At 30.3% G+C, this 62,806-nt stretch overlaps 1 protein-coding gene and 1 long non-coding RNA gene across 3 annotated transcripts; both read right to left on the minus strand.

The window, feature by feature from the left end:
- Window positions 1-4,352: 4,352 nt before the first annotated feature.
- On the minus strand, window positions 4,353-13,489 carry LOC122272801 (uncharacterized). The gene is made up of 3 exons (XR_006227288.2): window positions 13,075-13,489; window positions 7,103-7,203; window positions 4,353-4,737 (listed from the first exon to the last, which is right to left on the minus strand). It is a non-coding gene; the product is annotated as an uncharacterized lncRNA (long non-coding RNA).
- Window positions 13,490-24,198: 10,709 nt separating this feature from the next.
- LOC107457335 (lipid droplet-regulating VLDL assembly factor AUP1 homolog) lies at window positions 24,199-56,315 on the minus strand. 2 transcript variants are annotated; one of them, XM_043056544.2, is made up of 11 exons: window positions 56,210-56,315; window positions 55,983-56,117; window positions 53,253-53,390; window positions 51,632-51,779; window positions 50,615-50,732; window positions 50,415-50,524; window positions 46,178-46,222; window positions 45,862-45,935; window positions 33,428-33,588; window positions 28,478-28,569; window positions 24,199-25,682 (listed from the first exon to the last, which is right to left on the minus strand). In XM_043056544.2, exons 2-11 carry the CDS (start codon window positions 56,099-56,101, stop codon window positions 25,536-25,538), a joined length of 1,152 nt encoding a protein of 383 aa, XP_042912478.1. In that variant the 5' UTR covers window positions 56,102-56,117; window positions 56,210-56,315; the 3' UTR covers window positions 24,199-25,535. The 2 variants fall into 2 exon arrangements, with proteins under 2 accessions (XP_042912478.1, XP_071044547.1); XM_071188446.1 differs by having other exon boundaries at window positions 55,983-56,250.
- Between the last annotated feature and the right edge of the window lie 6,491 nt (window positions 56,316-62,806).

A 62,806-nucleotide genomic window follows, 5' to 3' on the forward strand; every position in this document is an offset into this window, starting at 1 on the left:
ATTCCAATCTATCATTCTACGTGAATTATTATAAACTGTTTCAAAACACAAACCTGTTGGTTACACACAGCACATTCTAGAAGCCTTTCGCCCGGGTTGCCATTAGCAAGAAATAAGATTCTGTAGTAATCCAAACATTTATCTTTTTTCCAGACTGCTCAGTTTAGCGGTGCAGACTGTTGCGTCTGATTGCTAAATTGAGCCTAGTGCAGAGGCCTAATTTCTAGGTGTTTTAATAGATACTGCAAAGCATTAATCCTAGACACTAAACATTCGTCCTATAGTAAAGACTTTTGGCAGATTTGCAGTGTCTGGATGTTATCGTAACTCCTTACTATGTTCAGTTTATAAAGTGTTCCGAATCTGAACCATGTATTCAGATTGTAAACTGCATATTTCTCTCTTAGCCGTTTTAACTATTTACTCGTAGTGTCACAAATAAATAGGCTACCACTCTTAAATTTTTAAATCTTTATAGGGGTCTCCAGTCATATGGTTAGTGTGCAAACATGGAGTTTAGTCTTCAACTTTTAGCGGTTTCGTCTTTTTAAAAACTCCTGCTACAGAATCCACTGCACGAAGGGTTGGTGAAATTTTTGCTTTAGGCTTGGTTGTCATAAAGTAAATGATAACACAGTGTAACTTGCCACTAAATTGAGTAAAGTTTTATTTTAGGTAATCTGGCAAAAGAAAATCGTTATCACAAATGACTGCCGGGTTCAGCTTATGTTTCTTTGATATCTTTCAGCACTAATTTAAGATTTTGGGGTATGATATAAGTAAGATAAGCAAATTGTTCTGGAAACAATTTTTGACAAATAACAGATTTCTATTCAGACAATAAACTGTTCCATCAAGGAAATTTCAGAAGATTTTTAAGAACTCTTCTGGGGATACTAAAAATAATTTGATATGGAAAAAATTAATTTACTTTCTAAATTTGGCTGCCTGTCACTCTTGAGAATGCATTCTGCGTGTTCAATTATAGGTAAACTAATTAAGACTTAAACCGAAGAGCCATTACATTATGACCACCCTCCATCTATAACAATGGGCTCGCCCAGGTTTTCATGGTTTCTCGCCCAGGAACAATGTTTCCATGGGGCACATTAGGACCCATAATCCTCATAGAACAATCCCTGACGTCTGTAAGCTACTTGAACATAGTTGCAGACCAGGTTCACCCATTCATGGCAACAGTTTTTCCTGCGGGGGATGGTGTTTACCAACAGGATAATGCACCATGTCATAAGGGTCGAATCGTCGAGGAACATTCCAGTGATTTTCAAATCATGTCTTGACTCCCAAATTCACCTGACCTTAATCCAATAGAGCATTTGTGGTCCTACTTGGAAAGCTAAATTCGTGCTGCCAAGCTACCCCCCTCGCAATGTGAGGGAATTGCAGGACCAGTTGGCGAGCGCTTGGTACCAGGTATCCCAGACTACCTATCAGCACCTTGTGGAATCAATGCCACGGCGGGTGCTAGCAGTTTTGAGGGCTAAAGGTGGCCCTACATGTTATTAGCAGGGTGGTCATAATGTAATAGCTCTTCGGTGTATAATTTTTCTTAAAATTTACATATTCGAAACTTAATTTTTTTTTTTTTTTTGTATGTCGGATGTGAACTTTCAAGAGAATATTAAAATTCAAAATAAACTTTTTATTAGCGCTTGGGCAGTAAAGTTCATGCTATTAATATTTTAATGGTCTGGTCACATCATTCGAATGAACAGAGAGCGTTCGACAAACATAATCTTTTCGGCTCAGCCCATCGGACCAAGGCCCACCAAGGTCGACCAAAGCTGAGATGGGCCGACTGCGTGGAAAGAGACATTTCAGTCTTAAAAGTCTCAAACTGGAAGACAACTGCCAGGCAGAGGCAGGCCTGGAGGAAGTTGATTGAGAAGGCCAGGGCCCACCCGGGGCTGTCGTGCCATTGAGGAAAGGATTAATATTTTATATAAACTTGATCGTATGACGTTTAAAATGAATGAGACTTGAAATAGTCTCAAACTTTTGCATGGGTACAAAAGTTTAAGTTTTTATAATCTTTATAAATCTAATTTAAAAATTTAAAAAGATTTCTCTCTAAACAATTACAGAAGGGACATTTTACTTGCGTGTAATCAGAATTTGTAAATTTTCAATATTTTTGAAGCGGGGCATAAAGCAACTTGTATCTATATAATATTCAAAATAAATTAGACCAGTTTCAGATCAATGGGTTGCAGTTTGAAGTAAAAACTGTATGATAATCGCATCTCAAAACTGTTCACCCTTAAGCTCTATAATCCTTTTGTCTAAGGATTCTTTACTCTTTCAACTATATAGTTCCCAAAACTTCTCGCATTGATACATGTAATGAAACATGTGTAATACAGAGTTTAAAGTCTTCTGCCCCCTTGAAACTTTTGGCAATTTTCAGTAAAAAATTATACCAAATTCTAAACATGATTTCATTCTGAATAAAAATGTTATTTTTTGAATACTGACATTTGTCAAAAAAAGTTTTGTTATGAATATTGAATAAAATATATTTCTAAGCTTGTGTTATTTAAAGTGTTTAGTGTTGCAGCTCCGTTTTAATGTGACGATCGCTGAAAAAATCAGTCATAAAATAAAAGTTTTGCATAGCAAATTTCTAAAATCATATGCTAAACTCTCTATTTTTAAAATTATCACTATTTCGGAAAAATCACAATTTTCAACGTTTATCAGAGGCTAGAACTCTAATTCAAAATGGAAACTTTTAGCGAAGCAAACTACTGAAAATATCAAAAATAAATATTGCGGAGCCTATATTTGAGCAAGTAAATTAATATTGTAAAATGCGTTCTAAACTTGGCTTTCCTAATTGAAGTTTTCAATTTCCTCTTACAAGCCAGTAATCACGTTTCAACATGTATTACAAAGAAAATTGTATGATATTTTTTAAACAATAAATTGTGGCATTGTTTTTTTTATTCTTGTTTCTACCCTGATTGCTCATAGCATTGAAACAGCTATATAGTTCAGGAGTTCGGTGCAAGAGCAAGCCAAATCTAGATTCAGAAGTAGTTTATGAAAACCAAATAAAATTACAAAGACTATAGGTTCATGTAAATTTTCCCAAACTATTTACCACACAAGAGAGGATAAGCACTGCAAGTGCTCCCTGATCTTTCTCTAATCGGAACTACGCCATCAAAGGCAAAAATGCATTAAAATAGAAAAAATAATAACGTCAGGAGAACTTCTGCAGACACTAGACACGCACGTAAGCAGTAATTATGAAGATAAATCACTTCGAATGGATGAATGAAGTTAACTGTTTTTACTTTTGTAAGGTAGGGAGTGTCATGCCATTTTTTCGCCATCAGAAATAAGCTTACACTTGTTTCCATGGTAGTAGACATCCTCAGACTTATAGTCGAAAGGATTTCTTTTGAAAGGTGGACAGTACACTGCTCTTGCAACAAGCCGGGGTCTTCTTAGACAAAACAAATTTCAATTGGTATGGTGTAGCTTCGCGTTAAAAGACCAGCACCAAAATTTGATTCGCAATCATAGAGATCTTTTTAAGCTTTCAAAAAAAACCTGTGTTCTCTCTCTCTCTCTCTCTCTCTCTCTCTCTCTATCTCTCTCTATCTCTCTCTCTCTCTCTCTCTCTCTCTCTCTCTCTCTCTCTCTCTCTCTCTCTCTCTCTCTCTCTCTCTCTCTCTCTCTCTCTCTCTCTCTCTCTCTCTCTCTCTCTCTCNCGATGTAACCGTTGAAAAATTCTATGATCCGGCATTCGTCGATCAGGATACTCCGCGCGATACATTCGTAACGCAGCTCTGCCGTTACCATTTGCACGGCCGTACATGTAATGCATGTCTGCTTTTTCTGCATACGTAAAGTCACCCATCGTCTACGGCAGCACAATTGTGAATGGCGCTTTTCCCTACTGCGATGCATCATTTTCCACTGCGGCTAGACATCTACTGCCCTCTACCGGCAATGATACCAACCGATCACTCCATTTCTCTTTCCTTTTATTTCCCCTGTTTACGCCTCACCGCGTCACTTGCGACTATACATTCCTATACAATAAATCATTGTTACAATGTCCTGTACCTACCATTAAAGTTTGTACCATGAATTCGGGACCACCCTGTATATATATACAATATATATATATATAGAGAGAGAGAGAGTGTGTGCGTGTGTGTTACACAAAGTGCAGGTAAAAATTAATCACAACTAAAACATTCATTTCCTTAGTGAATATTCGCAATATAAATTAAGCAATTAAGACAACATTGACAGACTTGTAAATTTTTTATTAAAATATTTACGAGTTTTTTATTAAAATATTGACAAATTTCTGTTAAAATATTAATTCATATACAAAAAATAATTTTTTTTCCAATGATATCACAAAAGTTAACATTGTTTAAAGTTATATGAAGAGCTGGAATGATTAATTCATTATTTTTAGGCTAACGTTAACGTTTTCCTTACGGCTAAACTAATCTAAGAGTGCTACTACTATTATGAGACTAATTATAAACAAACTAAGAGTGAAAAAAGCAATAATTCGGGTTCTATCCGATAAAAAAACTCCTGTATTAGCATAGGTAACTACTTGAGCTTCATACCACAAATTAATTCCAAAAGAATGTTTATAAGTCTCAATTGCAGTTTCCATTGCCGCTTTACTGGCGTTGTAAGAGAGAAACCCATTGGAAGAAAGAGGATTTTCTGAGTTCTGTCCTAAAAGATTGAAAATCAGCAATATGTTAGATTTTTTTTATTTGTAATGATAAAGTTTTCAAATATTTTAAAAACTGATAATTTAAAATAAAATATTTTTATAGTGTTGCTTAAAAAAAAATATTTTTCAAAAAGTCATTTCTTCCGTAAGTCTTATTTTCCAAAGTCATTTATTTTTCTAAAACTTTGCACCAGCTTACATAAGTTATTTGCTAGGTTCTTACAGTAATATAAAGTCTTGATATCTTATAATGTTTTTTTGTTAAAAATTTTGCGCTGAGGCATTGAATTCAAAGGATCTTACAGAAATCTTACGGAAATTAATTCTCGATCAAATCGGAAGAAAATTTAATATGTTACAATTCATAACATTCTGAGCAAAAGTTCTCATTGACACAACGTCCAAAATTGAATAGTTTTCGAAATACGGAGCTTCAAACATGTGAGATATATGCAACGCACTGTGGGCCAGAAGACTATGATCTTTGATCAAAAGAAGAAAATTAATTTTTCAACTAAAATATGTGTAGGCAGTTTTAATATATCCCAAATTAAGCATTCATAATAATCATTCCAAACATTATAATTTACTTTTTGGACCGACGAGAGTACAATTTAATGAAAAATATGTTAAAAAAATTGTTTTAAATGCAACTTTTAAATTTTTATTTTAGAAATATATATAGGAATTTCACCTTGCTGCTACATTTTTATCAGAGTAAATAGTAGTAAATTAAAGTACAATTTTTCAATTTATTGGATTAGTTGACTCTTGACAAACTTATAGTTTATATCTTATCATTTGACAATTTACAATGTTTGAATGACTTTCGAAACTTAGTTCCAAAAAGTTCCACGAGGTAATTAGCTAAACTTTTTTTTGTTGTCTTCTTTGATATTTCATCTTTCGAAAAAACCTGCCCCATTTTGCCCGTATTGCAAAGGTGGACTAAATATACCGAAAAACAAAAATTATGTTTTTTTCATGTTTTCGCGTTATTTTGTAATTAATTCGCGTCATTTTGTAATATTACTCCGGAAATATAATTTGCTTTTCATTTTTAATGTAAAATTACGAAAATTATTTTATTTTCATTGCTATATTTAATTATTTTTACGTACTATATAATTTTTTTATTTTTGCTTGCCATATTTCAGCCGCCATTTTTTTTGGGGGGGGGGAGGTATTTTTTGTGTATTTCAAATTTTCAACTATAAATTCAATTTACCTGCACATAAAAAAACGCTAAATACAAATTTTGAAACAAATTTTATTGAAATATTAATTTTGACCACGAAACCTTGGATGTTGGCCCACTGTGCAACGGTCACTGCAGTGATAGGTGCTAATCCAATGCTTGCGCGTAACATTGGCTAAGGTGAATGCAAAGAAATAATGCTGGCTATTCATTTAGCCTAAGCTCATCTACCTATTTAGCCTGACATCCTACAAGTCCTTTCATTACATAATCTAACTTTAAATGCTTTCATTTACAAATTCCTTTACGATAACCTTTACTTGGTGCACATGGGTAAATTCTAGTTTCGTGACGGTATTAGAGAATTAATATTTATGTTTGAGTCTCCATTCCTCGGAAACAACCGATTTTTTGATTTTGTGTCAATGAGAATGTTTGATCAGAATGTTTTGAACTACAACGTATTATATTTCCCACCAATTTGACAGAGAATTAATTTAGATTAGGCTTGTGCGGGGACCTTTGTAATTTTATACCAGTTAGCTTTTTCGTTGAGTGTCGTTTTTAGAAGGCATCCACGCGACAACATGTGTGTACGAACGCAGTATTTAAGCAGCGTTAGCATGATGCGGTTTGATAACCGAATCAATCTGCTCCCCCAAACTGCTACTGATCAATTTTCTATAAACCTATATTGAATTAACACCACGAAAAGTGTATTTTTGCGAGAATCTAAGCTAAGCTAAGAATCTAAGTAGGAATGCAAAATCGCAATGTGGGTTTGTGAGTCAACCCCTGTTTCAAAGTTTATCATGCTGAATAAAATTACTAAGATTATATCTTGAATTATCCTGAATAGATTTTTAATTATAATCCTCGCACTATCTCTAAATATATTGTTAGCTAGCACTTAAATACGAACACCCTCAATGTGCGCACTTCTCGGCACGGTGCACCATTTAGGATTGTCTCTTCAGCGGCGCGGACTACTGAACGAATAGGTTAAATGACAAGTTATTTATTTGCTCACAGAAACATTTCATGCTGCAGATTCAGAGAGACATGAGATGGGACAGAGATGTCATGAAATTTTAGTGGCTTCTACAACACTGTAATCAGGAATTCACTTTTAAATTGAATAGCCAGTTCTCAGAGAACTAACTTACCTTCCATCTTCATAGTCATAGGACAGAGCAACAAGCACAATATGATAATCACCCATTTAGCTTCAATATATGACATCTTTAATGTAAAAATCTGAAGTAATCTAAAAGTATAAATTAAATTCCAAATATCATAAGACAACCTTAATTTTTGTGCTGAATGTTCATAAGATTTTTATATGAAACATATAGTTCTAAAAGTTAATAAGGAAATAATTTAATAAAGAAATGCAAAATTGTCTTGTATGTCACGAGAACTCTAATTTTACTCTTTTTTTGGGGGGGGGGTGAAAGATTATTTATTTATTTTAGAAATTAAATAAGATTCATAGGAGAGACCTTGAAAGCTTCTAAAAATTGTTACATTCATTTCAAACTTTACTTTAAAACATCGCGTTTAAAGTTTTTACATTAGGGGATCTTATTAGTGGGATTACTTTTTAAGTGTGAGTTTCATGATGCGAACTTTCTACTGCAGGCACTGAACTTTCATACTTCACCTGGGAAGATGCCGGAAGTGTTGCTCATTTAACGTTACCCAGTGGGTACTTGTGAACCTAAGTCATGGAAAGCAAGCAACATTACACACGCCACACTGCCACAGATACCCGTTTATACGGTGGGACCCGTTCACACAATAGAGAACAACACACAAAGACAAACATCCATGCCCTGAGCTGGATTCGAACCCACAACCATTGGCTTCACAGTCAGGCACGCTTACCGCTCGGCCACCTGGCCAGGACCTTGCCAAAATATTTCTTATTCGAATCAAATTTCAAAGTTTAACTCAGATAACAATGTATAGTATAGGAGTTCAATGGGGCCTCCCTGGCCGAGCGGTATCGCCGGTCCAAACGCTCTGTTAAGCGTGGAGGTAGCGGGTTCGAATCCCGCCGTAACCCTGGATGTATTCTTTGTGATGTCTTTCTCTGAATTGTTCTATCTGTATTTTCTACTTGACAATGACTTATAAGCCTACATATTAAGCACACAAGTCAGCAAATGTATGTAATTTCAATAAAATATAATAAAAAATATAGGAGTTCAACAAAGATTTGACTACCATTTAAAATATAACTTTCTATAATTTTAAAAATATATATTTGTATCTTAATTAATATAGCATTTTGATTCTAAAGTCAACTGTATTGACATGACTTCTCATCGTGGCACAGAGAAACTCACAGGTCGTCGGGCTACCGAAGCGGGGATGACATCCCCTCCGCAGAGGATCAAAATTGCGATGGCATGTCTTCGGATCATCCTCTGGGATGTTTCCCAGACCGTCGCCAATACCCCATTGTGCTGCTCTAGTGCGACGTAAATAAACAACAACAACAACAGAGAAACTCATATATTTCAAAACTGAATTTTCTTATAAAATAAAAATAAAAAATACGAAACCCACCTATCCTTTTATGTGCTGCCAAAAAAAATTTAATGCTGCGTAAAAAATTTCGTAAATGACATGAAATTGAAAAATGTCTGCATTTCGGTAAGCTAATTAATTTTCTTATACTATATGCGTTTCTATTTTTAACTATTACGATAACACTTCTAGGCGTCCCGGAGTGGACTGATCTTAAAGACACGGTTCCCTGTAGAACACCGAAGTTAAGCATTACTGGCTGCGGTCAGTAAGCGGGTGGGTGACCACTTTGATCAGCCTACGTAAGGACCGAGGGTGTGCAGTATCAGTCCTCGCTAAACTGTTCTACCGTAAAGGGCTTGACTTCGCGCGCAGGTCGTCAGGCTACCAAAGCAGGAGAACCATCCCCCAGCAGAAGATCAAACTTGCGGAGGCATGTCTTAAGATCATCCTCAGGGATGTTTCCCAGGCCGTCGCCAATAGCCCATTGTGCAGTTCTAGTGCGACGTAAATAAAGTACCTACCAACCTTCCTTCACAATTTCTCAATTCAGCATTTCTTTTTCTCTATCTTTAAGAGGTTCTTCTTCTTCGGACCGAACTCAACCATCCTCAAACGGGGTGAGAAAATACTGAAAATGCTTTTAATCCTTTTTATTTAATTTTCACAAAGAAACCAATGATTGATATACCCAGTAGCATCTTCCAATACTCGTAAAATGGAAGGTTGACACTCAATCACAGTTTGCGGTATAAAGAGTGTGCTTATTTAGATTTTCTTTCAATTTTTTATGACAAAATCATGCCAATACAATTCTGCGATCAACAGATTTTGATAGGTAGTTAAATGGTATACAGTTGCTTGTTTTTAGATTTTTGATAAGTATCTTAATTTTTATGCAACTGACGTTAGAAGAATTTTTTTAGCGTAATCCAAATCGGTTTTCATCAGTTTCAATTTTAATAAAATTAGTTTTTAAAATATCTGAAAAATAAGAAACGTATAATTTTAAATTATTTACTCAAAACAAGTAAGAGCATAATTTAATTGCTTTAAAATTTTGAGGAAAAATTAATATAAGTTCTAAAAATTAACAAGCGCTATATCTTTTAATCTGATAAAGCAGTTCCTATATTTTCTACATTTTTTAAAGGTATTGTACTGTCTAATAATAAAATATGTATTATCAAAAGCTTTTTAAGTAGAAAAAAATATGGAGAACACACAAATTAAAAATAACCTCTTAACCCTTCACTGCACCTTTTTGCATATCTGCAAAGCTAAGTTTGAATCAGATTTTCTATGCTGTTCTCAAACATTTAACATTGAAAACTGAACAAGTACAAAGGTGCTTATCTTAGTACTGGAAAAGAATTGAGTTGAAAAAACACTAATAATAAAATTAAACTGCTTTTTAATAACAAAACAAAAAAAATCTAATGACGCATCTTATGCAAACCATTTTCCCACAGACTCCGCAAAGTTTGGCGACTGTTCTGTCTTAACCAATTTCTATACACGTCATTAAGCTAACATATCGTGTTATAATTTTTTATTAAACAAATCTGAATCCCAAAAAAAGCATACAAATTAATAATTTATCGAAAGATCTATAATTTTTTGTAGGGGGAGTGTTATTTGCTCTTAAAACTAAATTTCTGAAGGAAAAAAAACTAAATGAAAAAAAACGTCAGGTAAATTATTTAAATAATAGAAACAAAAATCTTAAGCAAGGATGACGCGAGGGGTAAAAATTCGACTTAAAGCTAATAATTATTCAATATTATCATACCTTTTTTATTTTATTTTATAACCGTCGTTGAACAGCCGACCTAATTTGGGTTTACGACTACTAATGTTCAACTCCGTAGCCTTCTAATTTTGTACCAATCCAGAAGACAAGGAAACTACTGGATCAGTACTCCCAGAGGCATTGATTTGTTATGGGAACATAGAGGACTTTGTGACTAGACAGATTTAACGTGTATCAGTCACCATTTACTACATGGAGAGTCTTCGGCAGGCTGGGATCGAACCCACGAGCTCTTAGGCATGGGCCCAGTGCCCTACCAACCAGGCCATATTATCATACTTATTATTTTTATAACCGTCGTTAAACATCCGACCCAATTTTTGGGTTTAGGAATACTAACGTTCAACTCCGTAGCCTTGTAATTTTGAACCCAACTCAGAAGACAAGGGACTATCCCCTGAGCCATCACGGTTCATATTATCATACTTGTGATGTTTACAATAAAACGCGCTCTTTCAATTTAAATTTCATCATCATCATCATAGTTAGCCAGACAGTCCGCTGGGAGCCTTCCTCGGAAGATTTCTCCATAATGATTTCCAATTTATATTCGATCTCCAATTCTTTTCATTAATTGCAAGAAAATCTGACTCCACCGAGTCCGCCCATCTCAACCGCGGCCTTTCCCGTTTTCTTGTTCCAGTGGGTTCAAAAAAGCAGCATCTTTCTTATTGTATTGTCATCAATCAATTTAAATTTCACAAAAACAAATGAATTCTTAAGACTCCGCAAGCTATACAAAAAATAACAAACTGCGATATTTTACACTAATATAGCCAATGAGGGATATCACTCAATACATGGCAAACCTTTCACTTTATTTAAGGTGCGATATTAATTTTTTTTTAAATTTTTCAGGCTCACAACCTTGTAGAATTTATAAATTACAAAACATTATTATGAATGGTAAAATTATGCGTAAATTCAAACACAAATCACAATAATAAAACTAAACCGGTTTACACATCACCTCGTAACGGTGCCGGATTGGCCCAGGCCAGACTGGGCCATGGCCTGGGGCCCCCTTTAAATGTATTTTTTTAAAATAAATTTAAAAAAACTAAGAAAAACAATGATTTTTTTAAAAAAAGAAATCTATTTCAAACATATATGTCATGATTATAAAATGTTATGAATATTTTTTAGTTTTAATTTAACAAAATAAAGTAAAATTTAATTTATTATTATTTATTTTTATTTAAAATATGCTTTCTTAAATGAAAAGACATATAAATATTTTTTTACAGTCAAACCTCGATATCTCGAAACTGAAGGCAGAGGAGAAAAAATTCGAGATATCGAAAATTCGAATTATCGAAAATCGCATGAGATCGATGGTAGAATAAAAAAAAGGGTTTTAAAAAACTTATTTATTATTCCATATTTATTTTAAAAACACTTTTTACACTTTCATTAAAAAAAAAATTCAATTGTTGTTTGCTTTAGAGATGTGTAAGAAAGTTTTTCTATAACACTTTCTAAGTGGACTATAGCTTTAAATGTCTCCTGTGACATATTCGGCTGCCCCTCAATAAATCTCCTTACAGTGTCTACTACAGAAAGTGCTTGTTTGTCAGTAACATTGGGCGGTAAATCTTCGATTTCCTCTTCCTCTTCTTCTGATAGTTCGCAAGAAGCTTTCGTTTGCACGATGATATCATTATCATCCCACTGACCACACACTGTTACTGCATCATCTACGTTTACAAAGTCAGGAAATTTCATGTCATCAAGCTTCATGAGTCCGGTCAGTCTGTTCCAATCATTTTCAGTGTAGTTTTCAGCAGAATTAACGATATTGATTGTTTGACTACTTTCGTGATCTTTAATGAATCCAGACTTCTTGAAGCCATTTATTATCGTAGAGGAGGACACATCATTCCATGCCTTGTCAGCCATTCTTAAAATTTTTTTTTTTTTTTGGAATATTTTTTTACTTTTAGAAGGAAAATCTACACTATTTATGGAGAAAAAAATTCAAGTTATCAAAGGGATTAGAAAAAAAAATTCGTGAAATCAAGTTTTTTTTAACATTGAGTGTATAGGAAATTTGAAGGGAATTTTTTTTTCTTCGAGATATCGAAAAATTCGTGAAATCGAGGTTCGAGTTAGCGAGGTTCGACTGTATTTGAAATAATAAAAAATATACGAGACGAGAAAAAAATTTAATCTAAGGGCCCCAAAAATTTGAATGGCCTAGGGCCCCGCCTATGCTTAATCCGGCCCTGCCTCGTAAGCATAACATAAGTGGAGGGATAGACTGAAAGTTTTCTAAATTTCTTCCGATTTTAGAAAGCTTGTTATTGTTTACATTCGGTCAACCATCCAAAGTACCGTGCAATAGAAAAATAAACGTAAGCGAAAAAAAAACTCAAAATTGAAATTTTAATACATTAGGCATTTTTGTATGATAAGCTATTCATTGCAAAAAGTTTTTTTTCCAAAATTAAATTTTGTTATCAGTATTTTGAAATTCTATTTTAGCATTCATAGCATTAGCAATAGAAAGAAAATAGTTATCAAGTCACTTTCATCGAAACCTACCATGAACCACTTACGTTGCTTTTTCAATTGCACTGCAGTTTAGACGTCATTGAGCTAACATATGGTTTTAATTCAAGCTCAATAAAATTAGTTGCAATTTAAAGAAAATAAAACAAAAATAAATATGTAAAATAAATATATATAAAATAAATATATAAAATAAATATATAAAATAAATATATAAAATAAATACATAAAATAAATATATAAAATAAATAAATAAAAATAAAATATCAAAATACTTACGTGAATTCCGTGTAGAAATTTAAACTTGGTGCACCACTAGTCCGAGTTTGGGAGAAGAGCGTAAATTGAACGTGACTTGTTAGCTACAAATCAAAACTAATAATGAATAATCTCTAATAAATTTTAGTTTTGAGGTATCATTTCCAGAGAAAATATAAACAATAGTACACCTTTCGCAATGTTTATTTTAACGGCTTTAGAAGATCGAAACTGTTTTAAAAGTACGCCTGTCAATGACTTCTTTCTTCTTTTTTTTTCGTAAAATTTCAAAATGAAAAAAAAAAGGTAGAGATTGGAGTTTAAAAAAGGCTCAGCACGAACACACCGGCTCAATATTTTATAACGAAAAGAAGTTTTTCGAAATGATATATTTTTTTTTTTTTTTAATGAGTTAAAGAAAAGTAGCAACCTCTGATTTATCTCTAACTTCGCATGCATTTTGAAAACTGTTAAGCCAAAAAAAGTGTTTAACAAAATACTGAGGGTTTCGGGCGCAAATACAAGTAACAAGTGCTCGGACTAACTTGAAGGGGGGCAAGTCAAGGAACCATAACATTTTTAAGTAGGGCACTTTTTTTATATAATTTATAACTAAAAAATAATTTTGTGGATATTTTTTAATATTTGGTAGGGAGAGATTATTTTTTTTCGGGGGGGAGGATTATAGTTAGAGGGATTTTTGAAATTTTATAACTAAATAATAATTTTGTGGATATTTTTTAATATTTGGTAGGGAGGGATTGCTTTTTTTTGGGGGGAGGGGGTTATAGTTGGGGATTTGTGAAGTTTTATAACTAAAAAATAATTTTGTGGATATTTTTTAATATTTGGTAGGAAGGGATTGTTTTTTTTTCGAAGGGGGGGATTATAGTTGGAGGGATTTTTGAAATTTTATAACTAAATAATAATTTTGTGGATATTTTTTAATATTTGGTTGTTTTTTTGGGGGGTTATAGTTAGGGGGTCTAGGCAAATTAATTATCTTTAATGTTCACATCGCTAACATAAAATAACAAATAGAAAACTCANATTATTTTTTTTTGGGGGGGGGAGTTACAGTTAGGGGGATTTGTGAAGTTTTATAACTAAATAATAATTTTGTGGATATTTTTTAATATTTGGTTGTTTTTTTGGGGGGTTATAGTTAGGGGGTCTAGGCAAATTAATTATCTTTAATGTTCACATCGCTAACATAAAATAACAAATAGAAAACTCACACTTACAATTCATAATTAGCAGTTTAAATTGGATTGGAACTCATTTTCTTTTAAGGGAGAAATGTTTTTTTTTAAAAAATTTAGTGGGCTTTTTTTTCGTGTTATCTTCAATTCATACAACCTCGTCACGCAAAATTATATATATCTAGCATAATAAAGACAAGAAGAAAATAAAAAGAGAGAAAAACGAAGAAAATTAATAAATTTTATTTACTACGCATAAACTGCCAGCATATAGAACGCCTAAGATAAGTTAAAATTATGAAGAAAATAAGGGAAATATTAAAAATTAATGAAAAAAGAATAAAATTATTAAAACAAAATATTTAAACAAAAATTTAAAAAATACTAAAAAGTCGGAATAATATTGTAAGTTGCGGATATAGTAGAATGAGCTGATGAACAGATTATATCTTTTAATTGCTTTTTGTTTTCCGGCCTTAACTATTATTTTTTTAAGTATTTTATTTCAATATTTTTTTCTTCTCTTTCCATTAATCTTTCATATTTTCCATCTTTCTCTCTCTCTCTCTCTGTGTGTGTATATACAGGTGATTATCAAAATAATGGAAACACTAGTGAATAAAAGGGACATTTAAGAATTCGCTTCATAAGCATTAAAATATAGTCTTAGCTATCAGTTTTTTTTAATATAAAAAGTACATATATTAGGTGGTATGAGAGAGCTTTAGCAGAGTTGTCTACGTTTTGATTTTTTGTCAGAAGCGTAAAATGTCAGACTTCACAGATTTTCAGAGAGACCAAATTGTAGGAGCCCGACTAGTTGGAGCAACAGTGACCGGAACATCCCAGCTTTTAGGCGTTTCTAGAGGTACGGTGTCTAAAGTCATGACAGCATACACACAGAACGCAAAGACAAGCTCAGCAAAGCAAAATAGTGGACGGAAGGAGAAGCTGAGTGAAAGAGACCGACGGGTATTGAAGCGGATTGTAATGTGTAAAAAGAAAACAACTGCAGCCAAAGTTACCGCAGAGCTCAATCAGCATCTGGATTCTCCAGTGTCAACAATTACAGTTAGGAGATACCTTCATAAAAAGAACATTTAAGGCAGAACAGCAGTTCCCAAGCCTTCAAAATCTAGGATGTTTCCATTATTTTGATAACCACCTGTATATATATATATATAATCACATGGTGCCAAGAATCAATTATAGCTTCACTTAGTTGTCTTTTATTGGATGGACATTTTTTTCGTACAAGAATTTTCAAACGTCGCCACAAATTTTTAATTGGATTGAGATCAGGGCTGTTTCCTAGCCATGGTAATATATCTATACCTTTATTTTGAAAGCATGCCTTGCATACTTTTGCTGTGTGGCATGGAGCTGAATCCTGCTGAAAAATAAATGGTGCGTTGTTGGGGAAGAGATCTCTGATGGAAGGTATCAATTTTGGTTTCAGGATAGTTTCGATGTATTTTTTGGCACTCAGGATGTCAAATCAGGCCGAAAAAAATGCACCAGTGCTACTGCCGATGGAAAAATTAAATGGCTATGCCTTCAAGAGAGAAAAATGTCATCAGATGTCATTAGATGTGAAGTGAATGGAGCTAGTATTGCAGTAAGTTCAAGAACAATAAGAAGAAGGTTATCAGGATTTGGACTACAAGCTAGAATTCCAAGGAAAAAACCATATTTAAATCAAAAGCAATGCGAAAAACGAGTTAAGTTGGCAAAAGAACACATTAAATGGTCAGAAAATCAATGGAAGCAAGTAATCTGGAGTGATGAGAGTAAAATATCGCTCTTTGGAAGTGATGGTAGAAAATACGTGAGACGTAGAGTAGGTGAAGCGCTTCAAGTACAGAACNCTACTAAACTAATTTTTATCTATAACTGACCAAAAATTAAAGACCATCTGATAATTTGATGACATTTTGCTCTTTCTTTATTTATTTTAGTTTTTTTTTAACTTCACAATGTTTATTTGAAATAGGTTTCATATGTAAATTATAGTCCTCATAGCCAATTAAAATATATGGTTAAGTTTAGTTTATATGCAAGTCATACTTTTCGGATATACCTATATCCGTCTAAAATAAAAATATGTATCGTCATTAAATTTTCTTATTTCTACAAAATAAGGAAGTAGATGGTAGCCTCATAGCCAAATAAAAAAGTATGGTTAATTTTACGCAAAAAAATCTACTTCCCTAATGTTTTACGTTTTTTTTTTAATTTTGCATGTAAGTTCGGCTGGTTTTTTTCTAATTATGCTAGGAATTATGCATGGCATAAAATAAAAAGTAAATAGCTGAACTTAACGAAACAAAATGAAATTAACTTTGAGAAATATAAGTGTCATGAGACAAATAAGTTGCAGAATGATTCAATGTAGAATGGTGCAGTGAATAAGAAGGCCATATTTAATCATAACAAATTTAATAATTGTGAACAATAAAACAAACAATGAGATATTGCTAGGCATCTCAATAAGCCTTCCATTCCATCCGTTGCCGTCCATAACATACTCAGAATAATTGTGAATGAGTACAGCGCCCTCTGTTGGTCAGGCAAAAATTCCTAACACTATATATACCCATGAAAACAAATCCCGTAAAATTCAGGAATGAGAGGTGGTGCAGGCTAAGAAAAAAATTTAAATTTCTATGCAAATTAACTAAAAATATTTTCAAAAACTTTGTTCGAAAATTCACTCCCCAAAATCATTTTTTGAAATGTTTTATGCATATTTTTAATCTATCTATCTATATGTTAGTATAGTGTGAGTCGTTCAAGTGTTGTGGAATAGCGTAAACGATTCCTTGAGGGGCGCGAGTTACTGGAAGATGATGCTTGTCCTGAACAGGCTCATCGTGTCATCACACCGGAAATGATTGCCGAAGTGAAAGATTTAGTTTTGGACAACCGCAGAATTACCGTGGACGAGATCCATCGGTTACTTTGTATTAGCGTGGGCAGTATTTACACCATAATGCATCAACACTTGAACTTTCGAAACATTTGTACTCAGTGGGTTCCCCACCAACTGACCGCCGAACCTCACAGTACTCGAAGGGTGCTGTCTTTGATACATTTGCAACGTTATCATGAGGAGGAATACTGCTTTCTGTCGCATATTGTTACTGGAGACGAAACATGATGTCACCATTTTGAACCAGAAAGCAAGTGTCAGAGCAAGCAGTGGAAACAAGTTACTTCACCACCTCCAAAGTAATCAAAGGCCGTGCACACTTGTTCTGGTAAGGTCATGATGTCCTTTTTTTTACCACAAGGGTCCACTGCTTGTCCAGTTCCTGGAACGGGGGATCACCATTAATGCCCAGCGTAATCAAGCCACTTTATTAAGAACCTTAAACGAGCCATCAAGTCGAAACGGTCAGGCATGTTGTCCAATGACGTTATTCTCCTGCATGATAATGGCTTGCATATACACACTGCCAATGCGGTGAAGACGATATTGCAACAGTTTTGGTGGGAAAGTCTGGAGCATCCACCGAAAGTCTGAAACAAGCTATTCGCGGACATCGATTCACTACGGACGACAACGCGTGTGACTGGGACCAGCCCTGGATCCGATAGCAGCCTACTGGGTCCTTCAAAGATGGAATCGACTAGCTAACATCGCAATGGGATAAATGTGCCGCCAATTTTGGCTACTATTTTTGAGTTTTTGTGTACTGTATATATAACTACATTTGTGAGTTAATAAAATCATTACCGTTACTTTACACTAGTGACCTGGTTTCATTATATATATATATATATATATATATAAAGCAGGGTTCGCACGTGTGGGCCTACGTTGAAAAAACCCAACCGGGTTTTATTGGGTGGGCCCACCTTGAAAAAACCCACTTGGTGGGTTTTTTAAATTTGGTTGAAAAAGAAGTATCACCTAATTCTATCACTGGACACATCGAGGAAGTTAACAATTACTTTAGAAGTGTGCGTTAAGCACATAGATGGGAGAATGAAAAAAAAACTGCTTAATGCCCCAATTACCAAATGATACTAGGTGGAGTTCATATTGTGACCGCGTAAAAACTTTTGCCAATAATTACCTAAATATCAAGAGATTGCTCCTGAACATCAAAATGAATTCAATAATAATATGTCAAAAATATTAAATAATGTTGGGCTTGACCAATAAACTATCAATTTGGAAGAAAAAAATATCAATTGTTTTTGAAGCTTTAAAAAAGCTTCAATCAGAAAACACTTCAATTTCAGAAGCTGTTGAAATATGAATTAACTTACTATCGTGTGATGAATTAGAAAACCATAAACATTTTTTTAAAAATTCCATCAGGCTGTTCAGCCATCTCATTTATTAGCATATGCATCCTGGATCCCAAAACAAGGGGACACTTTTTAAATGATGAACAAAAGCAATTAGCAGAAAACTGTCTTTCTAAGCATCACACAGAATTTCTGCCAGGTGATATGGTATTCAAAATTTCCGATCCTGAATACTTTCCAAAATCAATGATGCTTTATACTATTATTCAACAGTTTTCATCACAAATAGTGGAAAATTATGGCAAAAGAAGAAAAAAAATTCCAAGCTTCCACAAAATCTCTGCCAATTCTTTCTTTCTTTGCACCAGCATCCTCTGTCTCTATCGAAAGACACTTTTAAACTTTCGGTTTGGTGTGGAGTAAACTACGAAATAGATTAGGAATAGATAAAGCGACAAAACTCGTAAAAGTGTATCACCATCTAAGAGAGAAATGTTGACACTTTGAATCTGCTGTATGATAATAATAATAAATAAAAAAAATGGTCCTCTTTTTTTAAGTTAACTCTTAACATCTGCCGACAATTTTTAACTATTTGGAGAAAGTTTATCACCATTTAAAAAACAGTTAAATATTAAAATATTACTTTTAAGATTTTTTAAATATTATTTTTAAGATTTCACTTGAATATAATTTATTTTGTTTCCTTTAATCATATTTAAAAAATTGAAAACAAACAAACTATTAAGTGATACATTAAACAATTAAATAATTAGTTTTATTTTCTGGTTTTCAAAAAATAAGCTAAAACTTTTTATATATGCTTTATAATTTTACAGATTAATTTGTTTTTTTTTTTAAATTATAAAGTAAAAATTTGCCTAAAAATGCCATCTTTTTTCTAAGGTTAAATACTTGAAAAATGGGACAAGTAACTGATACTCTTTATAATTATATGTAAATTTAATTTCACTTTCTATTAGTCGTATTATAAAAACATGGAAAACCATTAAATTTTTATTTCAGTTTAACTTTATTAAAGGTAAAAGTCAGATGAAATTTTAGCTTTTTCTGATTATAAATATTTATTGATTATAATCAGCATATAAATATAGTAAATAGATGTGTGGGAAAATAAAAAGATTAATTAACTTGTTCCTTTTATATTACTGTTGCATTTATATTTTATAGTGCTTCAGTTAAAAAATGTGAAACGTTATGTATTTAACAATAAAGATTCAAACATGCATTAGTGATGGTGCATTATTTAAACTTATTTCAATTTTATTATATATATTTTATATAAACTTTTTGGATTTATTTCTATTTTTAAGCTTATACAACACTATTTAATAAATAAAAATATTTTCACAATAAAATTTTAAAGTTTATGAGCACTAAATGAAAAAAAAAAACAATTTTTCGAATAAAACAAAATTTTCCCTAGGTCTTTTCAAAAATCCCCGTATTTTTTTCAAATCCTGATATAAAGTAGGCAAAGCACTAGTAGTATAGCAAATTTATAATCAATCCTTTAAGTTAGATGAGAATACGGGTAATGAAAATGCTGACTTCTTAGCAAAAAGGGGACCTTAATTATTCATACTTCTGCGCACATTATGCCCTTCTGTTCCATCAAACAGCTTATTAAGAGGATCTTTAAGACCTGTGCTCATGAAGAACTTATCGACCTTACTTGTAGTAAGTCTTGGAGGACTACCATCCTAAATTTGCGAAATGGCCCAAGATGAAGAGCGGTGGCTGAATTCCGCTTGGCCACCGGTCATGACTGTCTGGGGGAACATCTGTCTAGATTTGATATCGTCCCTTCCCGGTATGCACTCTTTGTAGTTTTGGTGAGAACATGGACTCCACGCACCTTCTCCACTGTTCTGCACTTTGCAGGAATTCTATCACTGAACGCTATTGGGAAGCTAGAGACATGTTGTGATTAATAGATGCTGTTACTGTCTATAATCTGCCATTGGAAATTTAAAAAAAAGTTAGATGAGAATGCTAAAGAACTAAATATACTTGTTGAGTTCTTAAGAGAAGGCCATTAAATTATTCAAGTTCCATTAATTGTATTTTTTTTTCATTTAAATCACAATTCATAATAAAATTGATTTACAATTACTAAAACTCCCACCTCTCAAAAACAGGTATATCATGCTATTCTCAAATTGTTTTTTCAAAATGTTAGTTTTGTCTTTAAAAAATGATGCTACTAACTATGCATAGTTTAATGATCAAAATTAAAGGAATATTCATATTTCATCAATATCTTCAAAACTAGTGGAAGCGATTTAAATGAAATTTGGCATGCACATAAGTTGATATCATAAAAAATAAAACCAGTCACCTGGCACTCAGGGGAAGAGGGAGGCTTGAGAACCTCGGTTCTTGCATTGATGAGAATTTTATTTTTTATAATTATTAGTTAGCACTGTGAAAATTAACATGAGCCCCTGGCAGGACCATTCAGTGAACTTGGGCTAGGGGTTGTAGCTTTAGTTGACCAGCCCTGTTTGTAGTAATGAAAGGATTATAACTGTTTTCCAATATTATGTCAAGTTTTGAAGATACTGAAAAAAAATTTCTCCATGGAGCATGGTTAATATTTGTTTTAACCACGACCTATTTAAAAATGTATGTGCAAAGACATTATTTTCATAGTATTTGAAATAAGCAGGATCGGCTATAGGTATTAATTACATATGTTATAAAACGTGCATCTGTAAAGCATCCAGGTGCTCCTTCCGTTTTTAAATAGCTCTTATTGAGTTTACGGTTGAAGAAATGCAAAGAAAAAATTGTTGTCTTTTATCCAACAGCAACGAATCAGTCCATGACAACAAATCTGAAGAAGTTATTCATTTATGAAAAAGGTTGATTGTTGTGACCTCATAAGAGACTTGGTTCACCTCTTTAACCAGTACAACTACTAAACATCAGGTAAAACAAATGCATATTTTTGCCACTGACAGAAATAATTTTTTGAAAGGAGCTAACTATTTGCTACTGTACAAACATTCAAGGTCTGCTGTCAAGCCTCAAGGTGGACACAACATTGAAAAATGACAATTATTCAATGACTCATCTAAAACCAGTTCAAAAACAATATTACACAGGAAACAAAAAATGCATCAGTATATCAGTTAGATATTCTACGTACTTAAAGAGACATGCTTTTTTTTTCTTTTTTTTTAAATATGCCATCTCCACTAAAAACTGTGTGTCTACTGTGATTTAAAAGTTATCACCATTTTAGTGAGACTGCACCAAGTACTGCAATTTCATCTGCAAGTGGGACAGAAGAGATAAAAAGCACAACTACATAAAGAAAAAGAGATATATAACAGCCAGGAAATAAGAATGTCCTTCATGTGCCATTTATAGACATTGAATGCTGGGGCTCATAAAGAATTTTTAAAAGAACTAGCTGAGGCGTAACTACCACTACAATTATTAAACATTAATTCCCTGATATATATAAGACATGCTAGCTCAATTCAATCTTGAGGTACCTTTAGATAGATGAAAGTTGACATTGTAGATAACTGCCCACATTGGTGACCTGAGATAACTACCTTTCACATACATGCATTATACGTGCATTATCAGGCTGGCAACAATCACTGCAAAAAAGATAAAACTGGTACCAAACTATTTCTTTAACAGTTTATTTGTGGACAGAGTAATAATAGTTTAATTTATTTATTTCGCTACTTAGTTGGAAATAAAAATTATATAGTTATACTTTGATCAAATATGTTAGAATAACAGTGAAAGCAAAAATAAGGCTATAAAATTAACCATGCCCATATTTAAGGTTAACACTTTCTATTTTTTTTTTTCAATCTTATTCTGAACAAATGCATTTATGACTCACCCGTCCTTAAGAGGTTAACCTTTTTATTCTCTTATCGATGGTTCTAGGAATATTGGTTAATACAGAAGATAACAGCTCAGATTGGAAATTTTAAAATTTTTTAAATAGTTCAATGCATTTGCTTTATTAATAAATAATTCATATATCTATAAGCTCCTATATATTATAAATTATTTTTTAAGAAAAATGAAAATAAATATGCAAAGAAAAATATTTAATTTTTCCAACACAGATAAATATTTCTCAGAAAGCAAAGAGAAAAATTAAAGAGGCTAAAAAAAATATAAAAATAAGGAAATTTTAGCAAATGAAGCATAGATAACTTCATTTTATTTGATACTAGTTGATTATAAATTATCTTTTAAAATTTAAGATTTCACTCTTTTTCTCTCTTTTGCAATAACTTCCACTCCAATAAAAATTTTATTATAACAACACAGCTTGAACAATAAAAAAATATATATATATATTGAGTTGAAGCATAAAAAAGGAGTTACCCTATGTATTTCTAAGAAAAAAATTTTAATTTTATAATGCTTTATTATCTTTTTTAAATGTACACCCATACTTAAAGCACACAATGTATAATTAATGCATAAATGTTCAGAATAAAGCAACTGTAGTAGTCAACCTCGTATTTAGCAAAGATTTAATTTTTCAGAAAACTTGAAAGCAATATTTGAATTTTCAACTCAAATTGAGATATAAAACTATTTTACATTAACAATTTGGCAATTATTACAAGGAGTTGAATTGTATTAAAATTGACTGGTTTAAACTTTTTTGTCAGAAACATGTCATAGGGAAAAATATTTTGACAGTAGAGTGTTCCAAAATAAATGAAGATACTGAAGTGAAGAAATTGAAGTGAAGGAAATTGGACCAACATTGAATTATAGAAACTTGAACTAATATGTTTCTAAGGTCAAAAAGCATAAAAAAAACTTAAATTTGGATGACTTGAAATACAATAAATCATGATAATTAGAATTAATGGTATCATGAAATTTAATTGACTAAACAGATTTCAGAAAATTTTATCGCACGTATGTTTAAATTAAAAACGTATGATGATCCAGCCACTGAATACAGCAAATCTTCACAGTAATTCCTTCAAAGCAATTTTTTTTCAAAGTTTTTGCAATAGTTTTGTAACCTTTTGTGGCACATAGAAGAGATTGAAGCAATCAGTAGCAATAGTTTTAGAGAACTCTCAGATCCATGGGCTGAACTAAACTAGAAATGAGTTGCTAATTAAAACATAATATGAATCCCATTATAATTTAATTAATCCACATTACAATGGCATTAAAATGTTGAAGCAGTAAATCTATTAAATGTTATATATGCATTGATTGCTATTTGGGAATTTAACTGATTTACCACTAACTCAGATTTATGGGAAACTCAAACTATCAAATCTGAAATTATCAAGGTTCCACTGTAGTCTGGTTTTAGTTTGGTTGAAACTGTTATAAAAGTGGTTTGAAATTTCAAGTTATGATCAATGAATATTTTTGTTTTTATACTATACTTTAGCTACTTACCATTTCAGATAAGAGTTAAAACTTTCTAAAAGAACTTAGTTATATAAAATTCTTATGTCAGTCACAACTCAGATATGAGAAAATTACGTTTTTAATTTACTAACTAAGAGAATTTCATTCTTCTCTCTAAAAATTAATAATGAACTTCGTATAATAGATTCTTTTTACTTCTTATTTAATTTAAAAATAAATGCAATGATTTATAAAGTGTGAATTCAGTATGAACTAAGAAAAGTAAAAAATATTGAAAATAGGTTAGTTTAATATAATACTATTTACATCAGACATGTACAATATAAAGATATCACAAATACAAGTAATCTTAAAGTCTTGATTATAAAGAGAGATATATACATTTTTTTTTACAAAATTTACATAAGCAATATTATTTAATACATTTCAGTTTTTAAAAAGTATGCAATAGCAATGTGATAAAATAAATATATATATATCCATTGTGTTCAAAATAACATTTTGCATATTTTTCGATAGTGATGAAGTACTTGTACTTTTTTATTTAGGCTCTTATAACAAAACTATTTCACGATTCACAGAAAGTTCTGCAATCAACTTAAGCAAACACCAACAGCAAAACTAGAAGAATACTATTTAAAGATGAGGTGTTAACTGAATGCATACAAAATAAAGTAATAAGAAGAGGATTAAATTTATGTGAAGTTAATGACGTGCAAAATATAGAAATACACATTAATAAAAGATAATGTGTAATTCTGGTTTAAAAGTTTAGATCGAGAATTTGTATTTCTTTATCTAAATATTTCTTAAAATAGGAAGTAAAGAAATTTTTTAATTTTATCATTACCAATTAAAATACAACTAGAGTTAGGAATAGTAAACGTCAAAGAGTCATTGGTAATGAAAAGAAACTAAAATATTTATCTGCTGCAAATAAATTACTAAAATAGATTCAGGGAAATTAAAAAAATACTTATAAAAACTGAGTAAGTTTTGTAGAGTTTCAAGCAATTAAAAAGGTTAAAACATTTGTTAAAATTTGTATAAAAAGTTTTTAATACCATTTCATAAATTATAAAATGAGCATTACACTTTTATTTCCTAACTCTTATTAATAAATATAAAAACTTATTACTTTCTTTCACATGAGTGCAATGTGTTAGGAACTTTTGCATGGAAAATAAAAAACAATCGTGATACATTAGAAAAAAGGTCAAGCTGTTTTTGATGAATATGTCATATATGTGTGTCTTTCCAAATCTCAAAGTTGCAAAACATCAATTTTTTTTAAACATCCTGCATTAGGATTTCATAGAAATACAAAAATAAAAAATTATATAAGATACTTTAGGATAATAAAAAAAAACATTAATAAATTACTTTGTAAAATTTAAAGAGTTTATTCCCTTTATTTTCAGACTTAATAAAGAAATTAGTGGAAATCTTACTTTAGATATGTAATTCTATTTTAAATAGAAATTTTCTCCACAAACTATAAAATTTCACTAGTTCATTCTATATACTTTGAACAAGATTATTAATTTTTTTTAAGATTAGTTATTTAATAAAGACCCTAAAAATCACAAAAAAAATATAACAATTTCACTAGTTTTCTTTTACTATTTTACAACGCTTCTGTAAATACTTTATTCTAGCTGCTTCAATCAGCTTAGCACGTCTTTCTTGATAGGAAAGCATACGCTGTTTAGGTGTTTTTCCAAAACTAGCAGCAGCAGTATTCATCGACAGATCCTTAATAAAAGAAACAAAACAAGAGTTTTATTGTTCTAACATCATACATATTATAATATTCTTTGCTCTTTAATACCACTTACAGCAACCCTTCCATTATAACAATGCATGAAGTACGCTTTTGCTATTTCATACAATAAGGGTTAATTTTAGGAAGGATTTGCAGTTTAGGCCTGTGAACCTTATAAATTTCAAATATATTAAAGGGGGAGGATTGTCTATTCGCACAGATTTTTTTTTCAAAATAAACAAGGTATTCCGATAGTTGTTTGGGCAGTAAAAAAAAATTTTTGCCATAATTAATCATTTTTCGAACGCTTCCTTGTGGTTCTTCAAATTTCGATATTTTTAACACATTATTATGCGAAGTGCATTTCAAACTTGAGCTATTAGTTCTTTGAAGTGTTCGATTTGTGACGATTCTAACAGAATTTAACATTGCTTAATGATATTTTTTCGGAAGCTATTTATTATTTTTTTGGCCTTTTACTTTTACCGGTTTTTCAAATTCGATAGTTTCAATATGACAATGTTGTTATGACATGGGAATCACAAATTTGCGTTATCACTTTGTTGCATTTAGTTTGTGACTATTGCAAAGCAATTTCACACTATTTCATGATGGTTTTACAAACTGAGTTATCACTATTTGATGCGTTTGATTCTTTTTGATTTCATCACAATTTTTCCTATTTATCATTTTAGTGTCTGTTGTCACGTGGTTTTTAAAATTTCGATATTTTTAATAGGATATTTTTTCTACGATGTTAGATTTTTGATGATATTGTTGTAATTACTCATCGACGGATAATATTGGGTCATTCAGAAAGTTTACATAGATTCTACAATGCTAGATAATGCATGTACCGTCACAAACTTTCCAAACAACAGAATAGTCTTTTCAGTAGTTATATAGCATTTTTTTTAGTCCTTTGCATATGGTTTTTATATTTTTCGATATTTTTATCAGATTTATTACAATGTTTCAACTTCGAATTAGAGTTATCATTTCAGGCATTTAATTTGTGATGATTCCAACATAATTGACATTGTTTAGTGATAGTTAACATATTTTCAGCCTTTTACACATGATTACTCAAACTCTGATATCTTTAATATGTTATTTCAAATTTGAGTTATCACTTTCTGACTCATTCAATTCGCGGTCAGAAAGCCTCGCAACTTTTTGGGCCATTTTCATTTTTCTTTTCTTCTTTAACTTTTATATGTTATAACGACTAGCAAGATTTTCAATTTAAGGAGTCACTTTTTGACATTCTCAATTCAGATAGACTCCATTGTAAACCAACGTTGTTTATGGATTGTTTTTTTGGCAGCTGTTTGTCATTTCTTGACTATTTCTTATCGGTTTTGTCAATTTGGATATTAATTATCATAATTCCACATTAATTTTCAGTAATTTTTTGCCAATTATAACAATTACTTCTTATTTTCATTCATTTTCAGCAAATTTATAGAACGTGGGAATTTAACTCAGGAATTATTCTTAATTTAAACTAATCTTCAACAAAAAAAAATAATCTAAAATTAAGAGCTTCATATATTTTTGAGTGTCTCAAAAGCTATGCAAAAACTTGTTACAACTGCCCTTTTCAGTTTCAAAGGCCCTGCCTTTTTTTAAGGACTAGAATGAACACTGAATGTAATGTTACTTTATTTAATGCTCTTCATAACAAGCAGACTTAACTATTCATTCCAATGACTTTTTCTTCCCTAAATGGTCAAGAAACAAGTCAAACATTTCATGTGTCCAAATGAAAATATGGTAAACTTTGTGTTATATATGAATTAAACAAAAAAGAAGATATAAAAATAGACATACTATAGTTTCAGTTCTATAAACATGAACCTTCCACAGAGTCAGAACTCAAAACTTTTTTTGTTCCCATAAGGAAGATTATTGATTATAAAACAGATTACTTTAAAAATAAAATACATCCAATGACAACGAGTCATTTCATATTAAAAGTTTCTCAAAAATAAATAAATATACCCCTATTTCTTTGACAGCATATTAAATGTCAAACAACTTGAAATTATTTGAAGAAATAACGAGTTTCAAGATCTCTAGATTCATATGCTTAGCAATCATAGATGTGAAGTAGAGTCAGAAAATAGAGAAATAAGGATTATTCAGATTTATAGGGATAATCAAAATAGGATAATGCATTATCCTGTAGAAATTAACATGAAGAATTCACTAAATTTACTGAATTCACTAAATTTAAAAGGACACACTACTGATCTTTGTACATTTATAAGTCCTACTTTTCGAATTTTAAAGTATTTTCACCTTTCCTAAAATGTTAATCCAGTTATTTTTTATTAGTATTATTTAATATTTATTTTTAGTAGCAAACTTTTTAAATTTATTTTGATTCTGGAATTCTCTAAAGTTAGCAAAAATGGCTGCCAATATACACGTATAACACAAATTGATATATTTACCTCTAATTTTTATTCATGCATTTTTCCCCTTTAATGTATAATTATAAATGATACTAATGTACCATTACATATTTACATAAAAAATATGCTGCATTAATTATGAATTATTCTGCCAATTTCCTAATTTTTATATAAAAATACAACATGGTTTTATCAAAATTAGTCTAACACATTTTAGTTACAATTATTTACTATATTTTTGCACACTTATGACATACCAAACTTATGTTGTAATTTCAGTATACATTTACTGCACTAAAGGTCACTTCATTGGTTGTGGATTGCATGTATATACAGATTTATTTAAACTAGTTAAACATACATACCTGCGTGCATTGCATGTTTAAAATGTCTTGATCGGAGGATTGCAATCCTAAAGCAGGAACATTAACTTGGGATGAAGCTGGACACGAAGAAGCTAAATAACATGAAGTAATAGATTAGCTTTATCAGATAAAGTATAACACAAACAATTGTATTTTTCACAAACATGTAAAAAAATCAATTTATTAAAGTACTTTATAAAAATATTTACAGATTTTACTGCATAGTACTTTAATTTTAACTTAAATCATTTAACCTACGCTTTTTTGCTAAAAAAAATCATTGCGCCAACATTATTTATAACTTAAGCTACTAGCCTTATTCCTTACATTAAATTAAAATACAAAACTGTTAACACATTCTCATTATATAGGCAAGTAATCAAATGAGAACAAAAAATACTGAAATAGCATAATGATGCAATTTAGTCAACATATTTCAAAGATAAAGAAGAGTTATCACACAAGTTTCTGCCTGCATATAAGTTCCTCATGAAAAACAAATCAATTTCTTAAAACTAAATTAAATAAAATAAAAACACATTTGTTATAATTAGTAAAAACACATTAAATTGCTATGACAGATATTAATTGTTATGCTGTCTTTCAGATTTTAAATATGCTGATATACTAGTACATTTTTCTTGTTATTTTTCATAAAAATGTGTTGAGTTCAGTAAAGTATACTATAGCCCAAGTAAAACCTAATTTTGATAGCCATGATCTCTTAAACTTAATATAAAAAATTATTATGAGCATTTATACTTATAAATATAATCAAAGTAGATATAATTAAGAGCATTCTTATCTCAAAAGCAATGTTAAAAAATTTTTTTATTGAAATATAAATTTATTTTAGAGCTACAATCACTACCCTGCCCTGGGAAATAGGAGTATCAAAACTAATGTGCCTTACTAAGCAAACAGAAACTGGTTATAACCGGTAAAAACTGGCAGAAACTAAAAAAACTTCTATATTAGTTCTAGTAATTACTTAATGTAATTGTTTAAGTAAACTAAAAAAATTTACCTCCATGTAACTGTAACAAACTTTTTAATTCATTGTTTGTAAATATATATTATTTTGCTTACATTAAATATAAGGAGTGCAGTATACCAAATAGTTATTTAAAATAAAGAATAAAGTAATGTAATAATAAATTTAAATACTAGATTTCAGTTTATTATATTAAACTCTGAAATTCAGTAATTATTATCATTTAACTCTTAACATAACTGAATAGAGCTATTTTCAAATAGTTTTTCTTCTTTTCACGACATAATTTGCATGGCAACAATCCAATTATTATAACAGTAACAGTTTTAATCTTTTGCGGATGGCAATGCCTGCTAGTTCTGCTGGACTTGAGAGAATCTTCTCAATTTCTCGTTATGCATAGCAAATTGAGAAATTGTTTAGGTTTAGAAACTGCATAAAAACTTGTCTTTTGTATAGATAACTGCAGAGTGCAAAACAATGTTATATTTTATTTTGAATGGTGATAATTTTGTAAATAAATTGTATTTTGTTTAAAAAAAAATTTTCTATGAATTATTGATTGTATGTCAATCTCAGTACTTACTTTCATGTCATTTTCTGAATTTCTGCCACAAATGTGACAGAAAAGGGTTTCTGCCATGCCAGTTTTAACCGGTTTCTACCAGTGGTTTTAACCACCTCGGCAGAAACTTGCCAACCTTGATTTTGTGCCAATCAAGCAGGGGCAGAAAAGCTCGAGCCCTTAATGATTGGAAAAAGCAAGCAGCCGAGATGCTTAAAAGGGATTAAAAAAATGCCTGATTCCGTATGCAATCTCGAAATGTGTGAATTGCGAGAAACATTTTTAGAAAATGGTTGGTCAATTTAGATTTGGATTTTAAACGGCGAAATAAAAAAGTAGTCTTATTTCTTGACAATGTTTCAAGTCATAAAATTTACTCACTGCGCCTGACCAATATCATTTAACAATTTCTTCCCGCGAATGCAACTTGCAAAATTCAACCTCTTGATCAGGAAATTATCCGATCCTTTAAAGCCTGCCATCGGAAGCAAGTGATTCAAGAGGTCTTGTGCTTCTTGGAAGAAGCTACACCAGAAGAATCATTGCCGTCAGTTTATAAAAAAGTAAACCTCTTGACGGCAATACACTGCGTGAAACATGCCTGGGATAGTGCCCCAATGGAAGTGGTTAATAACTGCTTCAAAAAAGCACAATTTTTCCCACCCGAAGAAATTAGAGATGATGAAACATTCATCTACGACTTAGAAGAATTTTTGAATTCCGAATTTGAAGGGTTGGGCATGACAGATAATGATTGGATAGAGTTTATAAATTTGGATGAAGTGGAAGACATTGAATTAGAAGAAGGTAATAGCACGACAATCGCCGCGCAAGCAGATGAGGAAGAAGAGGACCAGGACCATCTACCCCATCCTCCAACAATTAATTCTTTAGCCACAATAAGGGGACATTTTGAATGTAATGGAGGGGACTATAATGTACAGAAAAAGAAGTGAAGAAATGTTCTATTAAACGTGTATCAAAACAGTTTTCTATTAGATTTTTTTGGAATAAAATAATATTATAGTATGTATATTATATTTTTCATTATCATTGATTTATTTTCTTATTACTTTAAATGAGATTCATATTTTATGAGAACTTATATTGATAGTTTTAAATATAATTGTTTGTTGATCATAAAATTGAGTTTATTTAATCATAACATTATACTATTGGGTTGTTCGATAATTAATGTAGTTTTTTTTCTCATAGATGACTTGAATTGCATATTTAATGTAGTAGTGATTGCGTAGCTTACATTATTATATACTATTTTGAAGATTAGACTTTAGACTTTCTTTAGTCAAAACCAGAGCGTCATTAGTAAACAACAAGTTGGTTAAAAATTTAGTTGAAAATGGACACTCAAAGAGAGCATTATCGTCATATTTTATTGTTTTACTTCCGAAAGGGCGAAAAAGCAGTGCAAGCTAGGAAAAAATTGTGTGAAGTTTATGGTGAGGACTGCCTTACTGAACGCCAGTGTCAGCGTTGGAGTGCTCGCTTTCGTGCTGGAAATTTTAATGAGCAAAATGCACCACATACTGGTCGTCCAACCACTACTGATGACGACAAAATAAAAGCGTTAATCGAAGCTCAACAGCTCAAATTCAACCGTTTACTTGCATTTACAACAGCTTGGTTACGTAAAACAACTGGATGTTTGGGTTCCTCACGAATTAAAGGAAATCCACCTCACCAAACGCATTAACAAATGCAAATCTTAATCTTTAAATGCAAATCTTATGCGTAACAAAAACGACCCATTTCTGAAAAGAATCATAATGGGCGATGAAAAATGGATTGTTTACAATAACGTAGTCCGAAAACGATCATGGACCAAGCAAGATGAACTCCCACAATCGACATCCTAAGTCAATATAACCAAAAGAAGATTATGCTTTCTGCGTGGTGGGATTGTAAGGGTATAGTCTACTTTGAGCTGCTTCCAAGAAATCAAACTATTGATTCAAATGTCCACTGTCGTCAACTATCAAAATTAAATGAAGAAATCAAGAGAAAACGCCCTGAACTGGCCAATCGCAAAAGAGTTATGTTCCATTATGATAATGCCAGCCCCACACATCTTTGATAACCCGTCAAAAATTAATGGAGCTGAATTGGGAACTGATGCCACATATACCCTATAGCCCTGACTTAGCACCATCAGATTACCATTTGTTTCGATCCCTTCAAAACCATTTGAATGGTAAAACTTTCGATTCCAATCAGGCTATTAAAAATGAGTTGGACCAGTTCTTCGCTTCTAAAAATCAAAGCTTCTTCGAACGTGGAATTTTTCAACTTATCGAAAGGTGGCTGAAGGTAATCCAACAGAATGGTCAATATATCATTGATTAATGTTTGTTGTTAATATTAAAAAAATACCTTTGAAAAACATGAAAAAATGACATTTATTATCGAACAACCGAATAGGTATTAAATACCATTTAGAAGTAAAATTTTGTAAAAACATAGTATTTAAGATCGAATAATGCACTCTGCTTTTAATCGAATAACCTGCTTAATGGAATAGAGTTGGTTGGAACCGATGGTATTCCTTTAAGCGGGGCTGACTGTATAGCATGTTATTCTGTATTAATAAATATACTATTTCATTACTGAAATTTTTAACCTATTCAACAATCAATCACAGTGAAAGTAAGCATTATTATTTTTTCAGTAGAAGATAAACCCATGCTCAGCTGCTATGTGTAGTTAAAGCTCAACCATTTTACCCATGATGAAACATAATGAATACAGTGTCAAAGGGATACATATAATTTATTCCCATAATAAATATAATCTTAATACAGTTATTTTTTGTTTATCTCCATATTAACAAAATAAATTATTTTTAATAAGGAAATTTTACTTTCTTTCTCAAAAATTATAAAAATTATGAATTTTAGCAAAAACTATTTTTTTTTTCAGAGAGCTAACTGTTGTTTTCTTAAAAGATTTGTATAGAGGTAGAAAACTATAATGTAAAACTTCCTTAGTTTTTCCAACACTTCAAAAGGCACACAAAATAATTGAAGTAAAATAATGAGTTATACCAACTCTTGAATTACTTTAACTAGTTGTTTGAACTTATGAGTTATTTATAAGTAGTGGTAGGCAAAATAACTATGAATCAAATATACTAAATCAAAAATAATACATTAAAATACAAAATTTGGTACCACTAGAAACATTTTGCATACAAAGCATACAAGATGGCATCTCTTCATCCAGCTTGTCAGTCTTAGCAAAATGGCCAAGTGACTCCTGGTTGTAAACCATTGCTTTATTTTTTTTTTTATCAATCAAACTAATTTACAAAATATTTGGTACATTATAATGGGATCAGTGTCAAGGAATACTTCATACTTAAAATGAAAAGTACCTGGCAAAGCTGATGTTTTTAACCGCTTTATTAATTCATCTTTATCTGATGAGGTATAAATTGTAGGAGAAGATTCCAAAGACTTGGCCATAGTTTCTTGTATTCTTTTGCTGTAATCTTCAATAGATTCTTCTGGATGCTTAATAATACTTGGTAAAACTCTAAAAAGATATTAAACCATTTTCAAATGGAACACATTTCTAGAATTCTTAATAAGAACTAAAGGGAAATATTTTAAACTTAAAAGCTTAATAAAATAAACATATTTTATTAGTATTTTAAGAGTTCAGCACTATTTAAAATAAATGCAATGAATGATAGAATGTAGATTTCAATGACGCATGCACATAAATTGCTTATCAGCTCTTTAGAAGTGGAAAGATCTGAAAAGCCACTAAGAATTACAATGTTTAGTTGTTTAAAATTGATAATTTATTAAAACTTCTCTATTTTTTTCTTTAAAAAAAGTTAAAGAAAATTTAGAAACAGATTTTACATGCTCTCACTTGACTTAAAACACCTAAAATGTGAGTAGAAAAAATATGAAGTATGAAACTTAAAAATTTCCAAAGAATTGCATTTTGAATAAAGAAACAAACAATTTGAGTATAATAGGAATTTGACAAATGTTAACCTTTAGGCAGCAGTGCAGCTTAAAAAAAAATCCCCAAGATTGGCGCAAGCTTTAGAATAATGATTACAATGATTAGGCTACCTGATCACCTTTTTGTACTTCCTAAAGTATTCTAAATTTTACACATATTTTTAAATAACGTATATTCTATTGTGTGTTCAACAATCCCGAAACTGAATAATTTACTTTTATAGTTAAGATTAGTTTTATGACAGATGATTTTCTGAGAATTTTACAACATCTAGTTTTATTTACTTTGTACAATTTTTTATATTAACAGTTTTATATTTTTTAATAATTTTTGTTCCTGATCAGAACTTAAATTAATGACCTAAGAAACTTAGTTCCTTAATAATATGTTAAAAGCATTATTGACATTATTGGTACACTTATTTCGGTAGAAATTATTCAAATAGAAAATATATTATAATATAAATCTAAGAATATATTATAAATTTAAGAATATTTCATAAATCACTTGACATTATTTTTTAGATAACAAATAATTAATCAGAACATTTTTATAGTATTTTTAAGTAAATTTGCTTAAAAATTATTAATGATAAATAAAATTATTGTGTACACCATAAAAAATATTTTTGAATTTAGATACAGTGATCTCTCACTTATGCATGCTCTCTTTTATACGCGTTTCTCACTTATGTGCGCTTTTGTAGCAGTCCTGGCTGGGGATATAGAAAAACAATGATAACTCTTTTTCATTTATGCGCTGCTCTGAAGAATCACCTCTCACTTATGCGCGGCGCAAAAACTTTCTCACTTTGAAAAGGAGGGGTCCCAAAAGTGTAGCATATTGCTTATCATAAGAATTTTCATCCTTTTGACATGTTTTTCTTGGAATGCTCACGTTTTTCTTATCTTTGTGTGGTCACAACCCCATACCTGCCAACTTTCACTCTTTCCGAAAATGGATTTTCAGAGTGGTTGTAAAACAATAAACGAAAAACAATCTGACTCAAAAATATATTTATATTTTGTTCCCGTTGAAATTTGCTTGCGCAAGGATTATTATGCTTTCATATGCTTATTGTAATTATTTATATGTAGTGGTGGTCAAACTCATTTATAATTATCATTATAATTCAAAAAGTTAATTGGAATAACCGGAGTATTGCTACCACTTTAAAAATGAAAATAAAATCTACCGGAAAATCCGGAAGAGTTGGCAGGTATGCAACCCACATTTTAAGGCCTTAGATGACTCCCCTACTGCTTTCCTCTTTTATCTCTTACCCCTATTGTTAAAATTCCAGGAACACATTTCACTTTGAGGGGTACAAGGAGGGGTCGCTCTTGTGATTGAGGTAGGTAAAACTGACAGCCAATTAAAGATGTTAGTGCAAAAACCACATGACATCGTCGACTAACTGAAGTCGGTGTTTAGTTAGATGCGTACTTTTCAGCATGGCGAAGAGAACAAAATTTTCGCTTTCATTTAAAATGGATGTGATAAAAAAATTCAAAGAAAATTCTTTCACCTCGAAAAAAGCTTTGGCGGAATCTTTTAATATCCCCGAATCAACTTTAAGAGGGATTTTAAAAAATCGAGAAGCGATTTTAATAGCTAATCGAGAATGTGGTGCGCAATCGAAGAAAAGAAGCAGGATTCAAGGTGGGAAGTACGAGGAATTTTTAAAAGTTTTGTTGACAAGGTTTAAAGAAGATCGTGCTTCAAACATTCCCGTTAATGTTGAACTCTTGAAAGGGAAAGCTGTAGAGTTGTCCAAGAGTTTTGATATGCAAAACTTTTCAGCATCTCACGGATGGATTGAAAAATTTAAAAACAGACATGGTTTAGCTGCTCGTGTCCTTTCTGGAAAAAGTGGGAGTGTCAATGAAGAAACTGTTCAACAGTGGAAAGAGCAATTGGCCACTTTAATAAAAGGATACGAACTAAAAAACATCTACAATTGTGACGAAACAGGACTTTTTTTTAAAATGATGCCTGACAAAACTTTATCATTTAAGGGAGAATCATGTCATGGTGGGAAGAAAAGTAAAGAAAGGTTAACTGTCTTGTTATGTTGCAACGCTGATGGCTCAGAAAAATTCACACCATTAGTCATTGGAAGATCAAGCAAACCGCGATGTTTTAGGAATGTGAAAAAGCTCCCATGCAACTATAGTAGCAATAAAACTGCGAACAAGAAAGTTGTTTATGTTCCTGCAAATTGCACTAGCAAAATTCAACCCTTGGATCTAAGCATCATCCGTTGTGTAAAAGTACACTATCAAAAAACTGTAACTCGTCGTCTTTTGGCTGCCATGGAAACAAAACTTCAAGCAAAAGACGAGCTAAAACAAATCACTGTCCTTGATGCAATGCACATGATGTGTTCATCATGGAGAAGCATCACAGACAAGTGTATTCAAAACTGCTTTAAAAAAGCTGGATTTCTGCTTCCAGAAGAATCTGAATGTGAAGAGCCAGAGCCCGAAAATGAAAATGACATTAGTGAAGAGGATTGGAATACTGTGTCTGGTGGAATGGGTAATTGTACTTTTAACGAATTCGTTGACGTAGAAGAGTATTTAATTACGGCTCAAATACGAGATATTGGAGAAATTGCAGCTGAAATAAATGGTGCCGACAATGATGAAGAGATAGACGACATTGATGAAGACACTGCATAAGTTCCCCCAACTCACACAGTCGTTTTACAGGCACTATAAACTCTGCGTGATTATTTTCAATTTCATTCTGGAAGTGAAGGAACTTTTTCAAGTCTTGATGGACTTGAAAAGGCTCTTTTTGGAAACTCCCGAAAACAAAAACAAACCTCGATTGTAAATTATTTTGTGAAAAATTCATAACTGGAATAAAAAATTAAATTTGGGTATGTAAGCATTTTAATTTTCTTTAACTTATTAATTTATAGTTAAATATATTAAAATTTGAATCTCATCTTATTTAAATGTTCAGTCAGGTATACATAGTATTAATTTGAAATATATTGTTGTAAATGTAATAATGTTCTATTTTTAAGATCTTTATTATGGCTTTTCACTTATACGCGTGTCTCACTTATATGCACCTTTCGTGTGGCCCCTCGCCCCCGCACATAAATGAGAGATCACTGTATAAAAAAAATTTAAAATCAGAATTTTTGTTATCTTTCTTTTAAAAAAAATATTTAGGGGAGAGTCGAGTAGCCCCACCCACTTAAGGAGTATTGCTTATATTTCTGTATAATATTGAGTAATAATCAATATTTTTGTATGTTTCTATTGTTTCATTATCTAATTAAATAATGCAAAAAGAATAAACCGAAAAAAGAATAGTTTAACTTAAAAAAATAGAAATTTAAAAAAACATGTTTTTCAGCTCTTTTCAAAATGTGTCGGGTAGCCACTCCCAGTTACAAAAAAAAAATTTTACTGATTTTTCAGGTGTAAATGAAAATGACCAATGTATTGACAGTAGATAAACCTCATTTATCATTTTTATCACAATATATTCACATAATCGAATATATATTCAACATATTTTCAAAACTATTGTTTACCATGTTACCAGCTGCATAAATACTTGAAACTTTGAAAATATTTTATTTTTTAATACAACAATTAATGTCTGATGGCTCATTGACTTGAAAAAGTATTCTATACATATGAAATTGACAGTGGGCGGGGGTACCCGACACTCCCCTATATATATAAGATAATATGACTCTTTGTTAGCTGAATGGTCTCAATGTTTCCAGCTAAAATTAAAATTTTATTGGGGCTTTTACAAAATTAAGTGTTTATTTAATGTAGTGAAATAAATATTTTAAATTATGAATTAAATGAATTTTTTAACCAATTTTCAATATTTTTTAATATAGGCTTTTATTTAAGCTTCCATGAAATTCCTGTTTCAATAAGTTGCATTATTGAAATATCAAATATTTGCTTATAAAAAAAAAGTAACCTTACACTATATTCAACATTCATAGTCGTCCAATTTATAGCAATTAATTTATCCATTTTTATTAGAATGTGTTTTGATAGAATTTTAATATTACTGGTGCATTTTCAAAAGGTATTCATATGAAAAATGGAACATTATAATATAGCTTCAGTATATAGCTAGCTCTATGGTTAGAATGGTTTTCTTTTTTATCAGAAAACATTCGAAACATATTTCAATAAAGAAGGAATTGTTTGAATGTGAATCTAAAACATATCAAAAAGCCACACTGGGACATTTTTTTTTAGTTTTGTATTAAGTTTATTTAAAAAAATTTTTAAAGGGATAAAAATACATATCTAACGTTTTTAAAAATAAAAAATTGTAAATAAAATTCTATCGTTAAATTTCAAGGTACATTTTCATATACATAAGCATTTGTAACTATGTATAAATCATAGTAATTAATTCCTTCCACATGTACATTTTGGCTGTGTAATAATTTACTTTTTAAATTAAAAACTGATAGTTACTATTTTATTGTTTTCTCACAAACTTTACAAATCGAAAACCATAACTCTAATTTATATGTTTAGCAACAAATTAAATTCTTTGTTTGTGATCCATATTTTAATTCTTTTTATTTTTAGAAGAAAAAAAACAGGTTTTGTTAAATTACACAATTAAAAAAATTATTTCAAAACATCAAAATTTCAAACAAATTCAAACTACCATTAATCTCCTTTCTTTTTAATATTTACCTTACATTTATACTATTACCAGTTCAACTACTTGAAATCAAATTTTCATTATTTTATTTAAAATCTTCATAAAAATCCAATAATTCAAAATAAAAAATATCCGATAATGGGCATAGTACGACTTGAGGACTACAAAATAAGAGTCAGTTTAATATTTATTATACTTTGTATGAAGGCTGTCAGTCTATTGCTTAGACCGCAGTTCTCTGTGGGTTAAAATGCAAAGGATTTAAAAATAATTTTTGAGTATGGAAAACCAAATTCATATGATAGAAAATAATTCTTATTAATAATAACTATTATTTAAAAAAATAAAATAATAATTATTTAAAAAAATAATGTGTTGGTAAGAAATGTACGAAATGCTATTACTTTAAAATATTATTGACTCAAAATCTATAAGGAAATAGTGTGATACTAATTTTTTGAAAAATATTAATTCCGTCATATGCACTTGTTTTTCCACCCATAAAAATTTTTTTAAAAATCCTAAATTTTAGCCCACAACACAGAGTTAAAACTTACAGACTATTAATATTTATTCTGTTTCAGCATATAGAGCATAAAATAGTAAATATAAAATACTAAGTATATATTAAATCAACTTATTTCGTAATGTTGCCTCTCGAATTAACAAAAATAAAATATTTTCAATTTTAATTTTAAAGAATTAAGTTAAATATTTCATAATATTATAATTTTTATTTATATTCTTATAGTTTTCATTATTTGATTATCATTTGTTTCAGTTAATTTCTTTTAAATTATCATTTTCTTAGCTTTTTGGAATGGTTTTGAGATTCTTCTAAAACATTTATTAATAATTGCAAATAATACATAAGATAGCTGTAGTAAAAAGGTAAATTTGATATATATTACTCAAAAGTAAAAATAGAAATAAACTAAACAGTACTAAATAAAGCTGTGATTTTAGATTTTTTGTTCCCGAGATACTCGATTCAGCAGTCATGATCAACACAGAGAGCAATATAACATGTTTGACAATTTATTGTTGAAGGTCGTTGAATTCCTTTCTTATAGCAGACTGTGAAGCATCATATTTTCTTTTTGCGTCTTAGTATGTGCATCTTCTCCATTTATATCATTTTGCTGCTGAGTGAGGAAGATGGTTACACAATAATATTACAGTGAGGCGTAACTAAAGAGCTTTATCTAGGAGTGACCGATTGACATTCATTCGATACGGTTTATGAGTTTTTCCTCCCGGATAACTTTTTTTCAATAATATGAGTGTTCACATCACTCAAACCTATTATACAGAAAATTATATTTTTTTGTCCACTCAGCTTAGTGTCCAAAATTATAGGGATTAGCCGTTCAATCACTCAATTCAAAACCGATATGCTCTGTATAATCGAAGACAATCTAACTTTGCGTTGAATCTTGCTCCAGGGCTACTAAGATTGCTTAGAAGATTAAAATCCTGCTTGTCATTGCAGCATACTGCTACCCTACCTTCTTTACGACAAAGAATTTGACTTTCATCAGGTTTTCATTCTTTATCCTGAACAAATTTACGAAAATTCTTCTTATTTGCTTGGACAGTTCCACAACTATTGTCTTGATAGGTTTTCATTGTATCTGCAAATAAATCTAGGGAAGAAAAGATGTTGTTTGCATAGCCTTTTCCCTTAATTTATTTTGCTGAATTAATCACAATTCGTCCTTCCCAAAATAAACCTGCTCATATATGCATAGAATTCTTTATCAGTCATTTTGTAAATTTTTATGTCTCACTGCTTGTGTTTTTAAAACATATATTGCTTAAATATTATTATTCTTTTAAATTTTATAATGACTTCGATTGATATTTCTTTTAAAGAGTAATACTTTTGAATGAAATATAAATTAGGTCATACACATCTTACACTTTCCAAAGTTTGATGCAACTCTCATCATGCTTCAGCTTAGAAGAATTATCTGCAAAATGCAGAGCTTGTAAAATTTGAAGAAATCTGTATCTGTGCATTGATTAATTAATGTTGTAACCAATTAATTAATGTTGTAACCAATTAAATATCGTAATTATTTAATTTGCTGACCAATAATCTGTTATACAATTCTCTTTCACATGATCCCTCAGCATAATTAATATTAAAGGTATTCTTAGCTCATCTGAATTTGTTACTAAATTATAGATGCAACATACAAATATTTGGTATTTAGTCTATACTGCTGCTCAACAAGGAATATTCATTTCAAATGAATAATGTGGAAACAAAATCACTGACATTTTTAATAATTTCAATTGACATATTTTAAATTACACAACTTAGTAATGTAAAATTTTTTATGCGCTATGCATTAATTAGACTTAAAAAAATTTCAAATTTATAATATTTTATTTAAAAAATTGCCAGAAATTAATTTTTATTCCCACAATACTCTATTAATTAATTTCATGAATAAATATAACGTAGTCATTTATTTACAAAAAAAATTATGATTTAATGTTAATAAGAATGCACACACATTTGTAAAAGTAGAAATATTTTCTTAGAATACTATGTTTGGAATTTAAACTTAGGGAAACTTAGTTTGACTCGAACCGTCTTTCACCCCACCCCGAGAAGGGTTTATTCCATTAACAAGACAATAAGGAAGATAAACAAATTTGTGAGGGGTCCGATTAAGAGTTAAGAGATAAATTATTTTGTGAAGGGTCTGTTATGATTGTTTGTCTCCATTGAAATTAAATCAAGTAGCTCATTAGATATGAATAAATAAAAAAATTAAACTTCTTTTTATACTTGCATAAGTGAGGGAATAACACCTAATTGTCCAGTTAAAGTTATTTTTGTTGAACGATTTTAGTTTTGTATTTCAGGTCATGTGAAAGTTAGCTGCCTTTGTTTTAGATATTAGCTTCTTGCCCAAAAATCATTTTAACAGTTAACTTATCCTCATAATAGAAAATGGAATCACTATTTGGGTAATTCTTCTTATCTAGTTCCTCTAAAAGTTTGTTGTCAAGTGAGTTTGACAGTCGGAGGGGAAAGAATTGTCCAACAAATTTCGGACCATAATCTTAAAACTATTATACACTATATTCAGGGATGTGATTGACAAAAACACAAAAAAGAGGAAGTTTATAACTGTAGCATTAAACGTGCAAAAGAAAAAATGATATGAATTCAATGGCCAATCTGATAATGATTACATTATTATCTATTCAATTAAATATAAATAAATGGTAATTATGTTCTTAAATAAAATCTTGATTCAAATAATTTTTTTTTTCATAATTTAGATAACTGAGTAATTATGCATAAGCACAATTTTATGTATCACATCATTTTAAAAAAACATTTCTTTAATGGTCAAAAGACCTTTATGGACTTTCTCATCAGTTCTTTGTTTTTTTGATGGTCTTTTATTAACATGACTGATCTGTAGACTGCGTTTTGCAGACTTTTGATCATCCGTGTTGATAGGACAAGAAAGTTCATTTCTCACACAATTATTAGAGGCCTTAGATTAAGAATCGCGATGTTGGATTTCAAAATCGCGTGAATAGGAATCGCGATGCTTGATTTTAAAATCGCGTGAAAAAGTATTGCGATGTCGGATTTTAAAATCGCGTGAATAAGGCGATATCGGATTTTAAAATCGCGATGTTGGATTTTAAGATTGCGTGAATAAGAATCGCGATGTTCGGTTTTAAAATAGGGTGAATAAGAATTGCGATGTTGGATTTTAAAATCGCTTGAATAAGAATCGTGATGTTGGATTTTAAAATCGCGTGAATGAGAACCACAATGTTTGATTTTAAAATCGCGTGAATAAGAATCGCGATGTTCAATTTTAAAATAGCGTGAATAAAAATCACGATATTGAATTTTAAAATCACGTGAATAAGAATCACGATATTGGATTTTAAAAGCACGAAAATACAAATTGCGGTATTGAATTTTTAAATCGCGTAAATAAGAATCACGATGCATAATTTTCAGAGTCCGTGAATACTTATCGCAACGAGTAATGAATGTTTAAACCGCGTATAAATTCGAATATCGATTTTTGATATTACAACAGCGTGATAATGATAACGAATCGCAATATTGAAATTTAAAAATATATATGAATACGAATCGCGACATAGGATTTTAAACTAGCGGGAATATGAATCGCGATATTGGGTTTTAAAAACGATTAAATACAAATCGCGATATTAAATTTTTAAATTGCGTGAATGGGAATTGATTTTCAACAAAAGNGAATATGAATCGCGATATTGGGTTTTAAAAAACGTTTAAATACAAATCGCGATATTGGGTTGTCAAATTGCGTGAATGGGAATTGCGAGTAATGATTTTTAAATCGTGTAAAAACGAATCTCATTAAGTAATTTTTAAATCAGTTAAATACGAAAATCGATGGTTTACATAAAAATCATCTAAATAAGAATCGCAATTTTAGCAGATTCTGGCCCAGTTCCTAATATTTAAAATTCTGTAAATCAGCCAATCAAAATAAATCAAATATCAGCGGCCAAAACGAAACTGCTTAGGACTTTTTTTTCTTTTTTCCAATCTATAGCGGAAGTCGCGGTTGTCAAGGCAACGGCGTACATGCCGAAATTCTACCCATTTCCTCAGGAAGCTACTGCAGGGGGGGGAGTTCGTCGTAAGTCCGACTATATCGTTCGTTCGACTCCCCAAAAGTTTTTGGAGCATGGTCGGAAATTTTAAAAAGTCTTTCATCCCTGAAAAGTTAAGAGAGTAGTGGAGTAGGAGACGGCATTGTTTTACCAAGGTCAACCACTTTTACCCCAGCCAGCAGATTGACATGTGAAGAAAGGTTTATTGGGGGCTTCAATACTTTCGCTCCACGGAAGAAAAAAATTTTCAACAAAATATCATTTACCGCATAAAAAAATTTTCCGCGCGGAAATTTATGAAGAAAGAGCGGAAGATATGGAAAAATCTAAAAAAAAAGCGGAAATCAGCGGAAGAATCACATCCCTGTATATTAATTTAAAATTAAAAAAGATGACTTTACTTCATGTATTATTTAATTCATGTTTAATTTCATGTTCATTTAATATTTCTATAATTTCGTTTAATCAATAAGCCCGAAATGGTCAGAAATCTAACTAGATGCTATTTACTCAAACAATCAGGTATATACTTACTTTTACTACTAACTTTTTTTACTTACATACTAACTTTTTTAATATCATTATAGTGTAAGAAAATAAAACTGGACTGGAAGTATGGGACCCATAGTAGCACTTGAATATAATAAAAAGTAAACTATTTTTGTTTCATGGAAATGTAAAAAAAAAAACTGTTTCCGATGTTATTTACCAATGTCATTAACAAATATTTTCTAGACATCTTTATCTATATATTGTTTGTTTCATTTTATTGTAATAAATTATAGAATTATTTTTGTATATAACAGCATTTTCAATGAGAATTCATAACAGGAAGCAAATCACGTGTAGTTTGTGATTTATAATTCATACATACAAAGATCAAGTATCACTTTGCATTAAAATCTTTTTCTTTCTTCCATCTTTTGAGGAACACCCCGGGTTTTAACATTTATCAAGAGCCCAAAGCTTTTAATATCAGACACTACATTTGTACAAGACTCTGATTTTTGTTTTGTAAAAATATTTTATTCATAATGATATGAATGAAAGAAATCACTATAAAATAAGTAATTGTAAGACACATGTTTATACACTTTTCAATTTAATATGGGGTACTTGGTGCAAATATTTCAAACGGAATCTTTGCACCAAGTTCAATTTAATATAGTTTGTTTAATTTAAAATGGTGTCCGGCAAAGAGTGCCCACTAAAGTAGATAAGGCCCACAGAACAATAACTGTTTCAGATTTCACCCTATCTCATAAAAGAAACGTTTGTTATCTTATCTCATAAAAAAGTTCATCGCCAAAAATAAAAAATGATTTGCTAAATACCATTTCATTAGATTGATAAACAAACCAGCTATAAAACTATTAAATTTTACATTGTAAAAAATCTGATAAAAACTAAACTACTGATAAAAACTACTACTGATAAACTATGGATAAAAACTAAAATTGATTTAAATTTTATTAGATTGATTATCAAATCAGCTATAAAACTGACAAATTTTACGTGATATGAAGAAAAATAATTTCATTCGAAAATAGCTCATATTTGAATAGATTTAGTTATTTTAAGTTTGAAAGTACTGTCAAAAATTTTATTTAGTACCTTTATTAACCAAAATTCTAAAACAAAATTTTAAGTTTTTCTAACACTTTTTAAATAAGCAAAAAATTTTTTTAGCTTAAAACTTTTGCTTTTGAGCAAAAGTTTTTAGCAAAAGTTTAGTTAAAAGTTTTTTGTTTTTGATCACCAATAACTTCCAAACGGAAGGGAAACTTCCAAAACTTAATTTTTGAATTGATTAATTGATTTTTAAAAATAAATAGGATATTATTTTTTATCATCATCATAAGCCATGTATCATTAACCCATTTACAGATAATTATTTTCAAAAAAATAAATAAAAACATCTACAAAAAATTTCTGCAAATATCACTCATTGTTACAATCTCTAATCTTTATATTTTAGTATGAACATAACAATATTGAAAACACTGTAAATGATGGATATAGAAATTAATAACTTAGTCTTACAATGCAGATGCATTAACGGGATTAGAATATAGTATGCAACAGTTACAATATTAATTTCTAAACTTCTCTGAACTAAAAATGTAAAGCAGCTAAAGAAAGAAAAACAACTAACTACGTTCGAATCACTGGATCTAATAGGGGGATTTTCATTGTTATTATACATAATAACAAGGGTTTAAAAAACACATTTTCATAGATAAATTAAAAGCAACAATTAATAAAACAATGAATTTGAGCATAAAAACATCTTTCCTAAAGTATGATTCTTAGATTTATAGTTACTCAATTTTCTTTTTCTCTACCTTGAGCATTTTTTGTCAGAATGGTAAGAGAATTACTCTTCCTTAGTCAGATATTAAAACTTTAGATATATCTTTAATGCAAAAATATTCAAGATAAAACTTCGAAACAAAATTTGGAAAGTAAAAACATTATCAGGGGAGTAAAATTATTTAGACTTACTTTAAAGTAAAAGATATGCAAGGGAGAAAAAATGCCCAGACTAAATCTCCAAACACTGTACTTCCGATAACAGACTGGAAAAATAGGAGAAATTAATATTAAAATCAAAATAGCAAATAATCTAAATAATAATCATTGGTAGATGATGATGTAACCCTTTCACTGTTAATCATGTTACAAAAGTTGTCACTCACTCACATGCACACAAATATATATATATATAGGATCAAGAATAAGCCTATCTTTTAGATTGCATGAAAATGCATACATGGTAGCAAAACAAATTTCAATGGAATATGTATATTTTAAGACTTACAGGAGAAATTTTCATGAAAGATGATATTGAGACCCAAATAAGAACCTGAAAAAATTTGTTAATCATTCATAATAAATGCTTCAATCAATAAATATGCAAAAATATAAATGCAAATGAAAGCTCATTGAAGCTACTAAAAAGCACAAACACATTTTAGTCATATACTTTAAAGTGAATTCAATAAGTTTACATTTGACACTTATGTAAGAAAATGATATAGGGTTATAGATTATTAAAATAGATAGGGTGTAGATTATTAAAATTCACAATTACATTTATTGACTATCATGATTAGTGAATTAGTAACAGCTAAGTAATTTTCACTTTAAAGTTACTCTAAAACAAGAATCCCAGAGAACAAAAGCTTTAAAAGACTTGCTCTACACCTGTGCTTAATATGTTATTGAAAAAACAAATTTTGTTGGTTGAAAATACTTCCTTATTCACATTAAATTCATTTAATAGAAATGTCTTCTGGAAAACAAAAAAAAATTGTCCGCAAGGTATAAATTTGGAGAATAAAATAAACAGGAAAAAGTATAGTATTGCTTAACAGTGTTTATAAATGCAATCAAGGAGTGGACATTAAACTTGGATACGACAAGAATTATAAGTTATTTTTGGCAGATGTTTTTTTCTTAATTTCTCAACTTCCTCCATTGAAAATGCCTAATATTGTTTCGTTATTAAAGTTCCTGTTCCCCAATAATGTCAAAAATAACCCAAAACATTGTAAATTTACTTTTCTTACAACTTTTTTTTTTTTACAGCTCTAACCCTTCTCTTTACTACCTGCTTTGGAAGTTCTTTTGTTTCTGGTTGATATAAATCACATGCCTTAATAACAATCAACAATTTTTGAAAGAAGAAAAATTTGTTTAGGAACAACAGACAATTAAAATTTGAGAAAAGCTTGTCAGAAATAATAACATAATTGATGTAGATATGCAAATCATATTCTAAAAAATAAATCCTACTTCAAATTATTTTACAAAATAAAATGCTTTAATTTTTAGCATTTCATCAAAACATTTTTTGTACTTAAGAACAATAAAAGATGCAATAAATAAAATGAACTAAAACATTTAAATTGTGTTGTATCATTTCTTTAGAAATGAAAACATACACCATTTAGCTTTCCTTCCACAATTAATATATGATCTAATCAAAATAAAACACAGTTTTTCAATTGCAATTGACTGTTACACATTCAATAGTTTAAAAATATTTTCCCATTCAGCTTCCTGATATTTTGCAACAATAACTTTCAATATTTTTACAATACACAGAGCTGCCATAATACTTGCAAATTTGAATAAAAAAAGGAACTGATAAGGGACATAAAAAATTAGGACCAGGAAAAAAAACAAAAAGAATAATGCAAATCAGATAATATACCAAACAAATTTAATCATGAAAGAAAACACCAAATATTTTCCTTATCTAGTTTAATTCAAAAGCATCTTTACAAAATTTCAAAGTATTTAGGTTTCACGTTTTTAATTTACAAACTATGCAATTGAATTATTTTTTTATTTTCAACAATTGAAAAGTTAAGAGTTTACTTTCTTATTAACTAATACAGTTGAATCTGCCTAAGAAATTTTTCAAGGGACTGGAACGAAATTACTTATTAAACGGGAAAACTTCATAAACGGTTGAAGGTTAAAAATAAACAAATTTTTTTTTATCAATTACTAAAATCAATAATTTTTCTGTACCATTCATACAAGTCCAAACTAAAAATATCAAATATTTTTACTGTTTATTCCTCCATTGCAACGTTTACCTTTAAATGCATAAGTTTTATTGGGTAAAAAATTTAAAAACAGAACACAATCCCCCATACTAAAAATGTCCTTCGGTTGATAACCTGAAGTTAGTTCAGGTAATTTAGCTTTCCATTTTTCAGCTTCTTGCTAATCAACTCTGTTACATTTTCCTTTAATTGTTTTATATACTAATCCGGCTCGCTTTTTCATATGATCAATTCATCCATTAGAAGGTGTTAAATGAACGTTCAGTTTCTCAGCAATCTCTAAGGCTGTTCCTCCAAATAGAGTTTCGCTGACAGGAACGTTCGAGTATCTTGCTTGTTTAAATCATAAGTTTTTCTTCAACATCCTCGTATTTTCTTCTTTTCACTATTTTTATTTTCTGGGTTTCACCGGAACAAGAACAGTTTAAGATGTCTTTCTTAGCAAATAATGCAAATTAAAGTAGTAATTGTGAGATTTAAATTTTTCACTATTCGAACCCTTTCAAATTGAGAATAGCTGTCTGCAGTTTTTAAAATTTTTACTTTGTCCTCAATAGATAGTGTTTTACGTTTAATGTCTTTAGAGGACATTTTCAACTAAAATCATTTTTTTTTCTATGATATTTAAGATAAAAATCAAAATGAACCTTCACACTAAGAAAATTTCCAACGAAATGCTGCTAAATGTTTTGATGTATCTTTCGTATCAGTCACTGAAGGGGTGGGGACAGCAGAGCAGTGCATGCATCATCAGGCTTTCTAATTTTTTATTTACAGTGGACACAATGTCCAAGCGATTCCCCACATTCTTATTGGTTTCATTGTTCATCTAAAGGTTCACATTCCTTTGCTCACACCTGTTTCTGATGAATCACCTTTTGTGTAATGGAGGAGAAAAGGAAGCTCTGTGGCCTTTGTTAATTTGGCATAGTCCAGGTATCTGTTTTCGTCTTAGAAAGGTTAAACTAGATAAGACATTTTTGAAATATAAAGTTAAAAAAATAAGGAAAATTGGAACCATGTGAAAACTTATTAAACGGGAAAAAATCTTCTCATGAAGGTAAATTTAACGTTATGATATTTGATTTTTAAAAAAATCAACTTCTAAAACTTTTTTAAATGGAACTTCTTAAATGGGTTCCACTGTATACAAGCTATTATCACATTATGTGTAACTCTAGCCAGTCAAATTTTCCAACAAAAAAAGACAAAAATCGAAACGAGCGCTTTTAAAAAATGAAAATCGAAAACAAGCATCTGTAAGCACTTTTTAAAAACCTAACACACCCTGATTACCATTTTGTAAAACAGTTAAACTTTTTGTTGCTCTCAGTGGCTAATAATACCACATTTAAGTTTAGTTTACCACTTTTTTCCTAAATCAGTAATTCCTTTTCAGTTTAATGGCATCTTTATTTTTTCTTTATTTATCCATTTCTGATAACAGTGATAGGTCTGAAATTCAACAGCCATTATTTATCATTTTATTTATTATGGAAACGAGAGCAGCTTAGCAATGTTTTAAATGATTAACCATGTTATTACTAGTATTCAGCACCTGTTCTTTCACTGAGGTACTCTTTTTTCGAAATAATGTGACTTTAAATGCTCCACGTCTGTATTACCATGATAAAGAGTAAGTTTGCTCTTAAAAAAACAAAGAGAAGTTAGAGTAATTCAGTAAATCATTTCTTCATTTCAATCAATAGGATACTTATCATTTTATTATGCATTTAAATTTTATTTAGCTTGGAAATCTTCCATTCATCTAAGAAACATTCATTTCAATGCCTATATGACAGCATCCTGCAAGTTAAGCTGTAATTTTTAAAACAAAATTTGGAAGAAAAAAACTATCTACAATCAAAATTATATCCCACTGAATAATATTAGAAATATTTTTTTTCTTTCAGTTATGAGTTTCCTCCAAATAACAAAGACTGAAAATATACAATATGGAAACACTTATTCAGTATATTACACTCATTTAACATACTAAATTCATAAATGTAAATTGAGAAAAAACTTGCACTACTGCACATGAAAATTTAAGAAAAAAAAATAATCCTCTATTATTTATGTCAAATTTTAATTATTTAATAAATTAATAATTTGAAAATAATAAAACCAGAGTATTTATTAAAAATTATACTTGGTTAGTGATCTTAGTTGGATTTATTAAAACAATAAAATAATACTTTTGCAATGAAATAATGCAAGTTTTTGCATGAAAATGTAAGTTACACAATTATACACAGGAGTAAATTAGTGGACTATTCCTCAACTCATCATTTGAAAATTTTATTACTACTGAATCATCAAGAGTCTAATTAATTAAAATGATGAGTTGCTGTCCCTTAAGATTCATTTTGAATTTGCTAAAAATAGGCATTTTTGTTGCTTTTTAACCTTTTTAAGTTTCAGCAAATACATAATTTTTTTGATCAATTTTGATATCACTAATACATTTATACTTACAGGTTGAACAGAACTGCTCAAAGTACAAATTCCAGGGTGAAATTTAAGAAGGCCAATTTTACCATTAGTTGTAGTTTCTTCAGGAAAACATAAAACACGAATTGAGGAACCTAATAGAGTAAAAATGTGTTTTTTAGTGATGACTTGAAAGCAAAATATACATAAAAACTTAAAGCAAACATAAATATTAAAAAACTAACTATCAATGTAGGTTCTCAAAGCTGATACAGCATCATCACTCAAATTTCTTGGATATCGTACATCGTCTTTCCAGAACCATAAAGAGTCTATATTTCTGATATGAAAATCTTTTGAAACCTAATTACAAAACAAAAAAGTATAGATAAGAACTTAACACTATCAATGCTGTTACACATTCGAAATTTAAAACTATTTTTCTTGTTGAAAAAAGAATGTTAACTTTATAGGTATCATAATTCTGGAGCATTAAAAAGGTAATAACATGTTTCTGTTTTCTCCATACCATTAATTTTTCCATACCACCTCCAATACCAACCATACTGTTTTCAAAAACTATTTCCAATATGCTAAATACAAATAATTTTACATTTTCTCTAATCTTACTTTTTCATATAAAAGGGATACTTCATACTTCACTTTAAATTGCATTAGAAAAAGTTAAGGTAATTTATCAAAGAGTATTACAAAAAATATAAACAATAACTTTAATTTCAAAAGAGCTATAAATTTAAAAATTCCAAAAAATCATCTCCAATGAATTTTACTTCATCCTTATCTGCCGAGTCTTGCAAAAAGTAATTTTTACCCCCAAACCAAAGAATTTGAAATTCCACACTTTTTAAAGAATTTTCAATAACATTTGATTTCACATCTTGGATAGGAACATCTATAGAAGCAGCACAAATAATTATTGTTTTTGCAAGAGGTTTTTCTCCTATCAACTATTTATTCGAAGGAAAATGACTTATCCTCGAAGGGTTTATTCAATTACACATCTATTGGCTGAAAGACTTTCATATTTGTTTTTTTTTTCAACGGTAGACTAATATGCCTGGCATACTAGAAATTTGCTATCTCAGATTCAGAAATAGTTAACTTACACGCTTGGATATATAGTAATTATATTAATATTAAATAAGTAATGAACCATTGGAACACAACATGCACAGAAGAATAATGTCATGAGAAGGAATTACCTTAGAAAATTAGTTTATAACTGAAAAAAAAAAACATACTGTGTTACAGGGCACCATCACATTGACAGCTAACCGGTCCAGAATGCTAACATGATTTGAAACTAAGAGCTTTGAAGAGTCATCAAGGTACTTATCATCCACTTCAATCACAAATCCTAATATTTTGCACAAGCCTTTGAGAAGGAAGCTGAAAAGTAATCAAAGCATGGGTGAATGTGACACAAAGTGAAAATTCTTTAAACTTTTGTATGCAAAAACATAATTTCAAGATATCAAGTTATGAATCAAAATTAATACGCAAATATTTCAACAAGCTCAATATAATTTTTTGAACTAATATTTATATTTTAATTATCGACCAACGATAAAGATATCACATATTTATACTAATTTCAAAAAAGATTTGTGGTACCCTGCAAATCAATTGGCTTGATTCTATAAATTTGCAATCACATGTCCTGCTCCTAGTTTTAAAACCTAGAAGTATGGTGTAAAAAACTCAGAATACAATCACCTCTGTCAAAGTTAATACTTTACAATCAAGATTTCTTTATTCATTTATTCTTTATTAAAAAGAAACTAAAATATATTTTCAAGGAATCAATTTTTGAAAAGAATAAAGTTAAGCTGTAATGTACATTCCACCTACAACACTAAAAGTATTCTCACTTATCCTAAAAAAAAAAAATTGAATTTTTATAATATAAAATGCATAGATTTTCTTTTTCTGCCATGACAGATATTGTGGGATTAAAAGAAAATCTAAAACAGGAATAAGACTTTATTAAACTTGCATTTAAGCAAGCAATGTTCAAATCTTCATATGGAGCAACAGAAGGGTTTGGTAAAAGTTGCACATTTCATTGTTAGAGTGAACAGAAATGGGCGACGTTTATTTAAATCCGTGCAACTCTTATTTCTATTCAATGTTGTAAAAAGCAAAATACCAAACTTCCAGATTACAAAGAATGATGACAGTCGATAATTGTCATTTTATTCACTCTTTTTGGAAATTATATCTTGTAATTTATGCTAAACATTATACTTCATGCTTAAGTTCAGAGTGATTAAAGGAAAAAAATGCTTTATCAAGCTAAAATAAAAACAGTCAACAGAATTCATAGTGAAGAAATAACGAACTTGTAAATAAAATTGTTCAAACGTAATTAGTTTTTTTTTTTGTCAATTGTAAGGTAATTCATATAAATTACTAAAAAGTGGTTGCTGCCCTACCTTTTTCTGTGGATAATCAGGAATTTATTGAACATATTTATTTCAATAATAATAAAATTTAACTATTTTTAATAATTTTATTAAGCTTAAAACATTTTTGAAAATTAAAAACTGGGTATTACAAATATAACACAAAATGTTACTTTACATAACCAGGTTTTAAAAATTAGAGTAAGTTTTTGGAAAATTATATTAAGTTTCAAAGACATAAGCACTTTGAAAAATTATTAGAACAAAAATTATTAGAGCAGCTCAAATTTTATTAAATGAATTACATGCTTTTAAAGTCTGAAAATACATCATTGATAAAAGGTGAAATTGCCGATAGTGAATCATACAAAGTAAAAGATTTTAAAAAGATTCCATTATCATGAAAACAATACATTGAAATTTTAAAAGAATAAATAAAAAAGTACAAAATTTTTACCTTCTAGTATGTGATGTTTTTGGCAACAAAGAGAGAACTATTACTCCTAAAAAACAAACCGCTATTCTAAAAGCCAACAACACCAAACCAAATGGAAAGTACAACAAAGCTTTGTACACTTGTGGTCTTTTGAGTATCCTATATAAGTACACAATTTTAATTTAATAACAAGAATGGAAAATTCTTTAAGCATTCTTTATAAGTTATGGCAAGGCTGCCAACTATGTACTAAGCTTTTTGCAAAATATTTTATAGAGTGGTAAACAGTTACAAACTAAAACTTTCAGAATTTTTGGTAATTTTGTCAAAATTTTAAAAGTCTCACCATAAGAGAACTGAAGAGCTCTTTACATGAATTTTTGTAATCCTTCACATGTAGTGGCATGGAAGATAATTTTAAATCAAATTCATTAAACAAAGAATTATACATTAAAATATTAACTTTCCAACCACTACAAGAAAACAACAACAAAAAGAGCTGAAATTGGTTATATTGCATATTGTACCAGAATTGGAAAAAGTTTTCTTTTTTTTTATTTTGCTTAAACCAGTTTGTTTTTGGTTCATTTAAAACAAAAAATTTTAATATTTGACACCTTGAATCTAGACTAACCTAACCAATAAAAAGTATTTTATGAAGAATTTTAACTGATGAATAATATTTTTAATGAATAATTAAAAATATCCACTTTTGTTCCAGAAATATACTAACACAATAATAAGCACAAAAAAATTTAACATTCAAATAAAAAAATTTTATATAAATGTTATATTTATAAAGTGTCTGAAAGAGAGGGTTCCCTTTTGCCTGTCAGGGTGGATGAAATAGATGTATGTCAGTATGACACCTGCGAAAACATTGCTAAAAATATCAATTATCATATAAGCCATACTTTTATTTTTTTATTTACCACCTTTAAATAGTGTATGAAATTTTACTCGATTTAATAAATTATATTCATACAAAGTACTACATATAGTGGTTACAATTAGCTTTTAAAATATTATATATGTATTGAAAGTTTAGCATCAATTTGCTGGCACTTTTTATTTTTGCATTTAGGAATTACGGATCCTCTGGAACACATCTTTTCAAGTCTACTCTAGTTTTTGAAGTGATATTTGATGCATTATAGTAAACAGAATCACTTATAATCCTAGTTGCCGATATCTAAATATTACTGATGGAAACTAGATAAACCAGGATGTGAAATTTCACTTCCATTGGTACTAGCAAGATTAAAATTATTATTCAGAGCTATTTTTACATAAATATGAACAATCTTTAAAATTTTAACAGATGTTGCGCAAAGAATTTTTCTGTAAAAAAACTTTATAAGAATCAAGGAACTGAAAACACATTTAATGCAAAGTAACAATAGTACTAACTAAAAATATGGTTAAAATAAGTTCCCATGAGGTCCGAATAATATCAGCCACATCCACATGCGTATTAATAAAATGAACTATTTTTTTCTTATTATTTAAATTCATATCATTAAAATATCAAATATATCTTTCAATCAAACTGTGTTACACTACAGTCAAACTTTATTTTTTCTATAGCCTCAAATAATATAACACCAATGGTGAACTTGCAATTGGATAATTGCCACTTTAGCATGAAGCAAATTTCATTAAATTTCAACAATTTATCAATGAAAAATTCTATGGCAGAATAATCACCAAGTTCCAGGCAACAGTAGTGGAGATTTCTGTATCCTGATCTGTGTCAGAATAATCGCCAAAGCTTGGAAACTTCTGGACCTTGGCCCGAGAGAAACTAAAAAAACATCACAGACAGGGACCAACTCGAAAGGTATAACTGGGGAGATTTCCGTATCGAGATCTGTGGCAGAATTATCGCCAAGTCTTCGAAACTTCCGGGCAGTGGCCCGCGAGAAACAAAAAAAAAATCACAGAAAGGGACCAACTCAAATGTATAACTCGTAGCCACCCCCGGGCAAACATCTACATTTTTCATTTGTATCGTTAACAGATCATAATATATCCTTTTTTCCAACCTTCTTTAAGGTTTAAACATAACACCTGTTGAAAAGAAGAGAAACGAATCGGTTTGCAACATTAGTATAGAATTAATATAATCTCTAACGTAGCATAAGAAGTATTTTTGTAGGAGGGGATAGCTCGAAAACCACTGTAGAGGTCTCAAAGTAACCTTCTATAAAAGAACCATAAAATTTTTAAAAAATAAATTTTGCCTGGTAAAACAATTTTTCGTGACACTTGGCACCATTTCCTAGAGAAACTGGGTATTTTTATGACTATGTCGCTTGCAACTACCAACTTGTTAAGCCAAAAGCTAATACAAAATAAAAAGCTTCAAGCGATACTCATGGTAAATTATTAAGTTTGAAGCAAATGAAAATAAACATAATGTGACAACTAACTAAAGTAGGAACGTAATTTAAATTAAAACCTTTAAGGTCAGCAGCTACAACAAGAAGGAAATGTGTTCAAGGTATACGTGTTAAAGGAGATATAATTAGCATTACATGTTACATTTATTGGAATGTTAGGAATAGCAAACATTGAAAAAAGATTTCTAAAAGGGATTTTAACTGGAGTTGATACATTTGATAAGTTAAAAATTGATTTAATATAAGGGTAAACAGGCAAGTATTAACATGAATGACATCGCTCGTTTTTAAATGATGTAATTTGCCCTGAAATAAAAATTTTAATCCTGTTTATTAAAAAGCCACTGACCTGCTAGTAAAAAACAAATCTTCTAAACTAATTACGTTTTCCTTCACTTTCTCACTTTCTCTACTAATTCCAATACTTGACATGTTCATGTTGATATTTACACCAAAAACCTCTGACATAGACTACTGAAGATACCTAAACAAAATATGTTTTGAAATACATATTATTGTACCTACATAAAATTTGGAATCTGTTATCGTTCGTAAAACTTTAAAATTAGATTTTACTTTTAGACCTCAACGAATTCAACTCAAGGCTAAAAGTTGGTGCAATTATTGGAGCATTTATTTAATATACACTTTTAATATAAACTAAATGTTGGCATTTTCAGTTGCAGTTAAAAATGTATTTTATTGATCACCATCACTGTCTAAACATTCACGCGTGCTTCACGGATGCAGTAAGAATGGCCCTGAAAATAAAATAGCCCATTGTGCAGTTTCGCTCGTAAATAATAAGTCCCAAGTACCAGAGGCTGAATTACATCATTAGACAATTATTGTTACATGAATTGCGTAATATTGTAGTAGTTAAAGGCAACTTGATTTTGTATTCAGCAATTCCTTAGCCTTTCAATAGGGTATACAATGATTTACATCACACCTGCTTTTCATAGCATTGCATAATGAGAGAAGAAAAAGGATGAAAAAATGTGTTGGAAGATAATGCGTGGTGTAACACAATCGACTGATCAAAATCATATGATACGGTTCCCAGCGGATCACCGAAGTAAAGCATCACTAACAGCGATCAATGAGCGGGTGATTGATCACTTTGATCAGGGGCAGATCTACTTAAGGGATTTTAGGGCTGCAGCCAGGGCCCGCGGATACAAACGGCCCCAGTCTCCACTGAAAACAATAGGTGATTTTTTGAATTTAAAAAAATATCTAATATTAAAAAAAAAACTATTATAAGGTTGGCAACCCTGAGATCAATCAACCCATGCATGTGCGCGTCTATCTAGCGGAACGAGGAATTCTCCGTCGCTTGTTTTTGGTCAGTGTATTTTTTCGCGTCCATTCGCGCCGCTTAACGCCCGATCTAATTTTTTTTTTTAATTTTTTACCCGCACTTCTGTTCTCGTCGTCAAAGTGACAAACTTGTTTAGTTTACTAATAAATGATAACTTAAAAGTTATAAAGACCGGACCTTTCTCTTATTTTACTTATAATTGAAAGTACATAATCAGTATCAGAAAAGAGTTCCTGCTATTAGTTGATAAGTAAAAAGAATTATAAATCATGTTTGTTTTTTTTAATGTATTTTTTCAATACTAAATGAACTTTTTAATCGATTTTTAATGATAATTTGTGAATTACTGCACTCATTACAAAGTATTAAAATGTGACGCGAAGAGCAATATTACATGAATTATCTCGTTCCCTGTTTATTGCCAGAAAATTATCAAGTTCATTGATTATTTTCAGAAAAATATCAAAATCTTATTTTACAATATGTCTGGTAGAAAATATAAAAGTGGAGCTGAGAAACGGAAATTACAGCTAGGTCGAGAAAAAGAAAGAAAGAAATGTACAGAAATGGAAACTTTTTCCAAATTAGAACATAAAAACGAGAATGAAATAGCTGCAAATTTATTAACAAATGAAAAGGAAGAGATTTTATCCAAAGAGAATCTATTTAAAGGGAGTAGAAAATCGCAACACCAGGAAAAAAATACAAATGGTGAAAATGTGCAAAATCTTGATTACCAGCAACCCTCTGATCCCACTGAAAACTATATTGTTCTCTATATTGTAACTATATTATAACTATATTGGTGATCAGCAAGAGGACGGTAATACCGAGACGGAAAGAAATTTAGAGAATATTAGTTTGAGTTTGAGAAATATGTTGGCGTGGGCTTGTGGCCAGAATTGCTAAATAATGATTTCATTAATGACATCCTCTCACATGAAATAACTGACTTTCAAAATAAAGATCCGAAAAATATATATTCAGCTTCAATAAAGAAATACAAAGAACAAAACAGAACATTTTCAAATAGTTATTTCATTAAGAAAATGAAAAATGGTCAATCACTGGAAAGATCTTGGCTATGTTATTCAAACAGGGATGGTACTGTTTTTTGCTTGTGAGGGGAATTAATTATCGACCATGCCAACCTTCATCTATCAAAANAAATGAAATTTTCACCTTAGCAGCTCAAACATATTGAATTTCCTGCTTAATAATAAACACCCAAACTAATAATATTTGATAACGTTGAAATTAAATAAAATATGTAAGTAATTGAATAATAAAACGGCACTTCACATTTGTCAAGTCCTGTATTAGGTAATAAAATATGTAAAAAATAATAAAACTTACGTATAGTAATTTTAACTTCAGTTTACACTACACGGATTTTTATTCGCCGTTTCACCGATTTTCTCGAAGCCCGAAGCACTTCTGCAGTCTTTATAAATAAATATCCAATACTTAGCTCTAAATTCGTAAGTTGTGAAACTCTCTGTTCATTCACAGCCGTAAAACTCGCAAACAAATTGCACGAAGTGAAAATTCAACGATTACATTAAAAATGTTTCAAAAATGTTGTCTATGACACAATACAACGTATGTATTTAGTGGATCGGGATCAACTCTAGTGGATCAACTCTATGGGATCAACTCTTTAGTGGATCTTTAGTGGATCAACTCTATGGGGAATTCCCCAGTCATGCGATGAAAGAACCAGTACTGCCAACCTTATTTTTACATACTCTTTGGTAGCTTGGCCATAGAATATACAGACCTATGGTAGGTACCAGAACAGTAAGTGTGCATTCACAACGTAGAATTTTGCGCGTTTTTCAAGCGTGTTGTGTTAAAAAAGCTGCTTGCTGTACAGTCATCTGATTAGTCGGCGTTAAAATTACCGCGATAAAATTGCTTGCGATTTTATTACTGCGTTATATATGAACTAACTACCATAATGTTAATATCTAATTTGGAATGCGTTCAGAAATGTACTAAAATAGCGTCGATGTAATGTACAGAGCAAGACAATCGTCATTGAAATTTCGAATTAAATTTTTACTGTTTAAGAAACATTGTCAATTTTTTTCTCTGTAGCACAGGGCCCCTGAACGTGGCGAGGCCCCTAGGCAGTTGCCTACAGTGCCTAATGGATAAAACGGCCCTGATTACCGCTAGTTGATTCATGCTATTTATATATTTAGTTAATTTTTGCTCATTATATTTTCTTCGTTTTTTTTTCTTATAGCATTTCGCTTATAATTTTTATTTATTTTCCTTCAGTTTTCTGCTGAAAGCATTTCGCTCGTTTTTTTTTTCTATATTGTTTATTACCGGGAGACTTTATTTACTTCACCGGATCTTTTTTTTTTTGAGCAATTTATATTAAGCAAATCAACTGTTCAATGTGGATCATCCATCATGTTCGCAAGTTCATATCACGTCCGGGTCACCAATGAGGGGAAATAATCTCAGACTATGCCAACCTTCATCTATCAAAAGGTTCCTCCTGATGGAATCAAGTTAACATGTCTTATATACTAGTGATTTGGCATTTTATATTTATAGTGGTAGTTACGCCACATTTGACTTGCAAACTTTTCTCTTAAATCCCTTCTCAATACACAACCGGATTTTCTGATTGGAAGCATATAGGAACTTGTTTAGAAAATCATGAAAATTCTAATGAACATAAGAAATCAATGTTAGTGTGGTTGGAACGAAAAGAAAATAGATCTGTTTTAGAAATGCAGCTTCAGAAGCAATTAAGAAAAGAAACAGAATATTATCACAATGTGCTAAAACGGGTTATTGCAGTGGTCAAATTTTTAAGTATAAGGGGCTTATCATTTAGAGGTTCGGAGGAAGTATTTGGTTCTCCACATAATGGTAATTTTATGGGTGCTCTGGAGCTATTGGCAGAGTTCGATCCATTCATTCGTGAACACATTGACCAACAAGAACTGCGACCAAAACCGATAATATCGTTCTTATCAAAAACAGTATATGAGTAAATAATTGAGATTATGGGCCGACAGATAATTAAACAAATTATAACTCAAATAAATAATGACGAAACAAAGCATTATTCAATTGTGATGGATTCTACTCCAGATCTATCTCACAATGATCAACTTGCTATTGTATTACGATACTGTTTTCGGGGAAAAGTGTATGAAAGATGTGTATCCTTCATTAAAATTAATAGTCATACTGGCTTACATTTATTTAATATTCTACAAGATTTTTTAGAAACAAATGGACCGAAATTGTTAACTTTTTTGAAGTAGTACAAAAAATATACGTATTCTTTTCTACTTCGACCCATAGGTGAGAACTGTTAAATCGTGAAACAAAACTCAAATTTACGTTAAAAAGTTTAAGCCAGGCCAGATGGTCTTGTCACTATGATGCTGTCAAAGCTTTGAAAAATAATTATGATGACATTATGAAAATTTTCGAAAGTTTCAGCGAAAATGAGGGTGAGAAAGTTGATTTCCGGAAAGAGGGATTTAATTTAGTTAATAAAAAAATACAGAGTCCTGGTTTAGATATTTGTGAAGGCAATAAGTTAATTATGCCATTAAAAGACTTCGTGAACAGCATAAGGCACCAATCAGATCAGAAGTTAAAGGAATACGAAGAGAAAGCAAAAAAATTAAGTACTATAGTGGGAATAGACATAAACAAGAGGCGACGCATTACTCCAAAATTTTCAGATAAGTCTACAGATAAAGTCTTAGTATACGGCGCAGAAAAATTTAAAAGAGAAACGCTAAACGTTCCGTTGAATAAGCTGATTATGGATTTAAATAAAAGGAGCCAAGTCTATGAGATGTATAGCAAGAAATTCAAATTTTTAATGGATTTGCAAGACAAAAATATGGGAAACTTAGATCTGGAAAGTTTACGTAATATTGTTGATTATAATCCAGATGACGTAGACGAGCATTTAGTGAATCAGTTAAAATCTTATTTACTTCAGTCTAAGACAGAGTTTTACACCTCTTGCAGCGAAATTTTTATTCGAATTTATGAAATGAAACTTGTTGATGTTTTCCCAAATTGCTGTACTACCTTAAAGATTTTTTTAACTTTGCCAATCAATAGCTGTGAAGCGGAGCGCTCTTTCTCCAGGATGTCTTATATAGAAAACAAATATAGGACAACAATGTCGAACCATCGTCTAAATCATTTATCAGTTCTTTCCATAAATTGTGATTTAAAAGGACTTACAATGTGATGAGCAAATAAAGGAAATTGCAGCACAAAAATGCAGAAAGGTTGCTTTATAATTTATATAACATAACTACACAAGACCTGTCAATTTCTTTTGCAACTATGTTGTACAGTTGCTGTTTGTAAACACAAGTAAAAATAAATAAATAAAATTATTTTATTGTCCTATTTTTTTCTATATACTTATATATATCACTATAGAAAACAGTTTTTTGACAAAATGGCTATTAGGGCTCCTGAGTAGTTTCAGCCCAGGGCCCCACAAATTCATGATCCGCCCATGACTTTGATTATTCTGCGAAGGGACTGAGAGACAACAGTATCAGTTCGTGTTAAACTATTTTGGAGCAATCTCACTGAATTCGATTGGCCTATGTGGTGGGCATACACTAGTCCATCAAAGACTTTTCTTCTTTTTTCCTTTTTTATATTATTTATTTCCTAAAGAAACTCGAGATCGCAATTATTCCGTCTGAAGAAGACGCAGATTCCATATCTAAATCCTCGCCCATTTCCTTTTCTCCTCTATTGAAATGTATGGGTATATCTTACGATTCAAATAAGGATAGGGTATACTTCATAGAAGTAGTAGTAATAATTTATTTTCCTATCTATATTTATATTAAAAGTTTGAAAATAAATTGAAATGTTTCCTGAAATTTTTTCGTTATATGATTTAATACCTACGATAACTTTTAAATTTTCAGAAAAAGCTGCATTTCTTATTTTCCTTTATCTTTTTTATAATAATTATACTATAATTTTGAATTTTAGCTGTATAATAGTCTATTTTCGTTGTTACATGTAAATAGCAACAGCTGACAGTTATAGTTTTTCTTACAAGTCTGATGGAAAACTATAAAATATTTATTTTTTGATAAAAGTATAAATACGTTAAGGTTGTTTTCGGATAATTTTTATTTAAATTTCTAAATCATTGTAACATACAATAAAATTAAATCAACCAAAATCAACTGACACTAAAAAAGAAATAAAAAAGAATTAAGTAAAGGAGAAATTTACAACGAAAATTTTGGTATTGTATTTTCTCGTATTTTTGTGCATTTGTTTGATATGTTTTAGTTCCGTGTTGATTTTTTTTTTTGTGTGCTGCTTCCGCTATTAAATTGATATATAGATTGTTTTGGAAATATAAGTACAATGATAGAAAGCACTATAATTTACAGATATAATCGTAATCGAGCTCGCAATGAGATTATATCGTTCCGTTATTATGTTTTCTGGCCTTTCAAAACTGTTTTACCTTCTGATATTTTTCCTTGTTTTCTTGTTGTATATATATATATATATATACACTGGTTATCATAAATTAAGGAAAAATCACAAAAATAGCGATAACTCTTTCAAAAGTAAGCCAAACCGTGCAAAATTTGCATATGTTGTCCACTAAGAGTAGCTGAGTAAAATTGCAATATGCAAATTAGTGGCGCTGCACTCGGCTTACGTCATCTGCCTGGAGCATAAAAGTCCAAGTTTGAGAGAAAGCACACAAATTTTACTGTGATTGCGACATTGAAAATCTGAGATAGCCAATTCGTAATAATGACCTCTAGGCATCATTTGCCTGAAGAACTACGATGGAGAGC

The sequence above is a fragment of the Parasteatoda tepidariorum genome, chromosome X2, assembly GCF_043381705.1.
Source record: "Parasteatoda tepidariorum isolate YZ-2023 chromosome X2, CAS_Ptep_4.0, whole genome shotgun sequence".
NCBI classification, from domain to species: domain Eukaryota; kingdom Metazoa; phylum Arthropoda; class Arachnida; order Araneae; family Theridiidae; genus Parasteatoda; species Parasteatoda tepidariorum.

Excerpts from the sequence above, each read along its gene's own strand:
- LOC107457335 (XM_043056544.2), bottom strand. The coding sequence starts at position 56,101 with ATGTCAGAGGTTTTTGGTGTAAATATCAACATGAACATGTCAAGTATT. Across the intron at positions 51,780-53,252 it reads AAAACATCACATACTAGAAG|CTTCCTTCTCAAAGGCTTGT; the intron begins GTAAAAATTTTG and ends ATTACTTTTCAG. Across the intron at positions 45,936-46,177 it reads CTTTCATGAAAATTTCTCCT|TCTGTTATCGGAAGTACAGT; the intron begins GTAAGTCTTAAA and ends CTATTTTTCCAG.